The sequence below is a fragment of the Panthera onca genome, chromosome A2 (assembly GCF_046562875.1).
Source record: "Panthera onca isolate mPanOnc1 chromosome A2, mPanOnc1 haplotype 2, whole genome shotgun sequence".
In the NCBI taxonomy this organism is placed as follows: domain Eukaryota; kingdom Metazoa; phylum Chordata; class Mammalia; order Carnivora; family Felidae; genus Panthera; species Panthera onca.
In genome coordinates this window covers 66,896,072-66,968,160 of record NC_138340.1, presented here as the reverse complement: position 1 = coordinate 66,968,160, position 72,089 = coordinate 66,896,072, and positions in this window count along the sequence as shown.

The following is a 72,089-nucleotide window of genomic DNA, read 5'->3' as shown; positions in this document are numbered from 1 at the left end:
AGCCACAAAAAGAATAAATCTGATTATATCAATAAGCATGGAAATGTATAAACGATGTCGACAACTCTCAAATGTCACAGCCAAAACATTCCCCATGTCGCATCTGTCAAGCAGAAACGCTGGGGGAAAAATGCTGACCAGTTCTCTCCATGAACCGAGAAGCTAACAGACTAAATGAAGTCTTGGCTTATAATTCCCAGTATGCATTAAAGATTAATGCAGCATGGCTGACCGAGTGGGCAGAGCAGCTCCAGGGTGGACAGCTGTGTGGCTCAAGGGTGACAGAAGGGGATGAAGAGGTACAAACTTCCAGTTATAAACTGAATAAGTCACCAAGATGTGAGGCACAGCGTAGGGAATCTAGTCCGTAATATTGACAGATGGTAACTGGACTCACCGTGGTGAGCCTTTTGTGATGTCTATAAATGTCAAATCACAATGTTGTACACCTGAAACGAATAAATTAGATGAATATTGCATGTCGAGCACACTTCGATTAAAAAGAAATAATATATTTTTTCTTTACCAAAAAAACACCACAACACAAAGATGTCAGGAGAGAAGCAGGTGTCTGGAATTTTCTCCTCTGTGGCTGGCAGCCAGCTTTAGCTTTGCCTGGTCTTTGCTGCGGCATAATAAACACCAGGCGTGACTAGGGAGACACATTTCTTTGATTTCCAGAAGGAGAGAAAGTTGACTCCCTGTCACTCACCGCCGCGAGTGGAGAAGTCCTTTAGAAGTCTCCAGCAAACCCGTCCTCACTTATACTGGTCCAGAATTGGGTCCAATGTCCGCTTCCGACATGACAGTTACTAGAATGGGTAGAAATCTCTTCGGCCCAACTGGAGTCACACCTGGACGAGATGGCAGCGTCGGGGCATGAACCAAGAGCAAAATGAGGTTTCTTCAGCAGAGGAAAAGAAAAAAGTCGATGCTTGGTGGGCGCGGAACCAACGACGCCCTTCGGGCTTGCCTTTCTACTGTTGCCTTGACCCTGACCTCAGCTGTCCTCTCTCTGATCGGCCCTTATCCGGAAGAGTTCCCCAAAGCCCCACTGACCCAAGTTACCACGTGACAAGGACTTTTTTTTTTTAGATCATGTCACGTTGTGGAGTGGGGTTGGAGTCAGGCAAAACGCAAACCCCGTGAGCAACTATACTAGCTGTAAACTTGCTGCAAGGTCCTGGAAAATTCCCTGACAATGGGAGTGTCTTCCCCGTTCACATCCTCAATGAAACCCACGTCTCTGTTGTTCGGATATCCCTTGCTGTTATCCCCGAATCTGTGCCCCAAACCCCACTAAGTCTGTTCCTCTTCGTTCCTCCTTCTCCTTTTGAAACATGCACGGTAGCCAGATACGTGTGTAAGGTGCATTGTTAAACGGTTACCCTGAGGATAGGCATCACCCTACCCCTAAGACCCTTTGCAGAGGTGGCTAAGATTCTGTTTCCTTGTTTCTCTGATTGGTAACATGTAAAATACGTGCCTGAGGAAATTAAATTGGGAAGGAGGGTATCAACGTGTTAACTTTGGGTGGCGGGTTTAACAATCACATTTATTACATTTATTTTCTTCTTTGAGTGTTTATTTATTTATTTATTTTTATTTTTTTAACGTTTATTCATTTTTTTGAGACAGAGAGAGACAGAGCATGAATGGGGGAAGGTCAGAGAGAGAGGGAGACACAGAATCTGAAACAGGCTCCAGGCTCTGAGCTGTCAGCACAGAGCCTGACTCGGGGCTCGAACTCACGGATGGCGAGATCATGACCTGAGCCGAAGTCAGACGCCCAACCGACTGAGCCACCCAGGCGCCCCTTCTTTGAGTGTTTTTTAATGTTTAGTTTTGAGAGAGAGAGAGAGAGAGAGAGAGTAAAGGCAGGGGAGGAGCAGAGGGGTGGGGGCACAGGACCTGAAGCGGATTCTGCGCTGACAGCAGCGAACCCAGTGGGGGACTTGAACCCGGAAACCTCGAGGCCATGACCTGAGTCAAAGTCGGATGCTCAACCGACTGAGCCCCCCAGGAGCCCCTCTTCTTTGAGTGTTTTTACTCATATTCACTATGACGCTGTTGACAACGTGGATTTGGACAATATAATTTTCATTTTTCTCTGACTAAACTTATTTTGTATTTTGCATTTGTTCCAAGTGGTGGTAAGCCTGTTCTTAGGAAAAAAGCAGAGGTCCTTGAACCTTTCCTCATGGCAAGGGATTTTGTCAAATCTCCAGAAAGTTCAATAAGGACTATGGAAGTCTACAGGCATATCAGCTCTCGGCGGAAATTGTAGATTGGGGCCCCCCCAGTTTCCCAAAAGTGAGTAAACACAAGCAGCTGTAACATGCCCGTGGTCCTATCTGATCTTTGACTCCTCCTTCTGGTTGGCCTGACTCTTTTATTATTATTTTTTTTAATGTTTCTTTATTTTTGAGAGAGAGAGAGAGAGAGACAGGGACAGCGTGAGCGAGGGAGGGACAGAGAAAAAGGGAGACACAGAATCCGAAGCAGGCTCCAGGCTGTAAGCTGTCACCCCAGAGCCTGATGCAGGGCTCGAACTCGCGAACCGTGAGATCATGACCTGAGCCGAAGTTGGACGCTTAACCGACTGAGCCACCCAGGCGCCCCTGGTCTGCCTGACTCTGGAAGATACACCTCTGTTCCCTGAAGTGCCAGAATGAAATGATCTGGAGAGTTCTGTGGGGTGTGCTTCTGCAGAAACTCGCTAATAGCTATTCATCTCTAAACAGTCTCCTCCCCCCACCCCCGCCCCTTGCTGTGATTTCGTCTGGGGAACAAGGCAGGTGCCCTCCAGCTATGGCATTCAACAGACCCTTCCTGTTTGCTTCATTATCTCTTCTCTCACTCTCTTCTTGGCCTCAAGTTTTAAGTCACTCACTTATTTCCCCATTAGTGCTGGAAGCGTGTTCTCAAATACTCAATCTGTGCTTTTCAAGCCACAAGGATGGAAAATAAGAGCCAGGAAGCGGTCTGAAGGTGAGGTACCTCCTACCTGCCATACACCTCACTTCCCTAGAGCCAGGAAGGAAATGGGAACCTGTCTCCGCGGAACAAGAATCGTTCCAGAGAAATGATTATATTCGCAAGGCAGTCTGGTGCCAATCCGTATACGGAGAAGCACTTTCTTCAGAGCTGAGCTGGTGAGGTCCCAGGACGGTGAACACTGATGCTTTGCTAATGTTGGTTTGAAATAAGGGTCTGAAAGTGATCTGTTTTTTTGTGTCCCTAAGCGTTTTATCCACCTCGGCAGGCCAACTATTCTTGCTTTCTTTCCGTAGGGGTTAGCACATGCTTCTTTGTTTTTAAATAATCGTATTCTCTAAAGAAAATACGTTAAGCATCCCCTCACAATGCAACTCCGAGTTAACTTGCTCTGTCCCTGAAATCCAGGGTGCATCACCTCCCAGATTAATGGTCCTGACACAGTTAAACACTTTTTAATGTCACCGACGGTTCCGATGACCCTAGGAAAGTGTTCTATTAAATAGATAATTAAGCTTAAATGTTGCCACCTGGATTTTAATGCCTTCTACGCAACCCTGTCTTGTGTCAAAACACCTATCAGTTCAAGGCAAATTGGTTTGAGCGACGTGAGGAAGATTTGCTGTGAGGGGAAAAGGGAAAGTGCTCTCTTGTGATTGGATTGGAGAAAACGAGGGAAGGAGGAGACATCTCAGCTGCCACCAAAGGTGGGTTTCACCGGGGGAAGTGAACGAACTACCCGTGCCCCGCCGGAGTAAAGGTGTGGAGAGGGGGAAGGATTCTGGAACAGCGGGGACCTGTTCACCTTGGCTACCGGGCAGGTTTTCAGGAAAGGAGGATTCGGTGGAGAACATCAGTCCTGAGGCATCCCCATGGCACGCCGACCACTGTGCTCTGACATAGGCACCCTGGTGTGTCCCTTCCCCAGAAGCCTGTTGTCAGGACCAGAAGAAACTTTTGTGCAACCTGTAAAGGCTTATGGAGAGACATTTTACTGCCGTGGCTGAGAGTCAGGGTTCGAGAATCAGGGCCTGCAGATCTTTACCCAGTTCTGCCTCCTACCAGCCTAGTGATCTTGCATAAAATACCTAGCTTCTCAGGGCACCTGGGTGGCTCAGTCGGTTAAGCAGCCGACTTCGGCTCAGGTCACGATCTCGCGGTCTGTGAGTTCGAGCCCCGCGTCGGGCTCTGTGCTGACGGTCAGAGCCTGGATCCTGTTTCAGGTTCTGTGTCTCCCTCTCTCTGACCCTCCCCCATTCATGCTCTGTCTCTCTCTGTCTCAAAAATAAATAAACTTTAAAAAAAATACCTAGCTTCTTAAGCCTCCGTTTCCACATCGGTATAAGAGGACAGTAATGTCTGCTTCCCAAGACTGTCAAGCATTTATGACGGTGTCCAGCTAATAAGAGTGATGATGATGATGGTGATGGTGATATTTTCACCTCTCCAACAGATTGCAGTGACCCTCTGGGTAGAGCCTATTATTCAACCTAATGCACGGCATGAGCCAGGCATAGAACACATCCTTAAAATTTGGTTCCCTTCTCATCTATAAGACGGCGATGAATGTCAAAGCAAGATCCATCGCAGAGGAGAATACGGCATCCATCCCAGTCTGCTCTGATTTCCTTTGGGATCCAGATGAAAAAAGAATTAAGACTCCGGAGAAAAGAAAAGAAGGATTTAGGAAGAGGAATGGAGCCTAGATGATCTTACCATTCAAGGAGAAGAGGCACTTCAATTTTATTTGGCTCCTGCCGAACTATTTTCCCTTGAGAAGATACTTAAGGAGCTAAATTTAAGTACAAGTGAAATCAGAGACTGGAGAGCCAGCTACTGCAGTATTTTTATACCACTTGACTTCCCTAAAGATATTCAGAGACTTTATGGCTTTGGATCATCCAATGGGGAATGCAGTGCTGAACTCTCACTTGAGGTCAACAAAGGTGAGAAAGTTATTCCTCCTACCCCCCCCCCCCCACGTTGAGGGAACGATGAGAATTCCAATCTGAGGGTCAATATGACTAACTTTTGTTTCCTCCCGATGAAATCACTAAAATGTGTGCAGATGCCTTAGGGAAAGCTTTGATGTTAGATGATAAAACAAATGGCACATTCAAGAAAGAAACGCTATCGCTTGGTACCGTGAGGTTAAGAAATATTTATGTTCTGTAAATGAAACGGGAAAAGGGCATCAGATGGTCTGTAAATCAAAATCAGCAAAGCAGGATGGAGAGACCAGGCTGGATTTTATTCTCTTTGGGTGTGAATATTTGAGCGTGTGTGTGTGTGTGTGTGTGTAGTTCAAGTGTTGGTGGGCTTGGGCAGGATGGGAATTGGATGCCTATGTTTAGGGCCAAGAGTGCAGGCAAACAGAGGTCCCAAGGCCTATTACGTTTGAACCTCAGGGCACTGAGAGCAGATAAGGGGGCCTCACGAGGGTTCCAAACCCCAGCTTCTCTTGATCACTAGCTCTACTGGGACATCAACACCAATACCTCCAGCAGGGCACCAGTATGCATAAAAAATGAAAAGCGTTGCTTCCAGAGTGAGCAGTTGGAAAAGCCTTTGAATTTTAATGTTGGAATTCTTTCTTATCCTGTTCCAGGTGACCTGCTGAGTAAGTAAGCTCTTTTCCAATGAAACAATCTGAGGGTTTTCTAGTCCCTAAGAACCATCAGGCTGCTGCAGACAGCCTACATTTCTTCTCTTTCCACAGTGCTTCGGTGTAAAGCTGAGCAACACTTTGGACACGCGGAAGGATTTCAGCCGGTTTACGAACATAAACGGTGCACCTTTAGCGAAAGTACTAGACATTTCCTTTCAAATTTTTTGATTTTTTTTTTCACAAGTAAGATTCTAAGCTACGTAGCATTTATTCTAAAAACGTTGTATTAAAATGAAAAAGTCAGGGGTGCCTGCGTGGCTCAGTTAAGCAGCTGACTTCAGCTCAGGTCCTGATCTCACAGTTCGTGGGTCCGAGCCCTGCGTCGGGCTCTGTGCCGACAGCTCGGAGCCAGGAGCCTGCTTCAGATTCTGAGTCTCCCTCTCTCTCTGCCCCGACCCACTCATGCTCTGTCTCTCTGAAAAATAAATAAACATTGAACAAATTTTTTTTTAAAAATGAAAAAGTCAATTCTCAGAGCTTAGGTGTCTACAGTGCTGACACCTTAAATCCTCTCTTTCCACAATTTTTCACAAGGGGCATGAATTTATATGAATTTATAGATGTGGCAGGTGGATGTATTCATGGCAGCATTTCTGACACTCCTAGAAAGGTCCGTGGAGAGGCTTCATGAAGCAAAATTACAAATGTTTGCACGTGTTACTATCAACCACTGTGTAACAAATTACTTCCAAATTACTCATTCAATTTCTGTGGGTCAGGAATTCAGGAGCAGTTATGCTTCATGGGGCTGAGGCAGTGTGTATCAGGAAATTGCAGTGAAGATGTTGGCCAGGCCAGGAGTCATCGGAAGACTGGCTGGGTTGAGGATCCACTTCTAAGGTAGCTCATTCCCATGCTCGACAAGTTCACGTTCATGCTTAGTAGGAAGCCTCAGCTCCTTGCCACATAGACACCACTTTATAGCTGCCTGCAGGATCCTGAAGAGCAAGCTGGAAGCTGCAATATCTTTTATGATCTAATCTTCCAAAATGGCCTCCAAGGATTCCCTATCAGCTGGTATATACCCCGAGGGCAATCCCTTCTTCTGGGTGAAGGTTGGGCGGAGTAACTTGCTTTAATGAACAGAATTTGGCACGAGTGATGAGGTCTCACTTCTGAGATTCAGTTATAACACACCCCAATTTTTGTTCCTGCTTACACATATTCTCTTTATACCTATCTATCTATCCATCCATGCATACGTACATCTGGCTATCCATCCATCTATCATCTATTTATTATCTACTTCTCTATCATCTGTCACCACGTTCTTCTTCTATCTATCTTCCTTCTCCTATTCTCTCTCTCCTTTTCTTTCTTTTTCCATAAACTACAATCCTTACATGGCAGCCAGAACTGCCACTGGGTGACATTAGGAAATCCGAGTGAAAGTACAATGAAGGAAGAAGCAAGGAATCACGCACTCTGAAGGAAAGAGGTCACCTCAGAGAATGGCAAGCTTTCCGGGATGTAGTTTCTGTTAACTGGTTCCTTTGTCAGGAAAGGAAAAGCTTCAATAACTGTTCAGTTTTTATATAAACTCCACTAGATTTATTATTTGTAGCGTATTTTTGGTTTTGGTTTTGCTTCGTTTTTAGTATGATCAATTAGATATGAAAATCTTCAAACTAAAGAGTGTTCTTGGCAAGATCCCCAGGGACCTGCACATTGCAAAACCCAATTACAGGCCCTCATCATCCTTCACTGTCGGCAGCATTATCATAGCTGGTCATGCCATCGTTCTGGAAACATTTTTCCTTCTTTTCTTCTGAGACACCACACGCTACTGGTTTTCTTCTTGGCTCACAAAGTATTCCTTCCCGATCTTCATGTCTGCATCTACACATTTCCCAACCTCTAATAGTTGGAATACCCTAGAACCCAATGCCTTGGCTTTACCTGCATCTATCTATATGCTGAAAATTCCAGCTGCATAGCCCTCCATGCTGATAATTCCAGCTGCGTAGCCAAAGCAGAGATCTTGCCTTGAAACTCTGGTCTTATTTACACACCTACTTTCTTGATAATTCCATTTTGATGATGACAATGACCTTGAATTCAACATTCTCAAACTAAACCCCCGATCTTCCCCCAACTACCAGCTTACATTACATCTTTTCCTCTCCTTCCATCTCGCTTGATAGCAATGAGGTAATTCCAGTCACTGAGTTTTGTTTGCCCATGGAAATCATCTTCAGTTCTTTGCGTCTCTCATGTATTCCACTGACCCCATTAAAAAACACCTTCAGTTCTACCTTCAAAATATACTCAGAAGCTGACCACTTCTCACCACCATTACTACCACTGCCCTTGTATAAGTCAAGATCATCCTTCACCTAGAGTCTCAGGATCCACCACTAAAATCGTCTCTCTGATTTTACTCCTGTGCCCTCACAGTCTATTTTAGAAATAGTGGTTGGGGCACTTGGGTGGCTCAGCCAGTTAAGCGTACAACTTCAGCTCAGGTCATGATCTCCTGGTTTGTGAGTTCGAGCCCCGCCTCGGGCTCTGTGCTGACCGCTCAGAGCCTGGAGCCTGCCTCGGGTTCTGTGTCTCCTTCTCTCTCTGTCTCCCCACCCCCCCAATTGTGCTCTGTCTCTCAAAAATAAATCAAGGTAAAAAAAATTAGAAATAGTGGTCAATGTAATCCCTCTAAAACATTTTATATCGTATCCGTTTGCAGGTCACAAGTACTCAGGGGCTTCCTGTCATACTCAGGTAATTGGCACAGCCCTTCAGTGACGGGATAGTCACATGGTCCAGCCTCGAAACACCTCTCTGAACTCAATTGTTGCCAAATTTACCTTGTTGCTTTTCCCTCACAACACTACACTCTCCCCTCAGGGCTTTGAACTTGCTCTCCTCTTCCCTCTGGCAGAAATGTCTCCCTTGGACCTTGCAAACCTTTACATAAATGAGTCTCTATTTGAGAAAGTTTTCCTCCTCAGCCCTCCTTTATTTCCTTTAACCAAACTTATTCTCTAATGTAACCCTTTAGATAGTATGATTTCCTGCTTATGTTACTTATTTATCTGCTTGTTGTATTATTGTTGTTTTTTCTGTCTCCCTCTGCAATGTATTCCACATAAAAGCATTTGTTCGTCTGTTTCATTTGACTGGTATATCCTGTTCGAATAGAATGGACTTGTGGACTTGATATCTAAAATATATCTGTTGCATGTGAGTATCAACTTCGCAATGATACAGATCTATCATCTATCTATCTATCTATTATCTATATATCTTTCATCTATCTATCTATCTATCTATCATCTATCTATCAATCATTATCTATCTATGTATCTGTAAAATCACCACAAAATGTAGAATGTTAACAAACCCCTACTGCTGATGAATATTATGTGGGCCAAATAGCCATGAGGCCCCTCACAGGCAGGCAGTGAAGATGCACAGAGAACACCTTGTTCCTTTACCTTGCTCTTTCTGAACCCAGGATTCTCACTCCTGGGAAGGCTGCTCCATAGATTTTCAGGAGAAAGGTGAAAGACTTTTGTTTGATCATCTCTGCTAGTAACTACCTGGGCTTCTGTTTGAAAAGCTTTGACATCAGGTGTGGTTAATTTAGATCACGTCTCCTGGTTAATTTTGATAATCTCATAAACGTCTGAGATAAGAAATCTCGGATACGCTAGAGAGAATTTGAAAAGGACCATCTAGAAGCGGAGGACCCTTGGAGGACCCAGAACATTTGATTCGCCACAGGGATGCTACTACAGGAAATGGGGTCTTACCCCCATTCCCATGCCCAAGCTTTGTCTGGGCCTGGAAATCTGGGGGGGCGGGGGTGGGGTGCAGAGCTTACAGGAAAGTGTCAAGCCGGCTCGCTGGTGACCGTTTCATTTAGTGTTGTAATTAACTATCAAGAAACGACTATGGAAGTATCTTAACAACTGCCACTAGTGACTACTAGCCTAAGTAATGAGGGTCAGAAAAAAGCCCCAGTGGAGGTGTATACTGAGCTTTTGTTCACCGATGTATCCCAGAAGGAAAGGTCAGCGAAAGGGCATAGTGTAAGACAGGAAATGAGGCATGCATCCAACATCACCAGAGCCCAAATCCTGAGCCATCCCATGCTTATTAAAATCCAATTGGCTGAAATAATGAAAATATAGCATGACTTCCACCGACGGGGAGTTTGGACGGCTCTTCCAAAGGCAGACAGGCAGAAATCTGAGAAGAGACGCTCCAGCATCCTTCTCTTCGACACTGGCTGGTGTAGGAGCACAGCTTCTGGCCAGTCCTGCAGAGGCCAAATGAGGGATTTGTGGAGCCTCTTCCAGGTAAGGTATGAGTTAATGGGCAGAAAGGAGTTGTCAAGACCCCTCATCTATTTTCCTCCTGAGTGACACCCTTGGGGGGAACATGCCCTTTCCTACTTTTGAGAGATACGCAGATGAGATCTTTCTAACGCAGTCTGAACGTGGACATTAATAAAAAAAATTACTGAAGAACAGGACGCAGCGGAAATCATTGATATGAAATTGCTCCTTGTCATTGCTCTGATCCAGGCACAAGAAATGTCATTTGGGTTCTTTGGGACATATCTGTCATTCAGAGAATTTAGGTATATATATATATTTTTTTAAAATTTTAAGTTTATTTATTTTGAGACCGAGAGAGAGAGAGAGAGAGAGAGAGCAGGGGAGGGGCAGAAAGAGAGTGAGAGAGAGAATCCCAAGCAAGTGCCACGCTGATGGAGCAGAGCCTCACGTGGGGCTTGAACCCATGAACCAGGAGATCATGACCTGAGCTGAAATCAAGAGTTGGACTGAGCCACCGGGCACTCTGCATTTAAGTCTGTTTTAAAAAGAGGCCGCATATTTTGCCCATCTTTCAAAACTTAAGTGAATAAAAAACGGAGATTAACTCCCTGAAACACTACGATAAACTGATAACTGTCTAATTTTGTTACAGGTGATTTGTTTTCTGCAAATCTCAACCTTTTCCTGTAGTTCACGGTCTTACCGAGAGTCTCAAAAAATAATTCTTAAAAATTATATATCATTTATCAGCTCTGTGTGTGTGTGTGTGTGTGTGTATGTGTGTGTGTGTGTGTGTGTATGTGTGTACATCTGAGTTTGTCATGGGGGTTTTTCATGCAGGAGTCAGTATTAACTTATCTATTATCTTTCAAGGTCATGTCAGGCATCAAATGAGATATTAAGAGTGAAATTAATTGTACCCTCTAAAATATTGAGCCAGAAAATGTGCTGGGCTTTTTTCTTTATGGTGATAAGGGGCTGCACATGGTTAGAATGGAAGGAGGGACAATGAGAAACTTTTGCCTCAAAGAAAAGCTAAAACAGAGGTGCTAGTCTGAGTGAAAATCCACAAGCGTGAGCTGGGCACCATTGACCAGGACGTCAGAAATGACAGCCGCCTTTGACTCTGGCAGGTCCTAGCAACCTTTGTCCCCATCCCTTCTCTTCAGGGTGACTTTTCTCTTCGGGAGATGTTAACTGGCTTGGGGGAGGGGGTGAGGACAGGCACAGACGCGTGACACTTAACTTTCATCAGCTGTCCCTCCTAAATGGATCTCAAGGGCTGCAATGCCCTCTAATGACATTAAAATGACTGCAGACCCTGATTTGCTTCTCTCCACATTTAGGAAGCTTCTCCTAGACATTTTCCGGCCGTCCCACAGGGTTTTCTAATATTACATTTGCTTGTCTCCAGTGCCATGTGCTGGTGGAGAAGAGCCAGAGGGCTTTCACACTAAATATAGTCTTCTAAAAATCCATGACACTTGACAAATGGGTTAAAATTTAAGTCCTTTCTACATTTTAGGAGAGAATATTTAGCTGATTACATACTGTAGCCTAAACAAATACTGTAAGACCTTGAGTTGGCGGTTCGGAAGAAAATCATTCTCGTTCCTTCTATGCTTTAATAACATGATACCGAGCTGGCAAGCTAAATGGCAGTAAATCGGAAAGAGACTCTGTAATGAGAACCAACAAACCCACGCCACATAATGAATTGTGCAGAGACCCTCCTCCAGGAAGCCTCCAGGCTTCCAATATAATGGAAGCCACTGTTACTAAACAGCCTGGCTTGTGGTTTTTGCTTCCCCACAGAAAAAGAAGGCTATTAGCGAAGCTGCAATGGAAACCATTTATAAATGGAAGCATTCACCCCTGCGGCGTGTTCCCAGCTTCCTCCGTGATTCCAGCATCTTACCTTCCTTATTCTTTACAATTGTGACTTCATGCCATGAATCTTGGCACATTCCTGAGAAATCGCTCTTCCTATGCAGCTCTGTCTTATGAATGAAGGTTGCAACTCTCTTACTTGCTGGTGTCAGTTGCTGTGGATTAAATGCAACATGATTTTAACAATATGTGACAGCTAACAGAGAGGGGATTTATAGAATGTATCCTGGGAATCCATCCTGTGTCATTAAATATGGGGTCTGCCGTGAGGCTGTTAGTCAATGGCCACTGTAGATTGCCAGCAGAAGCAACATTTGCAACGTGGCCCTTAATTTATGATGTTGTTAATGCCTCGGGAACTTTTTAAAGATAGATTATGTTACTGAGTTATTCGTGTCGCTGTTGTTAATGTCCCAACTCGCTTTGTTCACTTTTGAATGCCGGTATTCTGCAAAATAGCCACACGCAAGTGGGTCCACAAAAATAGGCAACCATCTTGGGTTATAAAACTCCAAACCCCTAAGTCCTGGCGGCAACCAGCCAAATGTCAATGGTACATTCCCCCAGAATCTTCTAGAATTGTTACACATGTTTAAAGTGTGGCCATTGCTCTTTTCTCAGTGATGTAACTAAAATGTGGCGTTTCTCACAAGACAAAGGGATCATGACAAGAACATCAAACGATGGACATCACGATACACAATGAGTCCTTCACCTGGGAAAAAGGTGGGGTCATGCCTGGGACTTCTCTTCTGTCACGCTCGTGCTTCTGGAGCCAAATGTGTAAGCACTGGCATTAGTGAGCCCAACCTTTCTCTCCATTCCACTGAGGAGGGTTTCTCTGGCCACATCCAGCAGTTACATTGACCGGAAAATTCCGAAACTCATCCTTTTCAAGGGCCTTTATATTTTGCTCTCATCGTCTTCTCAAGTTCCTTCATTTGTCAAGAAGGCAGTCACTCCTTTCTGAAAATTGAATGGGTGAACCTAATGCATTAATCATGTTTCTCCCCCCATTGGAACTTGAGAGACTTTTTGTGGGAATTTGTTTGCTATTTTCAACAACAGATTGATTAATCAATTTTCCTCTCTTGCTATTCTGTGATTTATGATTTGTTTTTGTAATGCCTTTTGAATTCTAGGTCGCATCAGCTAAATTATATTTTTGGATCCTAACAAAGCATTAAATTACATATTAAGAATAAAGCAGCTCTCACTGTTCATCATATCATGACTCATGCTCACCTTTTTTTTTGTTTTGTTTTGTTTTGTTTTGCAAAGGGGCAGGAGGGTGAGCACAAGATGGAAAGACCCAGAACATTTGCCTCCTTAGGAGCTCAGATACTATCTTCTCCCCCATTGTGGCCTCACACCAATCTCCTGAGAATGCTGACACGTTTGCCTGGCTCTGTGTTCTTTCGAGGAAGTTATAAAGGCAAATGAGCAGATTTGGGTGTCTTTCCGAAAGTCCTCAACATTCCTACAGATCTTCCCTGAGGGCGGGCTCTGAGCATAATTAAGCATCCCAGTGCCCCACAGATTGGAACTTGCCCTATTTGTGACATCTCTCCCTTGGGCTTCTTCCAAAGACGTTCTCCCTGTGTCCCCCCCTGTGTCCCCGGCCTTCTCATGGCATAACCATGTGAATGTTGCTACTCACCTCCCGGGGGGGCTTGATAGAAACATTGAGACCTACAGGCAAATCAGTTCAAAGAAATGACCAGAAATCCATTAAAGGTGGGTCCTGATCCTATAAAATTACCTAACTTCAGAAAATTTGCATGCTTTATTTACCCCAAATGAAAGAGGTATGAGATAGGGAGCAATCTACATGAAAATATCAGGCCCCCAGGTAAAATCATTTTCCGATTCTGCCAGTTTGCACTGAGTTCGACTGATTACTTCAGTTTTCCTGCTTCCCTGGGATATCAGTCAATATTTTTCCTTTGAAAGTTGTATGTGAGGGTAATAAATAAGTCAAGATTTTTCCATTGCTATTTAGATTTACTGTGGACCCAGCATCAACATAGACCCAATTCTGTTGTAAGCTCACAACGCCTCAGAGTATTATCACTGTAGCCTCCATGTAAAACATAGGTCACATTTCCTATATAATTTTTATATAAAAGAACATAGAACGCACTTGATTCCATTTGAGATTCTCTGCCAATGGTGTAATTTCTAAATGCAACTTATTTTATTTCCTTGCCGTAACATTTGCTTTTGAGTTATACATGGAGAGTTGCTGTATCATGGAAAAAGTTTGGCTTGAGAAGCAGGAAGCATTGGGGTCTAATCAATATACAATGGCAATCACCACTGTATTGCAAGTTTCAAGTTTTATCATCAATAAATTGGGAATACTGCCAACACATACAATGGTGAAATAATTAATTAGATAGCTTTTCTATAATCATTAGTGTCACAGAATAATCAATGTTTTGTTGTTATTATCAATAGGAATCATTTTCCCCACCCAAGTTGTGAATACATGGAGATAATAAGCCAGGTGAGTGACAGGGGAGACCAAGATTACGCCACTGGTATTATAGTAACTGTGTTGATGTTTCGGGTTTGTGGCATAAGTAGACTCAGGCATAAAGGAGCAGAAGACTTCTGCTTTCTTCCAGGGAAGACAGAGCTGAGCCAGTGAAAGGTGGAGAAGGAATTTGTGCCGCCTGTCGTAGATGTGCCCCTGTAGATCCTTTCTTCCCCTTCTCCACCCTGCTCACTCTTAGAGGCTGATCTGAATGGATTGGGGGTCAGCCATCTTCTTTGTTGGGTTTAGCCAATGAGGAAAACAATGAAGAAGTCGAAAAGGAATAGAGATAGGCCAGCGTATTTGTTACCCTGATTTCCTCCTGGTCAACCCAGTTAGTGTAGTCCCCTCACTGAAGGTTGTCTTAATTACTATACATGGTTAATTAATTATACATTAATTAATTATACCTGACTGTACTGGTCAGGGTTCTCTAGAGAAGCAGAGCCAATAGGTTTGTGTGTGAGTGTGTGTGTGTGTGTGTACATGTAGGCATGTGTGTGTGTGTGTGGGGGGGGTAGATAGATGATAGATTGATAGATGATAGATAAATAGATCTATCTATATTTGTGTGTGTGTGTGTGTGTGTGTGTGTGTGTGTGTGTGTGTATACAGAGACAGAGAGAGAAAGAGAGAGAGAGAGACAAGGACAGAGAAAGATTTTAAGGAATTAGCTCACAAGATTGTGGCAACTGACAAATCCAAAATCTGCAGGGAAGGCCCACAGGCTAGACACCCAGGTAAGCATGGATGCTTCATTCTCAAGTCCAAGGGCCATCCAAAGGCAGATTTCTTTCCTCCTTGGTGGATGGCTGTCTTTTCTCTTAAGGCCTTCAACTGATTGGAAGATGCTTACTCATCGGTTGGAAAGTTATCTGCTTTACTCAAAGTCTTCTGATTTGAATGTTAATTCAACTAAACAATACTTACACAAAGACCTCAAGGCCAGTGCTTGAACAAAAGCTGGGCCTCCGCCTAGCCAAGTTGATACATAAAATTAACCATGACAATTGCTCTCCTGCTGGTTCCAGTGACCATTCCCTCCCACCCGGTCTTCAGGACTAAGGATAACTATTGGCCCACTACAAGGTCCAGATGTTGTTGTGCTCTCACTTGTGGCTTCCCTATGCTCCAGCCTCTACAAGGAGTCGCATTACATGCCAACTTCAAATTACTGTATTTTTCATGTACCATCTGTTTTTCTTTGAACTTATCAGCAGTATAATAACTGGTATTAGAGGAGACCCCAGGATACAGACACTTGACATGAAATTCTGAGGTTGGATTGGTCATATATATAATCATGTATAATAAAAGGAATGCATGACACAGTTTTATGTAATATGAGGTATAATCTCTGTGTGGGAGGATGGAAAATGGGTGATTTATGCCATGTGGTGGTCACATTTAATTCTAATTATCACTGGGGTAGCATGGGATGAAGTGCCGTTGAGGTCAAGGTGAGAGTAGCTCAAATAGTCATGCAGCTTAATTGCAGAGGAACAAAAAAATAGAGAGCATACACCGAGAGAAAGAGAAGCGAAAACTCTGGGCATGCACTTACAGAAGCTTGAGGAAAACCCGGGGCCTTCCACAGCAACTCTGAGACCCCTCATCTCCAAGGTGGCTTATGAAGAAGTCACGCGTGACTATAGCTGAGGGACAAGTCCAAGAACTGACTATAAGGTGTTTTGTTCATGGTTTTCATTGACTCAGAAAGTACAGCCTGAGACCAGGGCTCTTATGCAGGTAGTTTATTTGGGGAACAACCACAGAAGTCAAAAGAAGGGTAGGGAAAGAACGAAGGATGGAAGGAGAGAGAGCCAACAGAGAGGTACATAGTATGGTGGTCATGGCTGAGAACCGAGGCTTAGTCCCACGGCATTACAGAGCCTTGCAGGAGGCTCCTCAGAAATTATCCACTCAAGAGATGAAAAGATGGAGCCTTTAGACGCAAACCCCATTGGCTCCACCAGTAAGCAGTTTCCAGAAATTCCATGTTAGCACATTCATGAGTATCAGGCTTACCTAACCCCACAGCACCCTACTTTGTACCTCATGGAAGCTTCAGACAGAAAGAACACTTCTGGATGTTGCTTTGGGATTCACCTCCATGATCGCCCTGAAAAACTGGAGTCCAACATGGTGAAGGCCAAGTGAATCTTCGTTCCACACTGAGTCATCAGAAACAAGGCAGGCAAAATTACCAAGGCAATCCACAATATTAATCAGAGTGTTAAACAAAAAGGGTGTATGATTTAGGGGAGAAGAGCACAGGATGCCCAGTAAAATTTGAATTTCAAATACACTACAAACTTTTTCATGGAAGTATGTTCCATACAACATTTAACAAAAAAGATTTGTGTTTGTTTGAAATTGCAGTCTAATTGGGCATCCTGTCATTTATCTGGCACCCCTACACCTGTGGCAGTGGCAAAATAATAATAATATCTCATGAAATGAGGAAAAAAAGATTGCCAGCCTTTTCAAGTCCTGCTTTATATATACTTACATGGACATCCAGAGACCTCCAATGAAACAGTGGTTCACTAATCAGAAGGACGCATTGGCGTTCTTTATCAGATAGGTCCCAGCTGGACCCTGGATCCAGGCTAAGGTTATTTTCTTAGTACCAATTATAGAATTCACATTTAGCTCCTTGAAGCATTGAATGAAGGATAGTATGAGGGTCTAATGGAAGCCTCCAGAACCAACTGTATGTACATCAAGATATAAACCCAAAGCATCCTTACATCCCTGAGGAATTTCCAGAAATCACTGTTAACTTAAAGACAAATTCCTACCATGTCCTCATTTGCCTGGCTAGCCACCTTTACACATGAAAGATGTGTGGCAAAGGGTGACTGTTGGTTATCACAAATTATATCAGGGGAGTGTAGCCTCTGACCCTTGGCCTATAGCCACTAATACAGAAATCCTTAACAGGAAGTGAATTCAGAAGCACTTCACAATTACATAGACAACAAAAACAGTTTCCTTGGTTTATTTCAAGATTATGTTCACTCTCCTGTTCTTTGCCAAAATATAGCCCAAAGGAAACTTGATGAGCTTGACATTGTCTATAACGGTTCTTTACACTGATAACATTATGCTAACTTGACCCGGTGAATAGGAAGCTATAAGCACTCAGTCATTTGAATAAGCCTGCCAGAGGAGGGAGATAAACCCCGTGAAATTTTAGATCCTGACATGTTGGTAAAATTTGCAGAGCTACAGTGGCCAGGGAAGTGTTCAGATACCGATTCTAATCAAACAAAAGGCGGGTGACTTCACCATGTTCCCTCCACAAAATATAGTAAAACCTTGGTTTGCAAGCATAATTCCTTCCGGAAACATGCTTGTAATCCAAAGCACTTCTTTATCAAAACAAATGTCCCCATAAGAATTCATGCAAACTCAGATGAGTCATTCCATGACCTGAAAATATTCATATAAAACTCACTACAGTACTGTAATATCATACAAAACACTAAAGAAAACACAAGGTATAAAGAAAAATAAACAAATTAACCTGCACTTACCTTTGAAAACTTTTGTAGCTGGTGTGAGGGAGACAAGAGAGAGGAGGGTTATTGTGTTGGACGACTTTCACTCTCACTAACGGAATCACTGCTATGTTTTGCTCAATGGAATCTTTTTCTGCATGGGGGCCATTATATATGCTCGCATGGATGTTGACTACAGTGCAGTATTAATAAACTCTTGTCATACGGTGTATTTAATGTAACTGGCCATAAGGCAGCAGAGGAAAGGGTCTATATCCGCAGGCAGCCTGACCTAGAACGGGGCAAAGCATTCCTAAGCTCACTCTTATATGGAAACGCAAAGGACTGTCCACAAAGTCCTTGGAAGAGGAAACAAAAATACACTACTGCCAGTTGTGGGCACCTCCCAATAGTCTATAAAATCACTGATTTCTGCCAAATACCACAGCCTGAGACCGAGCATCCAAGCATGGGAGATGATCACCCACAATCTGGCAGTGAGACAGAGAGAAAGAGAGAGAGAGAGAAGAACCTTTGGCTCAGTTGTGATCATGTGACATTTAGCATCGCGTACTACTTGTATTGCAAGGCATGGCTCATTTATCAAGTTAAAATTTATTAGAAACGTTTGCTTGCCTCAGGGAACACTCGCAGAACAAGTTACTCGCAATCCAAGGTTTTACCGTATAAAGGTACACAACACTTTGGGATGTGCTGCTCTGAGCCATTTTACCTGGGAAGCCCCAAGCCTGGGACTTCTGAACATGAAAAGGCAGAGTCAAGTCAGGGCTCTGCAGCGAGGCAGACATCTTGGGAATGCCCTTGCACTCCCAAGTGCAAGGCTCACAGGAGGACCCAGTGGCACCGTTGGTGTCAGAGGTGGGGGGGGGGGCAGAAAAAAGGGGGATCTCTGAAAACTGGAAAAAGGAGAAAGAGAGTGCAGACCACAAGGACTTTGGAGTAAAGCTCTGACTTCCTACGCTAACAGCAGTTCTGTAATTGAAAAACAGTTCTGAACCTTGTTAATGGGCCTTAGTAGACTGACCATGGAAAACCAAAACATTTCGGGACCCAAGCTACTCCTAATGAAGCGGATATGGCTTGAAACAATCAACTGTGTAATAGGAATTTCATAGCAGCGTACCATATAAAACAGTTTCTAAAGGCGTATAAGAAAGAACAGCCTGTATTGTGTCCTAATGCACAAATAAGTCCATAAGCAGATACCGGGACCCCAGCGATGTGCAACTAGGGCTTTGCATTTCCCGGGGTCCCTTCCAGAGACCTCACGGGGTATACCCTGCAGCAGTCAGCAGAAGAAAAGGCCCACAGCCGCTTCCCTCTGGCTGTAGACGTTGCCAGGCCATCACCAGCCACTGATTCCAATCCCACGTAGGGATAAATCTGCTGGGTGGCAAATTCAGTGGTCTACTTTTTTGTGCAAGTGTATGTTAAGGTATATTAATTACCCGAGAAAGAGTGCCCTGTGGTTAAATTATGTTCTAAAGGTTTTTTTTTTTTTTTTTTTTTTTAATGTTTATTTGTTTTTGAGAGAGAGAGAGACAGAGAGAGAGACAGAGCTGGAGAGGGGAGGGACAGAGAGAGAGAGGGAGACGCGGAATCCCAAGCGGGCTCCACGCTCTGAGCTGTGAGCACAGAGCCCAATGTGGGGCTCGAACCCACAAACTGTGAGATGGTAACCTGAGCCGAAAGCGGACGCTTAACCAGCTGACCCACCCAGGCGCCCCTGTTTTAAATCCAGTGGAGTCCACGGAACACCTTCTCGTATTCTCGCTAATACCGTTTGAGAGGAAGCTGCCGCTGGCCGAGGTTAAGTTCAGCAAGGACTGAACAAAGGGTCAGCTTTGTCCTCAGAGCTTTGCCTGCCTGGGAGGAAGATTCACCTCCATGTAGTCTCCCCTTCTACCGCCAAGGCATTAGATTAGCTTTCTCTTAATGTTGATAAATACGTGAAGTGGCAAAAGCAGGTTTTGCTCTCACTGTCTCTTTTCCTGATGTGTTCTCAACCAGTTTATTTCCATCTCTTCTTCAAGGCATGCTTTGGTGACATCCAGGTTCTGAATTACTCACAAAACATGAAGGCTTCTTTTGGTATAAGAACGCTTGGTCATGGGACTCTGGCTGTAGACCCGTCTAGGGGGTTATTATGGTATAGCCGAGGGCTAGGGTCCCTGCCTAAGAAGGAATGTTTCTCCTTCTCATGTAGGTAAACAATCCAGAAATAACTGGGGAACCACATGGCGTATATGGAGAGTGTGGGGATCCCCGTTATATGTCCCTCTTCGGTGTAACCACAGAATGGAGTTTGAGCTGGGTGTCTGCTTGAAAACAGGAATATTCTTGGGGGCACCTGGGTGGCTCAGTCTGTTAAGCATCTGACCAGCTAGGGTCGTGATCTCATGGTTCATGAGTTCAAGCCCCACATCAGGGTCTGTGCTAGAGATAAGGAGCCCGCTTAGGATTCTCTCTCTCTCTCTCTCTCTCTCTCTCTCTCTCTCAAATAAATTTAGGCAAAAAAACTTTAAAAAACAGGAATATTTTTCTGCCTCCATGATATGGTTGATTCTGGTAGAAGAAAATACCCCAAGTCTAGAGCAAAGCCTTCCCTTCTTTCATGCCTGCTTAGGTAAGGCTGAATCCAAATAGGAAGCTTCAGCTGCCTGAATTCTGAGTTCTCTGTTTCGGGGAGACCCAGCACGGTCAAGGCTCTGAGCCTGTTCAGCTGCCAAGGACCACAGCACACAGAAATCCAAACTTGCCACGCAGTTACTGGCCAGAATGCCTGCAAAATCATCTCTCGCAGAAGCTATCCACAGCTTACACCAAGACCTCTCGACCTATGTCTCTGCAGGCGTCCCCTAAAACTGTGGCTCCTTTTCTGAGACCTTACTTTTACTCCCTACACACGTGTGCTTGAAAACAGTATCTGCAACCAGGCCGCTAAAGAACAATCACTTGCCATTGGGCAAAGCTGTAGTTATCGGTAAATCACGCTTCTTAGGGTCTATGGTCTCCTATCTAAGCTACGACAGCGGAACCTAGGCTTACATTAGCTTCCCAAACCACCCGTGTCAAAATATGCCATCATGCGCTAAGTCAGAGCCATGCAAGTCTGGGAGCAGCAAAAGTTCCATCAACTGTTTTTACTCCTTTACATTCTATTTTGTTTCTTTTTTAAAAAGTGTTTATTTATCTTGAGAGAGAAAGAGTGAGCATGCGCAGAGGACAGGCACAGAGGGAAAGAGAGAAAAAAATCCCAAGCAGGCTCCCAGCGGTCAGTGCAGAGCCTAACGTGGGGCTTGACTTCATGAACCCTGAGATCATGACCGGACCTGAAATCAAGAGTCCAACACTTAACTGACTGACCCACCCAGGTGCCCCATGTTTCTGGATATTTCTGTTGCATGTGTCAAATATTGAGGTATTTGAAGGGCCAAAGACACCTCTTTGATGTTCTGAACGAGTTGGATGATAAATGTATGGAGTGACAGGTGGAAGAAATGTAACTATACTCCTATTCTTTGCCTCCACTCTCTTTCCCCTAGTTTTTTATTTAAAATTACACATCCCAGGGGCCCCGGGTGGCTCGGTCGGTTAAGTGTCTCAGGTCATGATCTCACAGTCCGTGAGTTCTAGCCCCGCATCAGGCTCTGTGCTGACAGCTCGGAGCCCGGAGCCTGCTTCAGATTCTGTGTCTCCCTCTCTCTCTGCCTGTCCCCAGCTTGCTCTCTGTCTCTCTCTCAAAAAATAAATTAAAAACAATTTTAAAAAATTTTAATTACACATTCCAGTGTGAGACATGCCAATTCCTCTCGGTACCCGATGATGTCATTCCAACAATTTGATCCTCTCTGGCACTTATTTATTCACTGAATAGTGTTTATTGAGGATCCGTTTAGGGCAGCTTTGGACTTTAGGTTCTGGAGATTCAGAGTAGCAATCATCGGCAGAAAGTACTGCCTTCATGCGGTGTGTATTTTTGCCGGCGGGGTGGGGACCAAAGAGAATAATTAATTACATAGAATATTAAAAGAAGACACTTCGTATGGAGAGATGTACCTGAAGAATTGGAGTGAGGAGCCAAGGAGTTCTCGTTATAATAAATAGAGTCTCAGAAGGGTCTTAACTCAGAGTGGGATGTTTCATCAGAGCCCCAGGGAACCACATGCAGAACTCCATGAGGGTCCTTTAGAGAAGGACGGTCCAGGAGGTAACAACAGGCTGGTGACAGTCTTGTGGTGGGAAATGTATCCAGCGTGCCCGAGGAAGAGTGAGAAGGGACTTGTGTCTGGAGAAGAATGCCTTGGGGAGAGGGGTTGGGAGGGGCGGGACCACATCAGCCCGCTATGGCTTTGCTCTGTGTGACAAGTAGGGCTCAGGACAGCCATGGCACCAAGGGCAGGCATGCTCTGGCACATTTTGCAAAGACAGTTCTGCTTCTTGGATGGAGAATAAACTTCAGGGTAAGGGTGAATACAGGGGTATCAATCACACGGCTCTTAAGGGCAGTAGGCTAGACCAGGCTGGTGGCAGAGAAAACGAAATGTCTTAGGGTGGAATTTGTAGGCAGAAGTACAAGGAAGATCGTGTTCCCTCCGTTCGCTGAAATCGTTCACACAGAGACATGGGCGGGCAGGGCCACAGAATATCCGTATTCAGGATCTCTCTTGCACAGTGCTGGCCTAGGACTGTCGTACCCAAAGTGCCACTGTGGAACCAGTGCCCAGCCACCATCTCCAAATTTCTCTGTGCTCAATATACTTAATGGAAACTGATATAAGTTCTTTGCCAACCTAAGTTACTGCAGCTTTAAATGAGAAGTTGGCATGTAAATGCAGAAATAAGCATTCCTGACAGGCAAATTATGCCAGGATCCCCTATTCAGTCCAAATTAGCTCCGTGTTGTTATTTGATAACAAATTTAATCGCACGCCTTTCCTTTTAGCTTGATATAGAAACACATCTCATCAATATTTCTTTGAGGGAGAGAGAGAGACAGAGACAGAGTGCGAGCAGGGGAGGGGCAGACAGAGAGGGAGACACAGAATCCGAAGCAGGGTCCAGGCTCCGAGCTGTTAGCACAGAGCCCAACGCGGGGCTCGAACTCGCGGACCGTGAGATTATGACCTGAACAAAAATCAGACACTTAACTGACTCAACCACCCAGGTGCCCAACACCACCAATTTTTCAAATCCCAACATATTAAGGTATATTCTGTTCTAAATTTTGTTCATCATTACAGCAACCATTTCTCTCTAGAATGTGCCTAGTTAAGCTCCTGATTTCTTTGGGTCACTTTGCATTTTCCATCTTTGCTAATGTTGTCACCATCCTTCATTACCTATCAACAGAAAATTGCATTTACTTGAAGCCTATTCTTTTCATCATATAATTAATTAAGAAGTTAATTAATATTGGGCATATTGTTGGCCTCTGTGACACTTCATTAAATACTTCCTTCCTGAAGACGCTGTCATTTATTTTACTCGATATTAATGGTCTCCGAACTTCAGCTCTTTTTTTATGTATGTCAAAACTCATATTTAACCCACACTGAATTAATTTTGCAGGTGAAACTTCATCCGAAGGTTATTACATTAATTATTGGTTAAAAGCCTTTTATTGTCTTCTGATATCTGGTTTGAGTGTGTTTTTGACTACCCTTAAATTCCAGACCATTCAAAACTTGTGAGGCACCTTCCTTCTCACCTGCCATACACACACACACACACACACACACACACACACACACACATACATACTACCTCCTTTCCTTTACAGAAACTTGACTCTATTCTCCTATATATTTCTCTTTATCTATTTTATATAAACATATATTTAATTTTATATCCTTCCTCTTTACAGGCTTCATATCTCTGGGAATTTGGGGGAGTGTTCTCCTTACTCCCCACCACTTATAGATAATATCTTCTCTCCCGTATTGCCTAAACCAATGTTTCACTGAGAATCACTCCCCAATGTACCATCTCACTCCCTGACCCCCATAGGTTGGGTGAGGCCTTCCCCCTGTATCTAATGCCTCGTCACATAACGTTTGTTACTGTCTTTGGGGTCTGTCTCCCCCATACCCCAAGACTGGATCGGGGATGAATATTCCCCAAGTAGACCAGCATGGACAGCAGGCATTCCTTCTTGCCACTTCCTGTGACCGCTTCTGGGTGGGGTCCGCACAGGCCAGCCCCTGGGTAGGGGGAAATGTGTTGGAGGTCAGCTCTCTGGAGCTGATCCAGCTTTTAAATCTTTTGACAACAGGGTCTGCTGCTTTCCCGGAGGCACGGAGGCACGGAGGCACCGTTCTCATTCTTGGAGGCCTCTCACCTAAGGAGAGTCAGTCTACAGCGGTATGTTGGAAATTTTCTTTGGGAATATGGTCCCGGGGAGCAGGATCCACATGAGCATGGTGTTCTGAAGGTGGGATGCTCTGAGAAGCCTGTAGACTCTTCTCCCCCAGGTTCATCCTAATTCTTTTCGCTTTTTATCCACATATTGTCTACAAACAGAACGTCCGTAATTCATGCATGTCCAGCTTGGAGGACTTGGATCAAGTGAACGTACCTATGACTCGTCTCTCACCTCTTTACCTAAACTGCTTTTCCACATCGCCAACAGCCTCCATGTTGCCAGGTCTAAAACACACTCACTCCTCTCGTCTCATCTACTGAAACTCTGCTGTTTCAACAGACCTGGCACATATAACTTTTCCACAACAGTCAACTCTATTGGTTTCTCTAAAGGCACATTCTCCTGGTTTCCCCCCAGACCTTCTGGATCCTGTGGAATCTCCTCTTCTGTCTACTCTCTCCCACAACTAAATGTGGCCACACTGTCATACTCCATCCAGTGCCCTCATCCTCCTTCCCTTTATGTTCTTTCCCCCAGGTTATGTCGGCCATTTTCTTGGCTTATTTAGTGTCTGATTCTGATGCCCTGATTCCTCTCTCTTAGGTACATCCAGCTGGTCCTCTTGGATGTCCTCAGGCATCCACATGCAACACGCTCCAAAGATAATTCTCATCACCCCACCCTCAATTCCAGACTCATCCTTGTCCCAGCCTTCTCTACATGAGTTCTTAAAAAATCTAAGCCCCACCACTCAGCTGTTTAAACCCCAGAGAAGTTATCCTTCATGTCTCTTTCCTCAGTCAATTCCTCAAAAAGCCCAGTCATTTCCATATCTTAAAACTATCTTACTTGTTGGGACACCTGGGTGGCTCAGTTGGTTACGCCTCTGACTCTCGATCTTGGCTCAGGTCAGGACCTCACAGTTTGTGAATTTGAGACCTGCATCAGGCTCCGTGCTGATAGTGTGGAGCCTGCTTGAGAGTCTCTCTCTCTCTCTCTCTCTCTCTCTCTCTCTCTCTCCTTCCCATGTGCACTCACACTCTCTCTCTCAAAATAAAGAAAAGCTTTAAAAAACAATACGATAAGAATATCTTACTTGTTGTTATTTAAATCCATCTGCCACCTCCCTTGGTGAATTGCTACAGTAGCCTTCTTACTGGATTCTCAACTTCCTCCCCTGTCTTCCACAAACTTCCTTTCCACTTAGACAATGCAGCAACAGCAACTGTTGTAGTCACTAAGTTGAACGTGACATTTCTATAGAAATCCTTCAAGGGATACCATTCTATTAACAAAATCCAAAGTCTATATGGAGGCTTAGAAGATCCTGTACTATTTGACTCTTGATGAAATCCATTAGCTCATCTCGGACCGTTTCTCCTCACCTGCTGGTCTCTTGTGACATGTCACGTCTTTGGATGCATCTCCTTTCTCACTTCAAAGCCTTCATCTACACAGCTGTCCATGCATGGAACGTTCAGCACATGGCCTTTCTCAAGGTGAGTTTCTTCTCATCCTTCAGCTGTCAGCTTGCGTACCTCACTACAGGAAGCTCTTTTGCCAATTTCAATTCTCCCCATTATATTATAGACCCTCTTTTTGAGGGGAGGGTTATATTCCACAAGCTATAATTAAAGTTATCCGGGCTTTTTTGGTTTGTGTTCTTGTTATTAACTGTCACCCTCATAGAATGCAAGCCTTGTAAGGCCAGAGTCTGTTTCTAAAATCTACCACTGCATTCCCTATGAAGGCACAGTGTTTGGTTTATGGCAGATATGCTTTGAATAACTGTTTGAAAAATGCAGAAAAGTACTGTATAACTTTGGAAATATGAAGGCTGAAATTCAGGGAAACTGAAGAAATATGCACCGGCAAGATTCCCTGTACTTATCTAGTTTAATTTTTGTATTTTGAGGGAGTGCATGGTTAATCCTATCTGGAGCTGTGGGCCCTTTATTCACTACTTAATTGAGGAGAGCAGGCTCAGTACTCATCGCTTTTCACAGATTCTCTCAATTTTTATGACCTGGGTTTGGCTCTTCCTATTTTATAGAAATAGTCTTAAAGAAGTCATGAATTCTTCCAATGCATATATAGTGAGGAAATTGCAGAATCAAACTTGGAACATTGGTGTTGATGTTACTAAGCTCAAGCTTTTAACCATGACCTGTATTGTCTCCCACTCATGGGAAACCACTGGTACCCTGCATTAGTTTCCTAGGGCCACTATGACAAATTATCAGACAAACAGTGTGGTTTACTTATCTATTTTTTAAATATGAAATTTATTGCCAAATTGGTTTCCATACAACACCCAGTGCTCATCCCAACAGGTGCCCTTCTCAATGCCTATCACCCACCCTCCTCTCCCTCCCACCCCCCATCAACCCTCAGTTTATTGTCAGTTTTTAAGAGTCTCGTATGGTTTGCCTCCTTCCCTCCCTGTAACTTTTTTCCCCTTCCCCTCCCCCATGGTCTTCTGTTAAGTTTCTCAGGATCCCCATAAGAGTGAAAACATATGGTATCTGTCTTTCTCTGTATGACTGATTTCACTTACCATAACACTCTCCAGTTCCATCCACATTGCTACAAAAAGCCCATATTTCATCCTTTCTCATTGCCAAGTAGTATTCCATTATTATATAAACCACAATTTCTTTATCCATTCATCAGTTGATGGACATTTAGGCTCTTTCCATAATTTGGTTATTGTTGAAAGTGCTGCTATAAACATTGGGGTGCAAGTGCCCCTATGCATCAGTACTCCTGTATCCCTTGGGGAAATTCCCAGCAGTGCTATTGCTGGGTCATAGGGTAGATCTATTTTTAACTTTTTGAGGAATCTCCACACTGTTTTCCAGAGTGGCTGCACCAGTTTGCATTCCCACCAACAGTGCAAGAGGGTTCCCATTTCTCCACATCCTCTCCAGCATCTACAGTGTCCTGATTTTTTCAAAAGAGTGTGGTTTAACAAAACAGTTCTAGAATCTAGAAGTCCAAAATCAAGATGTTGGTAAGGCCATGCTCCCTCTTGAGGGTTTTAAGACAGAATCCTTCCAGGCCGCTTCCAGCTTCTGGTGGCTCCATGAGTTCCTTAATATGTGGCTGTGTCACTTCAACCTCTGTTTCCATCTTCCAGGCCCTCTTGCCCCCATGTTCTCCAAATCTGTCCCTCACTGGAAACATACTAGTTATTGGATTTAGACACATCCTAATCCAACATAACCTCATCTTGACTTGATTACTAGGTTATCTGCAAACCCCCTATTTTCAAACAAGGTCCTATTCACAAGTACCAGAGATTAGGACTTCAACATGTCCCTGTGGAGGGACATAATTCAACAGACAACAGACTCTTTAAAAAATGAAGAGATCAAGGAAAGATATCAATGTTCTAATGTGGAAAATTCTATTCAAAGGAAATTTCCTCAGTCTGTTTGAGATCCCTCCTGCTTCATCAGACACCAAGCAGAATTCATGATTCATAGGCAAATCCATCAATGCTATTTAATGATAGCGTTCTCAACCTCTAGTCCACAGGCAGACCTGGTACACATTATGACATTTTTTAGCTAATGAGTGAAAGAAAAGATTTAGGCAAATCTCATTCCCATTTCTCCAGTTGTTATTCTTGGGGTGGGACTCAGATAGCAACATGCAAGAATTCTCATGTAGATCCCCTAATGGGAAGAGAAGCAAGCTTAGGGGAAAGCAGGTGGATCAGAAAACAAACAAAACAAAACAAAACACTTAACATAAAACTCTTCAAAATCAAATCACAGAAAAATCTGAGAAATGCCCAGGATCAAGGCAAGAGAAAGATGGCCAAACTTCATTCCTATTACCGGAATGAAATGACCCAAAGCCCAGGGCAACCTTTTTGCTGGAGACGAGTCATTCCGAGTCAGGGCATTCATCTAAATATTCAGAATATATCAAGCACTATTTTTTTAAACAAATGGTTAAAAGTTCTCACCCTTCCACCCATTCTTGACAAATATCAGGCCCTGAAATCGGTACTTAGCTGTCAGATTGTAGCTGGGAGAAGAACAGGCCTCAGCCAAATGAGGAGAGAGCATTTTAAAGTATGTAAAATGTCCAGAAGGAGCTGCCAATGTTGAGCATGAACAAAATGAAAAGAAACAGCTTTTTAACTATGCACATATATTAGAGCCAAAAAGGGAAGCAGCTTAGCAGCCACACAAAAATTAAACAATCCACTCTTTGAAAGAAGAAGATTCTCGATAAGTCCTTTTTAATTTAAAAGTACTTTAAAAGTCACGAATTAAATACAAACAAAGATGAACAGGTGAAGCATCATCCAAAGAACATTAAAGGAGAGATCATAGTGGTAAGGAAATAATTTGAGGGCCAAGGCAAACCACGAGTTAGAAATACCTTAGATCATTGAGATACACTAGACAAAGCTGAAAATCAAATTATTCTCGTAGCTTGAGTTAATTCCATTGACTAAGAGACATCAAATAAAAAAGATGAAAAGTAAGGAGAGGGTGTTTTAAATGGAAAGTAAAGTCAATCCAACATGAATTTCAGGTTTGAAGTTGTGAGAATTTCAGTTGTGGCGAAATGAATGGATGAGAGGTACCATGTTTTTAAAGTATAATAAAGAATGCTGTTCCTGAAACCAAGGGTAATTAAATCTAAAAGCTACAATACATCCATTTATTTCCTGATCAACCGATTCAATATTATGAGTTGGTGACTGAACTTCAAGAATGAGCTCAGAATTCTTCAGACCTGCAAACAGAGATGATGTCTCCTACAGGAAGAAAACACGCAAGATCAGCTAGACTTTTCGAGGCAGCGTTGGATCCATCAAAAATGTCCCTTCTTTCCTCAAGCTTGTTGTCTGAATGATACCATGGAAAATGTCGTATGGGAGGTTCCGGAAGATGGCGGCGTAGGAGGACGCGGGGCTCACAACGCGTCCTGCCGATCACTTAGATTCCACCTACACCTGCCTAAAGAACCCAGAAAACCGCCAGAGGATTAGCAGAAGGGAGTCTCCGGAGTCAAGCGCAGACTAGAGGCCCACGGAAGAGGGTAGGAAGGGCGGCGAGGCGGTGCGCGCTCCACGGACTGGCGGGAGGGAGCCGGGGCGGAGGGGCGGCTCGCCGGCCAAGCAGAGCCCCCGAGTCTGGCTGGCAAAAGCGGAGGGGCCGGACGGACTGTGTTCCGACAGCAAGCGCGACTTAGCGTCTGGGAGGTCATAAGTTAACAGCTCTGCTCGGAAAGCAGGAAGGCTGGAGGACAAAGGGAGGGAGAGCTGCTGAGCCCCCGGACGGCAGAGCTCAGCTTGGCGGGGAACAAAGGCGCCAGCGCCATCTCCGCCGCCCATCCCCCAGCCAAAATCCCAAAGGGAACCAGTTCCTGCCAGGGAACTTGCTCGCTCCGCGCAAACACCCAACTCTGTGCTTCTGCGGAGCCAAACCTCTGGCAGCGGATCTGACTCCCTCCCGCTGCCACAGGGCTCCTCCTGAAGTGGATCACCTAAGGAGAAGCGAGCTAAGCCTGCCCCTCCAGCCCCCGTGCACCTTGCCTACCCACCCCAGCTAATACGCCAGATCCCCAGCAACACAAGCCTGGCAGTGTGCAAGTAGCCCAGACGGGACACGCCACCCCACAGTGAATCCCGCCCCTAGGAGAGGGGAAGAGAAGGCACACACCAGTCTGACTGTGGCCCCAGCAGTGGGCTGGGGGCAGACATCGGGTCGGACTGCGGCCCCGCCCACTAACTCCAGTTATACACCACAGCACAGGGGAAGTGCCCTGCAGGTCCTCACCACGCCAGGGACTCTCCAAAATGACCAAACGGAAGAATTCCCCTCAGAAGAATCTCCAGGAAATAACAACAGCTAATGAACTGATCAAAAAGGATTTAAATAATATAACAGAAAGTGAATTTAGAATAATAGTCATAAAATTAATCGCTGGGCTTGAAAACAGTATACAGGACAGCAGAGAATCTCTTGCCACAAAGATCGAGGGACTAAGGAACAGTCACGAGGAGCTGAAAAACGCTTTAAACGAAATGCAAAACAAAATGGAATCCACGATGGCTCGGCTTGAAGAGGCAGAGGAGAGAATAGGTGAACTAGAAGATAAAGTTATGGAGAAAGAGGAAGCTGAAAGAAAGAGAGATAAAAAAATCCAGGAGTATGAGGGGAAAATTAGAGAACTAAGTGATACACTAAAAAAAAATAATATACGCATAATTGGTATCCCAGAGGAGGAAGAGAGAGGGAAAGGTGCTGAAGGGGTACTTGAACAAATTATAGCTGAGAACTTCCCTGAACTGGGGAAGGAAAAAGGCATTGAAATCCAAGAGGCACAGAGAACTCCCTTCAGACGTAACTTGAATCGATCTTCTGCACGACATATCATAGTGAAACTGGCAAAATACAAGGATAAAGAGAAAATTCTGAAAGCAGCAAGGGATAAACGTGCCCTCACATATAAAGGGAGACCTATAAGACTCGTGACTGATCTCTCCTTTGAAACTTGGCAGGCCAGAAAGGCTTGGCACGATATCTACAGTGTGCTAAACAGAAAAAATATGCAGCCGAGAATCCTTTATCCAGCAAGTCTGTCATTTAGAATAGAAGGAGAGATAAAGGTCTTCCCAAACAAACAAAAACTGAAGGAATTTGTCACCATGAAACCAGCCCTACAAGAGATCCTAAGGGGGATCCTGTGAGACAAAGTACCAGAGACATCACTACAAGCATAAAACATACAGACATCACAATGACTCTAAACCCATATCTTTCTATAATAACACTGAATGTAAATGGATTAAATGCGCCAACTAAAAGACATAGGGTATCAGAATGGATAAAAAAACAAGACCCATCTATTTGCTGTCTACAAGAGACTCATTTTAGATCTGAGGACACCTTTAGATTGAGAGTGAGGGGATGGAGAACTATGTATCATGCTCCTGGAAGCCAAAAGAAAGCTGGAGTAGCCATACTTATATCAGACAAACTAGACTTTAAATTAAAGGCTGTAACAAGAGATGAAGAAGGGCATTATATAATAATCACAGGGTCTATCCACCAGGAAGAGCTAACTATTATAAATGTCTATGCGCCAAATACCCGAGCCCCCAGATATATAAAACAATTACTCATAAACATAAGCAACCTTATTGATAAGAATGTGGTCATTGCAGGGGACTTTAACACCCCACTTACAGAAATGGATAGATCATCTAGACACACAGTCAATAAAGAAACAAGGGCCCTGAATGATACATTGGATCAGATGGACTTGACAGATATATTTAGAACTCTGCATCCCAAAGCAACAGAATATACTTTCTTCTCGAGTGCACGTGGAACATTCTCCAAGATAGATCATATACTGGGTCACAAAACAGCCCTTCATAAGTTTACAAGAATTGAAATTATACCATGCATACTTTCAGACCACAATGCTATGAAGCTTGAAATCAACCACAGGAAAAAGTCTGGAAAACCTCCAAAAGCATGGAGGTTAAAGAACACCCTACTAACGAATGAGTGGGTCAACCAGGCAATTAGAGAAGAAATTAAAATATACATGGAAACAAACGAAAATGAAAATACAACAATCCAAACGCTCTGGGATGCAGCGAAGGCAGTCCTGAGAGGAAAATACATTGCAATCCAGGCCTATCTCAAGAAACAAGAAAAATCCCAAATACAAAATCTAACAGCACACCTAAAGGAAATAGAAGCAGAACAGCAAAGGCAGCCTAAACCCAGCAGAAGAAGAGAAATAATAAAGATCAGAGCAGAAATAAACAATATAGAATCTAAAAAAACTGTAGAGCAGATCAACGAAACCAAGAGTTGGTTTTTTGAAAAAATAAACAAAATTGACAAACCTCTAGCCAGGCTTCTCAAAAAGAAAAGGGAGATGACCCAAATAGATAAAATCATGAATGAAAATGGAATTATGACAACCAATCCCTCAGAGATACAAACAACTATCAGGGAATACTATGAAAAATTATATGCCAGCAAATTAGACAACCTGGAAGAAATGGACAAATTTCTAAACACCCACACTCTTCCAAAACTCAATCAGGAGGAAATAGAAAGCTTGAACAGACCCATAACCAGCGAAGAAATTGAATCGGTTATCAAAAATCTCCCAACAAATAAGAGTCCAGGACCAGATGGCTTCCCAGGGGAGTTCTACCAGACATTTAAAGCAGAGATAATACCTATCCTTCTCAAGCTATTCCAAGAAATAGAAAGGGAAGGAAAACTTCCAGACTCATTCTATGAAGCCAGTATTACTTTGATTCCTAAACCAGACAGAGACCCAGTAAAAAAAGAGAACTACAGGCCAATATCCCTGATGAATATGGATGCAAAAATTCTTAATAAGATACTAGCAAATCGAATTCAACAGCATATAAAAAGAATTATTCACCATGATCAAGTGGGATTCATTCCTGGGATGCAGGGCTGGTTCAACATTCGCAAATCGATCAACGTGATACATCACATTAACAAAAAAAAAGAGAAGAACCATATGATCCTGTCAATCGATGCAGAAAAGGCCTTTGACAAAATCCAGCACCTTTCTTAATAAAAACCCTTGAGAAAGTCGGGATAGAAGGAACATACTTAAAGATCATAAAGGCCATTTATGAAAAGCCCACAGCTAACATCATCCTCAACGGGGAAAAACTGAGAGCTTTTTCCCTGAGATCAGGAACACGACAGGGATGCCCACTGTCACCGCTGTTGTTTAATATAGTGCTGGAAGTTCTAGCATCAGCAATCAGACAACAAAAGGAAATCAAAGGCATCAAAATTGGCAAAGATGAAGTCAAGCTTTCGCTTTTTGCAGATGACATGATATTATACATGGAAAATCCGATAGACTCCACCAAAAGTCTGCTAGAACTGATACATGAATTCAGCAAAGTTGCAGGATACAAAATCAATGTGCAGAAATCAGTTGCATTCTTATACACTAACAATGAAGCAACAGAAAGACAAATGAAGAAACTGATCCCATTCACAATTGCACCAAGAAGCATAAAATACCTAGCAATAAATCTAACCAAAGATGTAAAAGATCTGTATGCTGAAAACTATAGAAAGCTTATGCAGGTAATTGAAGAAGATATAAAGAAATGGAAAGACATTCCCTGCTCATGGATTGGAAGAATAAATATTGTCAAAATGTCAATACTACCCAAAGCTATCTACACATTCAATGCAATCCCTATCAAAATTGCACCAGCATTCTTCTCGAAACTAGAACAAGCAATCCTAAAATTCATATGGAACCACAAAAGGCCCCGAATAGCCAAAGTAATTTTGAAGAAGAAGACCAAAGCAGGAGGCATCACAATCCCAGACTTTAGCCTCTACTACAAAGCTGTCATCATCAAGTCAGCATGGTATTGGCATAAAAACAGACACATAGACCAATGGAATAGAATAGAAACCCCAGAACTAGACCCACAAACGTATGGCCAACTCATCTTTGACAAAGCAGGAAAGAACATCCAATGGAAAAAAGACAGTCTCTTTAACAAATGGTGCTGGGAGAACTGGACAGCAACATGCAGAAGGTTGAAACTAGACCACTTTCTCACACCGTTCACAAAAATAAACTCAAAATGGATAAAGGACCTGAATGTGAGATAGGAAACCATCAAAACCTTAGAGGAGAAAGCAGGAAAAGACCTCTCTGACCTCAGCCGTAGCAATCTCTTACTCGGCACATCCCCAAAGGCAAGGGAATTAAAAGCAAAAGTGAATTACTGGGACCTTATGAAGATAAAAAGCTTCTGCACAGCAAAGGAAACAACCAACAAAACTAAAAGGCAACCAACGGAATGGGAAAAGATATTTGCAAATGACACATCGGACAAAGGGCTAGTATCCAAAATCTATAAAGAGCTCATCAAACTCCACACCCGAAAAACAAATAACCCAGTGAAGAAATGGGCAGAAAACATGAATAGACACTTCTCTAAAGAAGACATCCGGATGGCCAACAGGCACATGAAAAGATGTTCAACGTCGCTCCTTATCAGGGAAATACAAATCAAAACCACACTCAGATATCACCTCACGCCAGTCAGAGTGGCCAAAATGAACAAATCAGGAGACTATAGATGCTGGAGAGGATGTGGAGAAACAGGAACCCTCTTGCACTGTTGGTGGGAATGCAAATTGGTGCAGCCGCTCTGGAAAGCAGTGTGGAGGTTCCTCAGAAAATTAAAAATAGACCTACCCTATGACCCAGCAATAGCACTGCTAGGAATTTATCCAAGGGATACAGGAGTACTGATGCATAGGGGCACCTGTACCCCAATGTTTATAGCGGCACTCTCAACAATAGCCAAATTATGGAAAGAGCCTAAATGTCCATCAACTGATGAATGGATAAAGAAATTGTGGTTTATATACACAATGGAATACTACGTGGCAATGAGAAAAAATGAAATATGGCCTTTTGTAGCAACGTGGATGGAACTGGAGAGTGTGATGCTAAGTGAAATAAGCCATACAGAGAAAGACAGATACCATATGGTTTCACTCTTATGTGGATCCTGAGAAACATAACAGAAACCCATGGGGGAGGGGAAGGAAAAAAAAAAAAAAAAGAGGTTAGAGTGGGAGAGAGCCAAAGCATAAGAGACTGTTAAAAACTGAGAACAAATTGAGGGTTGATGGGGGGTGGGAGGGAGGGCAGGGTGGGTGATGGGTATTGAGGAGGGCACCTTTTGGGATGAGCACTGGGTGTTGTATGGAAACCAATTTGACAGTAAATTTCATATATTAAAAAATAAAAAAAAATGCAAATAAAAAAATACAGAGGAAATAAAAAAAAACAAAAAAAAAGAAAAGAAAAAGGATGAGGAGATATGGGAATAACCAGTATCCAGCTATTATACACATTTAACCTCAAGACAGCCAGGCCATAAGAAATCACACTCATCCAGAATCTAAATCACAGGAGTGTTTGAAATCCATCCATCAGTTAAATAAAATAGATTGTCTAAAAAAAAAAAAAAAAAAAAAAAAAAAAAAGAAAATGTCGTATGGCTCTAATAGCTACAGTTATCCTGTGTGCTTAAGGAAAGGTGCCCACTTTCTTGTTGAAGGCCACTGTGCCTTCATTCTTACCCCTTCTGTCGTCTCAGTTCCTGAGTGTTTATAGAGCAAAATCTCCCACACCCTTTGCAATCTGGCATGGAAAGTCCTCCATGATGTCATTCCTATCTTTCTTCTCACCCTGTGCTCCTCCCCACCCTCTCCCATACACACATGACCACATCCTCCAGTCAAACCAGTTTTCTTAACAATGTCTCAGAAAGCAATTTCTTGGTTCACATTCTTTTCTTTCCTTGAGTGTCCAACCAATATCTTCTTCCATAATTCAGTTCAGGGGCCTTAACTCTATGAAAAGCCATTTCATTCTTTTGGGTTGAAGTCTCCCTTCTACTCATGATATTCTGATGAGCCTATATACAATTATACAATATTAGCTTTTACAACACATGGTGCGTTTTTGTTTAAAAAATCTAATGTCTCTTCCTGATATTTGAAGACCTTAGGGGCAGTCCATTCCATGTTCTTCTTTGATTCCCTGATATCTGTTCACAGCAGAAACCACCTTAGGCATTCATTAGGTGTTTGTTGAGTTGAGTGAATTGACTGAAGTACAGATAGGTTAAGTCATAGGGTCACATACCTGATGTGTGAAATGCCTACATTCCAAATTAGGCCTCTCAGACTGTAAAATAGAGGCGATTTCCACTGTGCTGTATGATCTCAGTGAATGGAAATTACTTCTTAATTATGTGATTTTGCATAAATGCAGTTCAGTTACAATTTTCAGGAAAAAAAAATTGAAACCAAAAGTCATGAAGAAGAATGAATCTCACCAGTGCAAAATGGCTCGAGATCTCTACTGGGCATCAATCACCGGCAGTGGATGCAATCAACTCTAATTCAAGGTTGTTTTTTGGTTTTATTCCTGAAGGGTATGGATTGGGGAGTTGGGCAGGGGGGGGGTATATGTTCACACACATTCCAGTGTCTTCCTGGGTAGGTAGTACACAGATGTTTTATTGTTCATAACTGGCAAAAATGCATTTTCAGTGCAAGTTCATATCAATATCCATTGGGTTATTAAGCAACGAGATTTAAATCTCCATCTGATGGAAATGCAAAATAAGTTCTGAATGGTACATGTCAGAGCATTCAGAATATTCATTCAACAGAGATTTGCTTGCTGAAGAGATAAGAAAATGAATTCAAAATAATAAGGGATAAAATTCAAGGAGTGTTGAGTACCTAATCACATTGCAAGAAGAAAGAATTATGGATCATTTCACAATTGTAGCTGATTTATCAGAATTAGATGATAATGCTTTTTTTTCTTTTATGTATTTTTGGTGAATATCTTACATTTTTCATTTATTTCCTTGTATTTTTCCTCCCCTCACAATCTTTTTTTTATTACTGAATATTCTTGTCAGCTAAAAAATGGTCAATTGATTTTTTTTTCCTGTTGCAAAAGCCTGCTGCTCTTGTGGAGGGTTTGTTTTTAAACAATTTTTGCTGATTATCCAATTTTGCCTCCATAGCTGACATGTAAAAGGGAAGTAAGGTCTGAATACAGCCTTGTCCACTCCAGACTTGAGAAACGGTTCTCTAAGGATTTCATCAAACCCAAGTTCAAAGCTACGTTTCACCAGATGCTTTCCCTGTGACACCACACACGTTTGTGAACATTTTCAAGCTCTGATTTCTGGAAAATCATTAAAATGCTATCTCCCACACACAGAGGTGTCATGCAGATTGAGATACAGGCAGGTGAGAGAGTAGGAAAAACCGGATACATCCTAGACCTCCGGAGCAAGTTTGAGCACCAGTGGTTTAATGTGAAGCATGGTTTAGAGGCAGCAAGCCTCTGGTTTGGTTCTCACTCTGCCATTTATTTCCTGTGCATCACTACAATTCTATAGGAAACAGAAAAATTTGTTCATCTTTGAAAGGCAAGTATCAATAGCACCGTTAGAGCATTAGATCTAAAACATGGGGCACAAAGGTTTGCACATACTAGGTGTTCATCAAAGATTAGTTTTTATCTCCATTAAATCACGATCATTGACTCTCTTAAAGCTAACATACTACCTGTACATTTTCTAGACCTTTAGGGAAATTTCAATTTTTAATTTTGTCTTCTTAATGGTATATACTATTTACAAAGCCCTGTATATACTTATAAATGTGTCTTCATAGCAGCAATCACTATGTGAGTTCTTTGAGGACAAAAATAATAACTTTGAATAAATGAACGAGATTTTTGAGGCTGAATTTGTTAATAACAGTGGACTACCTCTCCCACAAGTGGTCCATAAAGAGTTGGTGAATTAACGGATAGCAGATACTTACACCCATTTAAATTTTACATTTATATTGTTCAGGGAAAAGGGTCAGAAACCTGGCAAGTAGTCATTTTGTTCCTCAGTTCTCCAGAAGTCTCCTGAGCGGACCCAACCCTCCCAGCTCATAATGCCAAAAGGAAAATCCAATAAAAGGAAGAGAACAAGTTCATTCTGACTAACCTTATTTCTATGTTCATCCTTAACTCAATTAACACAGCATGGTTTTACACTTACCTGATTATCAGGCTCATTACTAGCTTTTGACTTCCACAAGAATAGGAAATACGATATTCATGATATTCACGACCTGTGTGATGTTTGGAACATACTCAAGAGATGCTGTTATACAAGTGGATGAAATAATGCATAGATAAGTAAATGCATGAACTAATAATTTAGGTACTTCTTTTGAGCCTCTGCATTTCAGTCTCAACTATTTAAGCAAATACAAAAAAAGGTTTCCATGTGCTTTGAACATACTCTTATGCTGGGAGAATGTCTCTTTCATAACCACCTTCATTATAAAGTCATTTACAGCCTATATTCTACATTTACTTCCAAATAAAAGGAAGGCAGATTTTATGCTTGACCATTCAGAAAAAGTAAATGAGCAGATGATCATAATGGCAACATCTTTTTTTCCTAGAGGATAGATGTTGGATAGTATTTCACTTAAGTACAAACTTCTAAGGTTTATCACGGGAAGATCTTTTCAAAGTAGATTTAAGCACCTAACTTGTCAAGTCAAAGACATACTTCATTTATTAAGCGTTACCATCAAATAGACTTTTTCTCCATACTTTCATGCAGCTGATTGCAATTAAAGATCTAGATATATTATGCATATTGATTATAAATATATCAGGTGAGTTGAGAAGTACTATGCTTTCATGTGACTAGAACTCCTACTTAATTCGTATCACACAATCACCAAAAACTAAATATAATTAGAATACTATTGCTTTCTCTCATGGGTTTTGTTGTTATTTACTGTGCTTTGATGGTATTATTCATGAGATAACCTATAGGGCTGATTGGCCAAACTTAAGTGTTTCTAATGAGAGTTGTGATATAGATTTCTCCTTTTTTTCTTAATTAAAACCCCAGTGTCTTTGAGGACCAGCAATATGCCCAGATAAGAAATCACCTTCCCCAGATTCTCCAGTAGTTCAGGATACTTCTGGATACCATTGCTGACTAATGAGATAATATAGAAGCCTAGGGCATGCCACAAGCTAATTAAGTCTTTGCCCTGAAATAGCTTTGCTCATTCAGAAGATTTCACAGCGGATGTCAGTCAAACCCACAGTTCGATTCCTAGTACAATGTTTTTAAAAAAAAAAAAACATATTTTGGGTATAATTGTAGATTCACATGCCACTGAGGGATAATAAAGAGATTCCGTATACTTTCACCCAGTTTTCCCCAATGGTAACATCTTAAAGGAGCACACGGTTAAGATATCACAACCGTGATGTCCCTGATGTGAACCATCTTCCTTCTTTAGACTTCACCAGTTTTACACAGACCCACTTGTGTGTGTGTGTGCATGTACATTTATCCTCATGCAAAGTCGTCACACATGCAAATTTGTGAACGACTGACACAATCAAGACACAGAACAGCTCCATTTCAAATATATTTCATGCCACCATTTTATAGTCATGGCGATCTCCCTTCCTTCCTCCACCTCCCTAATCTGGCCTCACTAAACTGTTCTCCCAATTTATAATTTTGTCATTTCAAAAATGTAGTGTGCGTGAAATCATACAGTGCATCAACCGTTGATATTGGCTCTCCCCCCCCCCCCCCCCAGAATATCTCCCTTGAGGTCCATCTAAGTTGTTATATACACCAACCACCCATTCCACACTACTGCTGAGCAGTGGTCTAGGTTTTGTTTAATTGCTTGCCACTTGAGGGGCTTTGGACGGTTTCCACTTTATGGCTATTAAAAATAAAGCTGCCAGAAGTATTCTATATATGTTTCACTGTGTGAAAATAAGTTTTCATTTCCCTGGAATAAACGTACAAGCGTACAATCGCTAGATCATATGGTAAGCTTATGTTCAGTTTTGTAAGAAACTGCCATACTCTTTTTTTCAGAGTGGCCGTCCTATGTTACATCCCCACCAACAGCGTACAAGGGATCCACTTTCTCCATATCCTTGCCAGTGTGTGTGTGTGTGTTGTTATTATTAGTTATTCTGGGAGGTATGTAATCATACCTCAATGTGGTTTGAATCTGCATTTCTGTAATGACTAATGATGATAAACATATTTGCATATGCTTATTTGCCATCTGTATGTTCTGTTTGGTGAAATGTCTCCATATCTTTTGCCCATTTTCTAATTGCTTTTGCCACTGAATTTTGAGAGGTTTTTTTTTTTTTTTTTTTTTTTATGTATTCGAGATACTAAGTTCTTTGTCAGAAATGTGGTTTGGAAATACTTTCTCCTAATCTGTAGCTTTCCTTTCTATCCTGTTCACATGCACTTTCACAGAACAAATATTCCTTGTTTAGATGAGATGTAAGTGATTCATTCTTCCTCCTAAGATTGTACCTCGATGTCAAGTGTAAAATCTGTTCATGTAGGGCAAGATCTCAAAATTTTTCTCTGATTTTTTTTCTAAAAGCTTTACAGTTTTACTTTTTACATGTAAAAATGACCCTTTTTGAGTTCATTGTATTTCTTAGTTAATGTGTATGGATGGTGTTAGGTTTTCACTGAGGTTCATTGTTTTGCCTGTGAATATCCAATAACTTCAGTATTTGTTGAAAGGCCCATCCTTTGTCCAGAGGACAGCTTTCCCACCGTTATCAGAAATCATTCTGGTACATTTGCATGGGTCTGTTCAGGCTGTTTATTTTGTTTCATTGACATATCTGTTTATTTCTATACCAATAACACATTGTCTTGAATACAGTAGCTTACATTAACCTTTAACATACAATAGAGTGATTCCTTTCATTTTATTCTTGTTCATCAACTTGGTTTATCTATTTTACAGTGTCTGTCTTTACATATGAATTCTAGAATAAATGTATCTATAAAAACTTGCTGGGATTTGTACAGTAGTTCCATTAAACCTATAAAGTAATTTGGAGGGAATTGGTATCTTTACTATGTTGAGTCTTGTACTCCAAGAAAATAGTATGTCTCTCCATGTATGTATCCTCTAATATGTTCCATTATATATTATATAATTCTTAGTATATACTTCATATATGTGACATAATAACTTCTTTAAGTTTTTTTTTAAATGTTTATTTATTTTTGAGAGAGAGACGGAGGGAGAGGCAGAGAGAGAGGGAGACATAGTGTCTAAAGCAGGTTCCAGGCTCTGAGCTGTCAGCATAGAGTCCAACATGGGGCTCGAACTCACGAATGGTAAGATGATGACCTCAGCCAAAGTCAGATGCTTAACTGACGGAGCCACCCAGGTGCCCCTATGTGACATAATAGTTTTATGCCTATATATTCTCTTTTAAGCAATCATAAATGATATTGTCATACGCTTGCTATTTGTATATAAAACTGTGATTGCTTTGTATGTATTGCACTTAAAAGTTGTAAATTTACTAAAGTATATTATTCTAAAAATTTTGGGGTAGGCCTCTGAATTTTGTATGTAGATCTAATCATGTCATATACAAATAGGAGCGATTTTATTTCTTCCTTTCCAGTCTGTGTAGCTATTCTTTTTAAAACCTGATTGTACTGGCAAGAATTTCCAGAACAATGTTGAAAGAGAGTGGTGAGAACAGACATCCTTTGTTTTTCTCAACTTTCCCTTACTTTTTTCCCTATTTGACAGGGTTGGAGTTTTTTTGTCTTTCTTTTCTTTCTTTCTTTCTTTCTTTCTTTCTTTCTTTCTTTCTTTCTTCCTTTTTAAACCATGATTGGGTTTTGGATTTTGTAAAAAGCTTCTTCAGCATTGATTGACACGATCACATGATCTTTCTTCTTTCAGTCTTTTGACAAAACTATTCAGATTGCCTATTTCATCTTATCTGGATCTGGCAGTTTCTAGTTTCAAGGAATTGGTTCATTTCATTTAAGTAATTAAATTTGTGAGCATAATTGTGTTACCTCTAATATTCCCCTACTATTTTTTTTAAGGCAGCAGGATCTTTGGTGATATATCATGTTTCATTTCTAATAATGATTTGCATCATCACTATTTTTATATTTGTTGGTAATGTTGGTAATTCAATATTATTTAAAAAACAACTATTGTTATATTACTTTCTCAATCGTTTGCTGTTTTTTAATCTCATTAACTTGCTTAACACTTCATATTTTTTTTCTTTTACATTACATCATTTTGCTTTTCTTCTATTTAATTAAGGAATAACCGTGATTATTGATTTGAGAACTTTTCTGTTTCTAACATAAGCATTAAGTGCTCTTCGCACTGTTTTGGCTGCTTCTCACATATTACACATTTTTATGTTCATTAAGTTCTATGTATGTTTTAAATTCCTTTGAGATTTCCTCTTTGACTTATGTAGTATTCTTTTTTTTTTTAATTTTGTTTAACTTTTATTTATTTTTGAGACAGAGAGAGACAGAGCATGAACAGGGGAGGGGCAGAGAGAGAGGGAGACACAGAATCTGAAACAGGCTCCAGGCTCTGAGCTGTCAGCACCGAGCCCGACGCGGGACTAGAACTCACAAACTGGGAGATCGTGACCTGAGCCGAAGTCAGCCGCTTAACCGACTGAGCCACCCAGGCACCCCGACTTATGTAGTATTCTGATATTTATTGTTTAATTCCAAGTGTTTGGATGTTGCTGTTTATTTTTCTTATTATCAATTTCTCAATCAAGTCCATTATGGCCACAGAGCTGATTTCGAGTCTTTCGAATTCTGTTTATGGGCCAAGTCTATTTTAGTAAATGTTCCAGGTGCTTTGAGGGGGGAAAAGGTGTACTCCTGTGTTTGGATAGAATGTTCTATATGTGTGTTTAGATCTTACTGGTTGATGGTGTTGTCAACTGTTATGCCTCCTTGCTGGTTTTCTATTTAGTAGTTTCTTCAAACGCGTAGAGTAGGGTGCTGGAGCCTCTAACTATGGTTGTGGGTTTGCCTACTTCTCTTTTCATCTTTCAGCTGACAATCATCCTTCTCTTGGTCCTTCAGACACCACAATGTGGGAGAACAATCTTTTTGATGGGATTGGAATCTGGGGTGAACAGTCAGCGCTCCATTTGGCCGCACTAAAACTAGAGAGAGGCAAGTTTTTTCTCATCGTCATTTGGTTTCAGTTAGTTAGATATTGACAAAAAGATTTCTATTATTTTAGCCCACCATTTTGCCAGTATCTTGGCATGCAGGACAGGCTTTCTTGGAAGTGTGTGTGTGTATGTGTGTGTGTGTGTGTGTGTGTGTGTGTGTGTGTGCCTGGCAGTTCCAATTTAAAGGTTTTTCCAAGTGCCCTTTCTGGAATCTGTGGGAGGCAATAAGGAAGCCCAGGAATCTCACTACCGTTTCATTTCTTAAACCCCAACACCTCTAAAGAGCCCATTTTCTCCTCTCTACTATGCAGAGTCTCCCCACAGAGATTTATTGCATTATGTCCAGGGTTGTTTATTTGTAAGTGGCAGGACCTAGGAGGAACAGAACTGTTGCATCCTGACGCGAAAAAGTGATGATTTTCATCAGCTTTTGCTACTCAAAGCTCTCCTTACTTTTGTCTTTTAAAGGTTATGGGTTAAAATGTAACTGGCCTAAGTAGCCATGAAATCCTGCACTTTTTGAACTTGCTCTGTTCTCTTTCAGTCCTTCCTACAAACTAGCTGTCTCTCCTCTGAGCACATTTCTCATGGTTTCTTTTCAGTCGCAACATACAGTAATCAAATCACACTGCGTAGGTTCTCATTATTCAGTCTCTTCCTTTCAAGATACGACTGAGACCTTATCTGCTTTCAAGATACCTCATGCAAGTGTTTCAGCAAATGTTTCCCACTGCATGAAAGGATCACCGTCATGCCAGCCTCCAACGTTACTTTCTTCATCACCTGTCATCTGGGGACTAAGCCAGAGCCTGACATTTTAGGGTTTTATTACAGAAACGTATGTCTTAAGGAGCCAATGTCTAAATTAATCAGGTAGCCAACAGTCTTGAAACTCCATGGCTGAAAGCAAGATGAACTATTTTTGTTGTTAGACATACAGCCATTTGATGCCTCTGCACTGGGTTGTAGGAGCACAGACAACACTGTGTTCGTCTCTGGCCTTCTATCTTATCCATACACATACAATGACCTCCCTCAGGACTATGTGTCCCAGGGCCCTGGAGATTATGTGTCCTCTGGCTGGAATGCTGGAAGGTTCGTTCTGATTGTCCCTCCACTGGTGTACAGAAACTCCGACCTCAGATAACCAGTAGAGATGACCAGTGCAGAGAAGGCTCCACCATAGATAACTAGTAGAGATGACTGGAGCGCAGAAGGCCAACTCTAAATACTTACCCCTTGGTCTCACCACAATGCCACTCAGTCTACAAAGGCTGAGGGTTAAGGCCTGGACTGGGCAGAGAAGGGCTACATAGCTGCGGGATTGTTCCTCTGCCTGATGCCTCCCTGTTAGTAAGTTACCCTTAGTAAATCTCTATGTAAATGGGATGAAACAACTTGCTTTGTTTTTCCATCTCAAAGTGCCTTCTCAGCCTGGAGGACACGTTACCGTCCTTTCTCTACCTTCTAACACATGCCCTGCAGTAATCACCCTCTTGAAATTTCCCTCTCTTGCTGCGGGAAAAGAAAAATGAATGTATGAGGAAGCAGATGCTGGCTTTTCAAGGTTTACAGCAGAAGTGAGAGATACTACATCCACTCCCATGAATTGGATCACAGCTAAGTTTGTGTAGGGAAGTAAATGTCACCACGCATCTAGTGGGAGAAAACGTAAGTTACTATGAACAGCCTTAGGGGCTTCCACATTAAGGAAAAGAAAGGACTCCCAACATCTTAAGATGTTGTATTTTAAGCTACTTACTATATCTAGATGAGACTGAAGGGCTGTCCTTGGGTTAGCATTATTTTGTTCTATGTATGGGAAGAAGGGTCATTGTGGGTAATGATTAGCCATAAGGATTGGGGTGTGTTAACCACTGTTGGTAGTTTTTTTTTTAAGCCTTATCTTCCTTTTTTTAAAGTTTTTATTTAAATGGCAGTTACTTAACATACAGTGTAATGTTAGTTTCAGGTGTACAATGTAGTGATTCAACAATTCCTTAGGTCACCTTGTGCTCATCACAATTGCATTCCTTAATCCCCATCCCCTACCTATCTCAATGGTCCTGCCGCCAACCTTCCCTCTGGGAACTTATCTTCTTATTCTTTTTTAAACAAAATCACGGTTCAGATTAGGGAAATAATGTCTTAATTAAAAGTAAGAGTAGCAACGATTACATAGCCTGGTAGTTATTTTCAGAATCACTGTGGTTATTTTGATGAAGAGGATCTGATACAGCTATTAAGCAACCATTGGCTTTCTCCCATGTTGTTTTATTTTCCCTAAACACAGAACAATTCTCACATGGCCATGAAAATAAAAACACTCTACTATGTATGGCCAAAGAGAAATATGGAAAAACCTGGGTACATGATAGTGTTGTAGAGCCAATCATTTATTCCTGAACTGCCAACATTGAGACTTCTAATGAGCTCTATGAGCTCTAATAGTTCTAATGAGCTATGAGGGGTGGGGGGAGAGGCAGGGGAAACTCTAAATGATTACGATCCCTTATCTGAATTTCAGTTGCATACAACTTAAGTGATACAAAATCCAAAGTCTTCTCTACTATTTAGTCAACTCAACTATATAAGTGTAAATAAATTAAAATTAAAAATGTGTGTGTATAGATAGATATACATTAATATATATAACCATAAATCTACTAATCAATGTAACGTGTCCCAAATCCACAATTAAAAAGTGGCAGAATTGAGATTTCAACTCAAATCTATATAACTACAAAATGTGTCCCTTCTGTTGTAATTAAATGCTTTATGTGATCTATCTATCTATCTATCTATGTGGGTTATTGTCTACAAAGAACTTATTAAATTTTTTCTATTAAAAACCTTCTGAAAGTATTTGAAAAAAATATAGAAACACACAGAGTGCCAATGAACTCTTCATTATCACAATGCCCTCAATGTCCCCCATAGTTTTGCACAGCCAAATATTAAATTGTAAAGTTTCTTAGTAGCAGAGGCTCTAATTCCCATGATTCTAATTCATATGATTGGTAGGTAACAAAGAGACAACACAGTATAAAAGGAGAACCAAGACAAAAGGAGGATTTTTGTGTCCCTAGTAATTTACAACCACAAACCTGGGGCCTACGGGATGAAGCATAACTAACTCTTGTACAATAATCAATAGCGTTACATTTGGCCTTGTTTTTTTGTCTTAAATTATTTGAAGGATACTAAAATTTATGGATGAATGCCAGCTCTTCAAAAAATAGAGCAATACTTCAAATAAGAGCCAATCAGGCAGCGAACTCAAAAACTTAAAAGGGAGAAATGTGCTTTAAATTATTGTCCATTGTATATTTTAAATTTACCAGGTTCTTTTTTTAATAAAATCCCTGGATGCCATTGTCATCCAAAGCCATTATGAGTTTATTTGGGGATATTTCTTAGATAGTCCTGATGTTTTCAGCTTAAAAAAAAATCATCAATCATCTTATCAAGTATATAGGACTCAATATACACGAGCAGTTGAGCAACGCTCCCAGGTTTATGAAGGGTTGAGAACATCTGAAAATCTTCCCAATTCTTTCTTTGAGTTAATCGCTTTGAAAAAAATCACTTCTTTACCCTGCAGGCCTAAACAAAGACCTTGTTCTATGAAACTGCGAGTTTCATGAAGTGCAGCGAATGCTGAGGACGGTGTTCTACTTTTTTATAGAACGTCTAAAACAATGCGTATAGACAAGCACACATGTCCAGCTCAGTGAAACCTCACAAAGCGAATCCATGGCGCATCCGCAAAATCAAGAGCTAGAACAAATATTGTTTTCCGTACTTGTGTCTCTTTGTGAGAACAACATACTCCTCAAAGGCAATTATTAGCTTGAATTTTAAAATTACAGTTTAGATATACCTGTTGTCTTTTTTTTAAATTTCATATAAGGGAAAAATAGACTGTGCATTGTTTTGTTTCTTTTGCTTAATATTATGTTCGTGAGATTTATTCTGATCTTTGTATATAATTCATTTATTTTTATAGCTATACGGCATATTTTTGCACTATTATTCCAACAATCATATACCCATTGGACCTTGGAAGTGCCTGTGGGTGTCTGCAGTTTGGGACTATGATGCTTCTGTGAGCATTCGTGTCCTTGACTTTTGGTACGTATATGCATGCATTTCTGTGGAACACATACCTACACGTGGAATTACTGACTCATTGGGTATACACATGTCAGCTCTATGGATACTCACTGCCAAACCATCTTCCAAAATGATTGTACCACTTTAGGTCGCCATCAGCAATGTAATGGAGATCCAACAGTTCTCCGTCCTCCCAACACTTCGTCTTATCTACCTTTTCATTTGTTGTAATATACAGTGGAAATTTTTAATTTCCAATTCTACTTCTCTTTTCGTGTGTTTACTGGTCAGGTGGTTTTTCACTCTGTTAATTTGACTTTTGACAAATAGTATTTATTTTATTTTATTTTTTTAACGTTTATTTATGTTTTTGAGACAGAGAGAGACAGAGCATGAATGGGGGAGGGTCAGAGAGAGAGGGAGACACAGAATCTGAAACAGGCTCCAGGCTCTGAGCTGGCAGCACAGAGCCTGACGTGGGACTCGAGCTCAGGGACTGCGAGATCATGATTAGCTGCTTCCCATTCTGTGTCTCCCTCTCTCTCTGCCCCTCCCCCGCTCATGCTCTGTCTCTCTCTCTCTCTCTCTCTCTCTCTCTGTCAAAAATAAATATTAAAAAAAATTAAAAAAAAATAAGAGCAGAACGTCTACCCTTATAGCTCTAGAGGTATCCTGGATGTGTTCTCATTGGTTTCCAAAGCCAGATATTTTGGGGGCTCATTTGCCTGGTGAAATTCTCAAGGGTTGGGGTTGCCTGGTATGGTGCATAGAGTCCTTACTCTTCAGGGAGACACTCAATATTTTTGAGATTCTTCCTGACTGTGGGAGGTGGGTTTTTTGGTCATACTGTGTTATGTGCCTCTCCTACCCACCTCCATGGGGCCCTTTTATCCTTTGTTGTGGAGAAGCTCTTCAACTAGTTTTCAATTCTTTTTCCAAAGGCAGTGTCAACCTAAGTAGCCGTTACTTGTTTCTTCTGTGGGGAGAGGTAAGTTCAGGATCTTCTTTCACCACCATCTTGAACCACCTTCAGAACGAAAAACGTCATATTATTGTGGATTGAGATCTACAACCTACCTGGAATTAATTTGATACAGTATGGTAGATGTCATGCTTAGTTTTTTTCTATATGGGTTTTGAATGAAAACCACGCCATTTATTTAAAGACTGTCTTTAATCCAATGCTCTGCAATGGAAATATGTCAAAACAAAAAAATGACTATTTATGTGTGGATCTCTTCCATCAAATTAGATTTCTAGTTTTGCAGTGATGTTAAATGTATTTCATGTGATTTAATATGAAGTCTTGAAATCAGGTACAGTAACTCCATTTTTCTTCCATTTTCATGTAGGAACGTACCTTGGTAATCCTAGCTTCTATATTTCCATTAAAAAATAGAATCAGGTGGTCAAGTTGAACAAAAATTTAGAAATAAAAAGACTTTCAAGATGCTTATTTGCAATTCATTGAATCTATAGATCTATACATGTATGGACTGGGGATACACTGACTTTTAAAGTGTTCAGTTTCTCAATATATGAGTGTTATATATTCCACCATGTAGTAAGCATCTATAATTTCCTCGGGAATATTTATGACTATTAACTGAAGAAATATTAGACACTTTGATACGTATCTTCCTAGATATTTGCTGTTTCATGCTTTTTTAAAGATACTGTATTTAGAATTCTATTTTCAAGAGTGTTTTTTTGTTATACAGAATTAAAATATTTTTGATTATTATAGAATTCAGTAAACTTACTAATTTAGCTGTTAATTTTTTATTTTTATGAATTTTCTACATAAACAGTCATATCATTGGTAAATAATAACAGCTATTATTGTTTATAATCACTTTATTTTTTATTTCTTCTTCTTGCCTCCTTGTATGGAAGATTATTTATAATCATTTTACTTTTCACTTCTTTTTCTTGCCTCATTCTTTATGATGTATGAGGGTTAATCATCTCTACGGAAACATTGTCAACACCTCTCTATTATATACTCTATTTTAAGTGTATTTTGAAAGTTTATTCAATAAGGGAAGTTCCCATCTAATTTTAGTTTGCTAAGTGCATGCACTTTAAAAAAACTCTATATTTTAGAGCAGTGTTGAGTTTACAGTAAAATTGAACTGAAGTAAAAAGTTCCTCTATATGTCATTTCTCCACAAATATGCAGCCTTCCTCACCATCAACATCCCACAAAATAGTGGTGCATTTATTTATTACAATTAATGAACCTAGATCGATACATCCTTATCATCCAAGGTCCATAGTTTACATTAGGGTTCACTCTTGGGGTTTATAAGAGTGGGTTTTGACAAATGCACAAGAAGATGCATCCGCCATTGTAGAATCATATGGTGATATGTCCTAAGAAATCCTGTTTCTCTCTCCCAATCCACTTCCTCCTTCCTAATCCCTGGCAACCACTATTTTACCATCTCCATAGTTTTGCCTTTTCAAGAATGTCATGTAAGTGGATTCATATAGTATGTATCCCTTTAGATTGACTTCTACATTTAGTAGTATGTATTTAATTTTCTTCTATTTTTTTATGGCTTGATAACTTATTTCTTTTTAATGCTAAATAATATTGCATTGGCTGAATATAGTCACAGTTTATTTATTCACTGAACGATATGTTGATTGTTTTTGAGTTTGGGCTATTATATGCAAGGCTGCTATAAACATCCATGGGCAGGGTTTTGTGTGGACATAAGTTTTCAACTCATTTGGGTAAATTCCCAGGAGTACAATGCTGGATCATATGGTTAGGGTATGTTTATTTTTGTAAGAAACTCCAAAATTGTCTCCAAAGTGGTTATACCATTTTGATTTTCCCACCAGCAATGAATGAGATGACACGATATATTTTCCAATATGGGATGTTGTCAGTCCTTTGAATTTAGGCTATTCTAATAGATGTGTAGTGGCATTATTGTTTCAACTTTTAATTTTGTAACTACATTTAATGTTGGACATCATCTCATGTGCTTACTTGCCATCTGCACATTTTCTTTTTTTTTGAGGTGTCTGTTCAGGTATTTTGCCCATTTTTAAATCAGAATGTTTATTATTTTTCAGTTTTAAGAGTTCTTTGTTTATTTTGGACAACAGATCTTTATCTGTTGTGTTCTTTGCAAATATATTTTTCCCCAATCTGTGGCTTGCCTTCTCATTCTGTTAATATTGTTTTTTAAAGAGGAAAATTTTTAATTTTAATGAAGTGTAGTTTATCAATTATTTATTTCATGGGCCATGCTCTGGTGTTGCCTTTAAAAAGGCATCATCAGGGGCACTTGGATGACTCAGTATGTTTAGCTTCTGAGTCTTTTTTTTTTTTTTTTTAATTTACATCCAAGTTAGTTAGCATATAGTGCAACAATGACTTCAGGGGTAGATTCCTCAATGCCCCTTACCCATTTAGCCCATCCCCCTCTCCCACAACCCCTCCAGTAACCCTCTGCTTGTTCCCCATATTTAAGAGTCTCCTATGTTTCATTCCCTTTCCTGTTTTTATAGAAGTTTTGCTTCCCTTCCTTTATGTTCATCTGTTTTGTATCTTAAAGTCCTCATATGAGTAAAGTCCTATGACATTTGTCTTTTTCTGACTAATTTTGCTTAGCATAATACCCTCTAGTTCTATTCATGTAGTTGCAAATGGCAAGATTTCATTCTTTTTGATTACTGAGTAATACTCCATTGTGTATGTATACATATATATATATATATATATATACACATATATATGTATATATATATACACATATATACACATATACATATATATACATATATATATATATACACATATATACACATATATACACATATATACACATATACATATATATACATATATATATATATATATATATATATATATATATATATATATCTTCTCTATCCATTAAGCCATCAATGGGAACATCTGACCCTTAATTTCAGCTCAGGTCATGATCTTGAGGTCATGAGATGGAACCCCTTGTCTCTCTCTAAATAAATAAATAAACATTTTAAAAAATTAAAATAAATAAACAGTCATCATAAACCCAAGTACAATCAGATTTTTGCCTATGATCACTTCCCAGAGTTTTATAATTTTTCATTTTATATTTAGATCTCTGGTCCATTTGGAGATAATTTTTGTTAATGGTAAAATGCCTGTGTCTAGATTATTTGTTTGTTGTACACATGGATATCCAGTTGTTTCAGAACTATTTGTTAAAAGACAATATGTGTTCCACAGTATTGTTTTTGGTCCTTTTTAAAAAGTCGGTTGACTATTTTGATGGGGGTCTGTTTCTGGGTTACTCTGTTTCATTGATCTATTTGTCTATTTTTTTATCAAGACCATTATTGGAGCATTATATTAAGTCTTTGTATTTTATAAAGTTTATTTATTCATTTTCAGGGATGCAGGGAGGGACAGAGAGAGAGGGAGAGAGAGAGAGAATCCTAAACAGGTTTCTCAGCACACAGCCCAAAGTAGGGACTAGAACCCACAAACCACGAGATCATGACCTGAGCCAAAGTCAAGAGTCAGATGCTTAACATACTGAGCCACCCAGGCGCCCTAATATTAAGTTTTGAGGTTGGGTAGTGACAATATTGAATTGGATAGTGTCTTTTGCTACTCTGTATACATTTCAGAATCTGTTGATGTCCACAAAATAACTTCCCTGGAGTTTGATTGGGATTGTGGTGAATCTGTAAATCAAGTTTGGAAGAACTGACATCTTGACAATATTGTCTTCCTATCCATGAACATAGAATATTTCTCCATTTATTTCATTCCTCTTTAATTTATTTCATCAGAGATTTGTACTTTCGTTAATGTAAAACTTTTTCATATTTTATTACATTTATGCCGAAGGTTTACATTTGGGGGAATGCTAATGTAAATGTTAATGTCTTTTTTTTATTTCAAATTCCACATTTTGATTGCTAGCATATAGGAAAATGATTGACTTGTGTATTAACTTTGTATCCTGCATCTTTGCTATAATCCCTGATTAGTTACAGGAGAGGTTTTTTTGTTTGGTTTTGCTTCGTTTTGTTTTGTGTTTCCTATATAAACGGTCATGCCATCTGGAAGAAAGCCAGTTTTATTTCTTTCTTCCTAATCTGCATAAATTTTCTGGCCTTATTACATTAGCAAGGACTTGCAGCACAGTATTGAAGAAAACCAGTACGAGGGCACATCCTTGCCTTGATCTTGATCTAGGTGTGAAAGCTTCAAATCTCTCACCACTAAGTATGATGGTAACGGTAGATTTTTTTGTAGAAGTTACTCATCAATCTAAGTTTCTTAATTTGCTGAATTTTTTTTTATCATGAGTGTGTGTTGGATTTTGTGAAATATCTTTTCTGAATCCATTGATAGAGTCATGTGATTTTTCTTTTCATGACTGTTGATGTGATGAATCGCATTAATTGATTTTCAAATGTGGAACTGGCCTTTAACATCAAGGTAAATCTCACTTGGTAATGATGTGTAATACTTCTTATACTTTAGATTTGATTTTTTTAAATATTTTGTTAAGTTTCGCGTATATGTTTATGAGAGATATTGCATTTTGGTTTTCTTTTCTGGTAATGTTTTTGTCTGGTTTGGTATTTGGGTAATAGTGGCATCATCAAATGAGTTAGGAAGTATTCTTTCTGCTTCTTTCTTCTGGAAGAAACTGTAAGAGTTTGAATAAATTCTTTGTTAGGTGCTTGATACAATACCATTAAACTTGTATGAGCCTGGTGCTTTCTGTTTTGAAAGTTCTTAATAACTGACTCAACTTCTTTAATAGATACAGACCTATTCATATTGTCTATTTCTTTTTGTGTGAGTTTTTGGTAAATTGTGTCTTTCAAGGACTTGGTCCATTTCACCTAGGTTAAAAATTTGAGGGCATGGTGTTGTTCATAGCATTTATTATCCTTTTAATGTCCTTGAGGTCCACAGTGATGTGCCCTCTTGCATTTCTGATACTAGTAAACTATGTCTTCTCTCTTTTTTATTTGGTTAGTCTCTCAATTTTATTGATCCTTAAAAGAACCAGCTTTTTGCTTTTGTTGATTTTCCATACTGATTTCCTGTTTTCAATTTGATCAGTTGGCATTTTAATCTCTGTTATTTTTAGCCTTCTAATGTATATATTTAATGTGATTCTTTTCTTTCTCAACACTGCTTTCATTGTATCCAACAAATTTTTGATAAATTGCATTTTCATTTTTATTTCAAAATATTTTTAAATTTCTGTTGACATTTTTGTCTTTACCCATGTATGATTTAGAAGTGCACTATCAAACCTCCAAGTAATTGTGGATTTTCTATCTTTTTTGTTATTTATTTCTAGTTTAATCCCATTGTGATCTGAGAGCATACATTATATTTATTTTTTTTAATGTTTTTTTTTTTTTTTTTTTGGAGAGACAGACAGAGAGCAAGCAGGGGAGGGGCAGAGAGAGAGGGAGACACAGATTCCAAAGTGGGCTTCAGGCTCTGAGCTGTCAGCACAGAGCCCGACGTGGGGCTCGAACTCACAGACCGTGAGATCATGACCTGAGCCAAAGTCATCTGCTTAACCAGCTGAGCCACCCAGATGCCCCAACATATGATTTCTTTAGTTTTAAATCTGTTTAGTTATGCTTTATGGGACAGAATGTTGTCCGTAGAGGTGAATATTCCATGCAAGCCTCATAAGAATGTGTAAGCTTCTGCAACTGAATGAAGTCCATTGATATTATTTTGTATTATAAAACAGTTGTCTCTTATATTCAGGTGGTTGGCGGTACTATTGAGTTCAGCTTGGTTCTTACTGATTTTCTGCCTGCTGGATCTGTCCATTTCTGATCAAAGGACATTTAAGTCTCCAGCTATGATAGTGGATTTATTTATTTCTCTTTGCAGGTCAATCAGTTTTTGCCTCATTTATTTTGACGCTCTGTTAGGTGCATATGCATGAAGGGTTATTGGAGTGTTGACCCCTTTTTTCTTTTGTAGTGTCCTTCTTTATCCTTGATAGCTTTTCTTGCTCTGAAGTCTGCTCTGTCTGAAATTAATATAGTCATTCCTACTTTCTCTCTGTTAGTGTTAGCATGACATATCTTTTTCCACCCTTTACTTTTCATATAGAAGTGCCTTTATATCTACAGATTTCTTGTAATCAACGTATAGCCGAGTGTTGTTGTTCGATCCATTCTGACAATATCAGTCATTTAATTGGTGTATTTAGACCATTCATATTTAGAATGATTTTTTATGTAATTGGGTTAGTATCTACCATATGCATTACTGTTTTCAATTTGTTGCCCTTGTTCTTTATCCTTGTTCTTGTCTTCCACACTTTTTCTTGCCTTTTGTGGTTTTAATTGAGCATTTTGTACGATTTCATTTTTTATTAGTATATCAATTATATATATGTATATTTATATATGTGTATATATTTCACTTTCTAAAGTGGTTGCCTAGAGTTTGCCATATGTATTTATAGTTGATCCCACTCACTTTAAAACAACATTAAACTGCTTCACAGGTAGTGCAGGTGTCTCATAATAACAAAATATTTATAACTCCTTTTTCATGTTCTTTGTACATTTTCTGTCATTTACTTCACTTATACATAGACATATATATAATCATACATAATCAAATACATGGGTTATATTATTTTGAACAAATTATTATATATTAGCTTAATTATGAATAAAAAATGTTTTTTTTACATTCTCCATTGCTCTGTTATTCTTCACACAGGCCTGATCTCTCTGAAGATTTTTTTTTTTAATTTCGTGCGAGGCAGGTCTACTAACAAAAAATCCCTCAATTTCTGTTTGTCTAGAAATTCTCTGTTTCTCCTTTTCTTTTAAATTTCACAGGATATAGAATTCTGGGTTGGTGTGGTTTTCTCTCTCTCTCTCTCTCTCTCTCTCTCTCATTACTTTAAATATTTCGCTCTGTGTTCTTCTTGCTTTCATAAACTCAATAGAGATGTTGGATGTAATTCTTATCTTTGTTCCCCTAAAAAAAAAGGTGTTCCTGCCTTTCAGGTTCTTTGAAGGTATTTTTTCATTATCTTTTATTTTCTGCAGTTTGAATATGATATGCATAAGTGGAGTTTTTTGTGCTTGACGTTCTCAGCTCCGTGGATCTGTGGTTCATGTCTGATGCTAATTTGTAGCTGTTCTTTGTAATTCTTGCTTCAAATATTTCTTCTGTTCCTTTGTATCATTCTTTTCCTTTTGGTATTTCTGTCACTCATCTGTTATACTTTCTGTAGTTGTCCCACAGTCCTTGGACTTATGTGTTTTTTTTTTTCAGTCTTTCTTCCCTTTGCTTTTCGTACTTGAAAGTTTCTATTGACATATTCTCAGGCTGAAAGATTCTTTCCTTTCCTCAGACATGCCCAGTCTGTTAATGAGCCAGTCAAATGCATTATTTATTTCTGTCAACGTTTTTGATCTATAGCATTTCTTTTTTCCTCTTTCTTAGGATTTTCATCTCTCTGTTTCCATGGCCGATCTCTTCCTGCACGCTGTATATTTTTTTTTCCTTTAGAGCCCTTAGCGAATTAATTATGGTTGTTTTATGTTTCCAGTCTTATAACTCCAACATCCCTCTCATACCAGAGTCTCCTTCTGATGCTCGCTTTGTGTCTTCACACTGTGCATCTTGCCTTTTAGTGTGTTTTGTAATTTTTTCATTAAAAGACCAAACAGCAATAGCTGGTACTGTTTCCTGCAGAGGTTCTGCCCCAGTAAGTTATGTTCTCCGTATCTGCTTGCCTGTCTCTGATTTGGGAGACTGTGGTTTGCCTCCTCACTTTACTTGTCTGACGAGTCTAAGAATAGTTGCTGGTGTTCAGTTTGTTTGGCTCTTTTGCTTACTCCGAGGATGGAGTAATGACTTCCAAGATCATTCCATTCCATTGAAGTCTTAAAGCCCTCAGTATATATTAGTCATGTTTTTAATTGATAGTCTGGTCGTGTCAACATTTTGCCATGTATCTGATTGTGGTTAGGATGCTCGTTCAAACTCTTGAAACCATGTTGTTGTTGTTGTTTTTAATCTTTTAGTTTTCGTATGCCTTGTACTTTGTTCTGGACAACTGGACATGATGTACCAGGTAAAAAGAACTGCAGTAAATAGACCTTCAGGAATGGAGTAGTAAGCTGTGGGGAGAGCAAGCATTCTATAGTCCTATGAGTAGGTCAACCTTTTGGTGAGCCGGTAATGCTGGACTGTGAATTTCACCAATTTTTCTCATCGCCACACTCCCTACACCCACCTCAGGTGGGACAGGATGGCTATAAAGGGCTGGAGTTGAACCCTTCCCTTACCCCAGGGAAGTTAGGCTCTGATAAAATCCGGGCAGGTTCGGTTCTTAGAAAATAATTTCTCCTGAGGGTAGAGCTCGTTATGAACAAAAGACTCGGCAGTTTTTCAAAATGGCGAGTTTTCCCTTTCGTTTGTTTCCCCCTACAATTGATTTTTTTTTTCAACTTTTTTTTTTTTTTTTTTTTTGGACAGAGAGAGACAGAGCATGAATGGGGGAGGGGCAGAGAGAGAGGGAGACACAGAATCGGAAACAGGCTCCAGGCTCCGAACCATCAGCCCAGAGCCCGACGCGAGGCTCGAACCCACGGACCGCGAGATCGTGACCTGGCTGAAGTCGGACGCTTAACGGACTGCGCCACCCAGGCTCCCCTGATTTTTTTTTTAATATACTCTTTATATTTTAGCTATTGTATCACAAAAATCTAGATCCTATTCAGTCTTCAAGTTACTTCACACACAGTGTAGTATTGATTTCAGGAGTTGAACCCAGTGCTCATCCCAACAAGTGACCTCCTGGTTGCCCCATCGCCCATTTAACCCATCCCCTCACCCACCCACCCCCTCCATCAGACCTCACTTTGTTCTCTGTATTTAAGAGTCTCTTACAATTTGCCTCCCTCTGTTTTTATCTTCTTTTGTTCCTTCCTTTCTCTTATGTTCCTCTGTTGTGTTTCTTAAATTCCACCTACGAGTGAATAATCTTTGTCTTTAGCAGCCAGTCCCCCTGTTAAAATGTAGTCTGAAAAATTGGTGGCTGTGGATGTTTAGCTTTCTCCAGGCCTGCCAAAACTGCCCCAGCAAAAGTAGGACACTGATTTACCTTGCTTCATCGCAGATGAGTGGGATGGGTGTGAATGTTCCCTGCTTGGCCCCACGAACCCTAGGGAGAGGGAACATGGTAGACTGATTCATACATCTTGTTTCTATAGCGTTGGGACAAAAGCTTAGCCCCCTCACCCCACCGATACCAGAAGAGAGGAAAGGTAGACGTGGGTTGTCAACTAGCCCTGCCTCCATGACCTTTTCAATTTCATTGGTTCCTAGATGGGTCCAGAGGCTCAACTTTCCACTGAGTTCTCCTGATACCATGGGTGGAGGGGAAAAGGGGAAAGAGTGTTAATTAGCCCTGCCTCACACTGCCTTGTTTCAGTCTTATTGTTGTTGGGTGGTAGGGGGATTCATCACCTACCAAGCCCCACTGACTCCAAGGGGGTGGGACGATCCTAGTGGTAACTAGCCTTGCCTTGCACGGTGAAGTCTTGTTGCCAGGAGGGAATGGGAGTTCAAGTTGCCACTGAGCTCTGCTGACCGTCTCCAGTGGGGGAATCAGATCACTGCTTCCTTCTGCCATGCATGGATGGGTCATCAGCTCCCTCTCAACCCTACTGACACTACGCCAGGAAGGGAATCAAAGCACCATTGCTTCCACTGGACAAGGCACAGATCAGCTCTCTGCCCAGCAACGGTGATGCTACTCTGCTGGGAGAGTTGGAACAGTGCTGGTTTCTACCAACTGGGAGGTGAACGAATAGCAACCTGCTCACTCCAGCGGACAGCCTGGAGGAAAAAGTAAGACGACTGCCCTTCGATCCTATGGATCAGGGTTCCAGGGTGGAAAATCATCTCTTCAATGAAACCACAGTAATAGGAAAGGGCACTTTTCAATTAGTGCTCGGATGGAAAAGGATGGATATTAACAAAAAGGTTATCTGTTCTGTTGGATCATTGTTTCTGAATTCTTCTGCCATAGGGGATAGACTTTTCTTGGCACTTTTTGTTTTCCTATTCCTATTGTGGAATACAGACTTCTGAGGCACCATGTCTGGTATATACGGGAGACAAAAAGAAAACCCTTTGTGTTAGTCGTCAAGTCCCGAGGCCCCTAAGCAGCTGCTTCCTCCTTTCTACCTTCCGGAGTCTTCTTAGGTCTGCTTGCTGTTTTACATTCAAAATTTTTTTTAATTATAAGAAGGTAAAATTAGTAAATAATTCTTGATGCACTTATGATAAGTTCTACTGATATCTGAATTTTAGAGAATTTACATGCACTTCTTAAATGTCAAATTTAATGAGTTATTAAAAAAACACATTTGGACAATAGCTGTCAAACTATATCTTTATTTATAATAATATTCCCTAAAGAATCACAAGATCATTCACTTGAAACATGAAGACTTCCTAGTTGGTAACATTAATCACTAGGATTAAAATGTCTGTTCTTGGGGGGCCTGGGTGGCTCAGTCGGTTGAGCGTCCAAAGCCAGCTCAGGTCATGATTTCACGGTCTGTGAGTTCAAGACCCCTGTCAGGCTCTGTGCTGACTGCTCAGAGCCTGGAGCCTGTTTTGAACTCTGTGTCTCCCTCTCTCTCTGACCCTCCCCCATTCATGCTCTGTCTCTCTCTGTCTCGAACACATAAATAAACATTTAAAAAAATTTTTTTTAAATGTCCCTTCTTGGAAGGAAAAAAGGTAGAGAGCAGGAGGGGGGGTGCATTGGGGATATTTGAGGCAAGAAAGGAACGTGGTTCGCGTAGAACAATGCCAAAAACATGAACTTCAGGTCAGATAAATCTGACCTTGAATCTATCTTCCCTTCTGGTTCACGAATTCCATATAGGCATTTTATTATACTCTTCATTTGTACAATAAAACTAATAATTTGAAACAGTTTGCTTACGACGACGATTTCTTTCCCGGGCATTCAGAAGGAACCTTCTGTTGTGTTCTGGGGAAAAATTGGTTTAGCTTTGGTTTAATGTCTTGTTCTCACTGCATCTATACCTTCTACCTCCACTCAGTCCTATTATCCAGCGAAGATTCTTGGCAGGAGCTCTGCTTGGAAACCAGCCCTCCAGGAGAAGGGAGGGTGCAAACACGTAAAACACCTTCCTAAAATACGAAATTGCAGCACACATTCATTCCTGCCCAAGACCCTTCCCCTCCCAACCAGTTTCAGAATGAAAACCATGTTGTGTTTTACAACTATGTTTGGGATTACGAAAACATGCAACTCTGTAAAAAAAATAAAAAATAAAAAATAAAAAAAGAGAGAGAGAGAGAGAGCACGGCAAAACCCTTACCAGTTCTCTCGTGCTGTCCAGGAAGCTGTATCACAGAACTGATAATAAAAGCACAGCTAGGCTCATTTCCAGTAACTTAATGAGTTTTCAGAGCTGCTGTGATTAGCAAAGTATCCTTAAATAGGAAGAGAGAGTTACTCTGAAAGCCTATGCTGATTTTTATCTTCACGTTATCTTAGTTGTCTATAGTGCACCCTAACACATTTTCCCAGGTGCTGCCTTCATAACATTTAAATTATGACCGTTGAAAAAGTGCCTTCACTCATAGTGTTATTGGCTTTCCCATTTTTAAACAAACCATCCTGTATCTAATATTGGAGTGGTTTTGAATAACCACCTACCAGTAACCTGACAAATATACACTTGTCACATTAGTACTGATTGCAAAGGTACTTTTTCAACTGCTTTTGTGGTATAACACTCTTTTTTCCTTCCCTTAAAAATGCCCAACCATAAAAAGGAACAATAAATACTTCAGGCTATAATAAAAACTTAATTTGCTCGTTCTAAATGTAAATTTACATAGATTGCTGAGATAAAATTGGCATTTTAATTATAGATTGCAAAGGAAGAAGGCCATATTTCATTGAATATTTCCAAGTTATTGCATTTAAATGGCACTGCACATAGAGAAGCCCAATCAGTCATTCCTGGAGGCTTGATGATCTTGGATAAATGTGGAAATTCACACTTCTAAATAATTAGTTTAAGTATCATTAAGCCTTTCAAAACCCATTTCTGCTTATTATAGTTTACATATTAAAATGTATTTACTGAAGTTTTGGATTATTTCAAGTGTGAGAGAAAAAGGCCAGGCAATAGATTAAAAATATATTAAGCTACAAGTATCTCAACTGATGCAAACTTCCAACTGCCCACCTCTCCAATTTCGCAGCTTTTTCCTTGTCCCTGTGGCCACTATCCTATTGTCCTAGAACATATACAGAGTAGACTATAGAATCTATATTGCTTCGGAACACATGGACATTTATCGTTCAACAACTGAAACATGAAGAAAAAGTCCATGAAAGGATTTGTGAATCAAAAGGTAGGGTTTTTGATTAATTTTATTTATTTATTTATTTTTTTAGTGTTTATTTTTGAGACAGAGAGAGACAGAGCACAAGTGGGGGAGGGGCAGAGAGAGAAGGAGACACAGAATCTGAAGCAGGCTCCAGGCTCTGAGCCATCAGCACAGAGCCCGTCGCGGGGCTCAAACTCACTAACCGCAAGATGGTGACCTGAGCGAACTCAGACGCTTAACCGACTGAACCACCCTGGAGCCCCAAAATGTGACTTTTAAAGGAAAAGTCTGAATATAGTTGAGGCTCTGCTCCAACTGGTTGAGGTTTGCTTACATATCATGACTTATGTTCCTACTTGTGGGAATGCAGAATCAGTAATGTCCCTTGAAACAATCACCTCTGGATCAAACTGACATGTGAGTAGGGATTCCAACGCCATGTCTTCCAACTGTCACAGAAAGATACAAGAAAATAAAAAGTGAAAAAGCCCACAAATTTAAAATTTTAGGCTGAAGATGCCTGGAATAAATCAACATTGTTCATAAGGTAGAGAGAAATAGATTAATAAAGCTTTGTTCAGATTTTATTTGATGAAAAATATATCTTAGAGAAAAAATGATAGTCATAAATGAATTGTATGTCTCCACCATGAGTGTCTTGATTATGAAATTTGAGATTCATTTCAGTAGTACTCAAAATGTTACCCTCAGATAACTCAGAACACTTTCAGAGAGTTCACAAGGAGAAAATTACTTTTATATCAATACTAAGGTATTATTTGCCATTTTTCCTGTGCTGATATTTTCTCTGATGTTACCAAAGCAATGATTGGAGCATGTTAGCACAAATCATGATAATGGCAAAAAACTCTACAAGTTGTCCTTATTCCCTTAATTGCCTTCTACTAGGAATTTTATTTTTTTTATTTACTTTTTTTTTTAATTTTTTTTAACGTTTATTTATTTTTGAGACAGAGAGAGACAGAGCATGAACGGGGAAAGGTCAGAGAGAGGGAGACACAGAATCTGAAACAGGCTCCAGGCTCTGAGCTGTCAGCACAGAGCCCGACGCGAGGCTCGAACTCACGGACCGCGAGATCATGACCTGAGCCGAAGTCGGCCGCTTAACCAACTGAGCCACCCAGGCGCCCCTGGAATTTTAAATAAATCATGGGAGCAGCCTGTGTCTAGCAACAGATGAACGGATAATGAAAATGCACACACACACACACACACACACACACACACACACACTGGAATATTATTCAGCCATGAGAAGAATGAAATCTTGCCATTTGCAACAACATGAATCATGCTAGAGAGTATAATTCTGAGTGAAATAACTCAATCAGAGAAAGACACATACCATATGATTTCACTCATATGTGGAATTTAAGAGAAAAAAATACAGGAGCATAAAGACAGAAAGAGAGAGAAACAGACTCTTAACTATAGAGAACAAACTGATGGTTACCAGAGGGGAGCTGGGGAGGGGGGGTGGGATTGGGTGAAATAGGTGATGGGGATTAACGAGAGCACTTGTCATGATGATCACTGGGTGATGCATGGAATTGTTAAATCACTACATTGTTCACCTGAAACTAACATTGCACTGTATGTTCACTACCTGGAATTTAAATAAAAATTAAAAATAAAATTAAAAAAGAATTAAAGTGATCTTGATAAACCAGTGAAAGTTCTTTCTTTTTAATTATTCCTGGGTGTATGCTTTATATACAGGATATATATATTACATATTTCAAACCATAAAATGACAATTGTTGGTGAAATCGTAGGGAAATTGTAACACATCTGCACTATTGTTGGGAATGTCAAATGGTGCAGCCCCCACTGTGGAAAACATAATGAAATTTCCTCAAAAAATTAAAAATAGAATACCGTATGACCCAGCAATTTGAGTTCTGGATATATACCCTAAAGAATTGAACACATTGTTTCCAAGAGATATTTGTATACCCATGTTATAGCATCATTATTTATGATAACTAAAACCTGGAGGCAACCCAAGAATCCACTGACAGATGAATGGATAAACAAAATGTGATGTATACATACAATGGAAGATTATTTCAGCCACAAAAGGGAAGGAATTCTGACACATGACAACATGAATGAACTGTGAAAGTTATATTCTGAGTGAAATAAGCCAGTCATGAAAAGACAAATATTGTATGATTCCACTTATATGAAGTACCTAGGGAATTCAAAATCAAAGATAGAAAGTAGAATGATGATTGCCAGCATTTGGGGAAAGGGAGGGGTGGAAAGTTATTATTTAATGGACATAGCATTTTACATTTGCAAGATGAAAAAATATTCTAGAGATGGTTGGTGGTTATGGCTGCATAACAGTATAAATTTACTTAACATCATTGACTGCACACTTAAAAATGGCAAAGATGGTGAATTTTATGATGTGCAATTTGCCACAATAAATAATTGATAAAAAGCAAAGCTATATTAATATAAAACTGACCCATAAATATTTAATTCTGGAGATGAAATAAAATGTTCTGATTAAATAAAACAACAAAAGTATAGAGATATTGACTACAAAAAGTTTATCCTCGACATATCAAAATATACATATTGTTTGCAAAGAAAAAGTTCTATAAATAAACAAGAATTAGTACAAGGGCACCTGGGTGGCTCAGTCAGTTAAGCACCTGACTCAGTTTCAGGACCTCACAGTTCCTGAGTTTGACCCTCGCATTGGGCTCCATGCTGACAGTGCAAAGCCTGCTTTGGATATTCTCTCTCCCTCTCCTTCCACTCTTCCCTCACTTGCTCTCTCTGTCTCTCTCAAAATAAATAAGTAAATTTAATTTTTTTTTTTTTTTAAAGGGCGTCTGAGTGGCTCAGTTAAGCATCCAACTTCAGCTCAGGTCATGATTTCACAGTTCATGAGTTCAAGCCCCGCCTGGGGCTCTCTGCTGATAGCTCGGAGCCTGGAACCTTCCTCAGATTCTATGTCCTCCTCTCTCTCTGCCCCTCCTCTGCTTGTGCTCTGTCTGTGTGTGTCTCTCTCTCAAAAGTAAATAAGCATTAAAATTTTTTTTAATTCAAAAAAGAATTAGTACATACCTTCACAAATATGAGCAAAAATGCATATTCAAAGTGCTCAAAATTGCTCAATACAATCCTTGTATAATAACAAATGTTCAGAAAAAACTCTGAATGTTCATCAATAGTAATAATAATAATAATAACCATAATCATGCTAGAGCATTGTTATATATGATTTTCTCTTTAAAAATATTATTTCTGGGGCACCTGGGCACCTCAGTCGGTTAAGCATCTGACTTTGGCTCAGGTCATGATCTCATGGTTCATGAGTTCGAGCCCTGCATCAGGATCTGTGCTGACAGCTCAGAACCTGGACCCTGCTTCGTATTCTGTGTCTCCCACTCTCTCTGTTCCTCCCCCACTGTCTCTCTCCCTCTCCCTCTCCCTCTCTCTCTCTCTCTCTCTCTTTCAAAAATAAATAAAGATTGGGGCGCCTGGGTGGCTCAGTCGGTTGAGTGGCCGACTTCGGCTCAGGTCATGATCTTGCATTCTGTGAGTTCGAGCCCCACGTCGGGCTGTATGCTGACAGCTCAGAACCTGGAGCCTGTTTCAGATTCTGTGTCTCCCTCTTTCTCACCCTCCCCCGTTCATGCTCTGTCTCTCTCTGTCTCAAAAATAAATAAACGTTAAAAAAATTTTAAAAATAAATAAATAAATAAATAAAGATTAAGAAAAAAAATTTTTAAATGTTATTTCTAATCATAGTTGTTACTATTACCTGAAATTCAGAACTAAGTAAAATATGAACTTTTCAAACAGTATGTTCAGGAGTTACACAGTTTCTTCTAAAAGTCTTATGTTTCTAGCTTCTACATTTAGACTTTTTGTACATTTTAATTTAGCTTTTATTTATGATGCGAGGTAATAATCCATTCCCCTCCATTCACATGGGTCTATCCATTTGTTCCAGAATCACTGATTTAAAAACTCTTCTTTCCCAGTGCAATACGTGAGATTGGAAACAGGCTTGGTGCAATGAACAGCAGGCTAGAAAAAGCAGATGAATGAACTAATGACCTAGAAGAGAAATAATGCAAAATAATGAAGCTGAACAAAAGAGAGAAAGAGGAATTATGGAACATGAGAATAAATTTAGGGAACTCAATGACTCAATCAAATGCAGTAACATTATATTATAGGAGACCTAGAAGAAGAAGAGAGAGAAGAGGAGGCAGAAAATTTATTTGAAGAAATAAACTGAAAACTTCCCTAATCTGGGGTAGGAAACAGACACCAGATCCAAAAGATACAGAGAACTCCCATCAAATTTTTAAAAAACAGGCCAACACCAAGATATATTATAATAAAATTTGCAAAATATAGTGATAAAGAAAAAAAAACCCTGAAAAGCAGAAAGACAAAAGATGTCCTTAATTTGCAAGGGAAAACCTATAAGACTAGCTGGAGATTTTTCAACAGAAACTTGACAAGCTAGAGGGAGTGGCATGATATATTCAAAGTACTGAATGGGAAAAATCTGCAGCCAAGAATACTCTCTCCATCAAGGCTAACATTCAGAATAGGGGGAAAGATAAACTGTTTCCCAGACAAACTAAAAACTAAAGGAGTTTATGACCACTAAACCAGCCCTGAGAGAAATATTAAAAAGGACTCTTTGACAGCAAAGGAGAGACCCAAAATGACAAAGATAAGAAAGGAATAGAGAAAATCTCCACAAACAATGATGAAACAAGTAATAAAATGATAATAAATACATATCTATAAATAACTACTTTGAATGTAAATGGACTAAAGGCTCCAGTGAAAAGATAGTGTGTCAAAATGGAGTAAAAAACAAACAAAACCAAAAAACCACCACCACAACAAAAAACACAAGACCCATGTATATGCTGCCTGCAAGAAACTCATTTAGGTGACCTAAAGACACCTGCAGATTGAAAGTGACGGAATAGAGAAACACTTCTCATGCAACTGCATGTCAAAAGAAAGCTGGAGTAGCATTACTTACGTTGGAAAACTAGACTTTAAACAAAAACTGTCAAAGGAGACAAAGAAGACCATTCTACAATCACAAAGGAGCCAATCCAACAAGAAGATCTCGCAAAGGTAAATATTTATGCACCCAACACAGGAGAAGCCAAATACATAAAGCAATTAAGCAATTAATAGCAAACATATAAGAAGTCACTGATAATATACAATAATAGTAGGGGACTTTAATATCCCACTTACATCAACTGACAGATCATCTAAACAGAAAATAAACAAGGAAACAATAGCTTTGAATGACACACTGGAACAGATGGACTTGACAGATATATTCAGAACATTCCATCCTAGAACAGCAGAATACACATTTTTTTTTCAAGCACACATGCAACATTCTCCAGAATAGATCACATATTAGGTCACAAAACAGGTCTTAACAAATGGAAAAAGATTAAAATCATACCAGGCACCTTTTCTGACCACAATGCTATGAAACTATAAATCAACCACAGGATAAAACTTGAAAAATTCACAAATACAAGGGGGTTAAGCAACACGTTACTAAACAACTAGGAAATCAAAGAATAAATTTAAAAAAATACATGGAAACAAGTGGAAATGGAAAGACAATAGTCCAAAAACTTTGGGATGTAGCAAAAGCAGTCCCAAGAGGGAAGTATATTGCAATAAGGGTTTACCTCAAGAAGCAAGAAAAGTCTCAAATACACAACCTAACCTTACACCTCAAAGAGCTAGAAAAAGAACAACAAATGAAGCCTAAAGCCAACAGAAGGAAGGAAATAATAAAAATTTGAGCAAAAATAAATGACATAGAAACAAAAATAACAATAAACAAATCAATGAAACCAGGAACTAGTTCTTTGAAAAAAAAATCAATAAAATTGATAAACCTCTAGCCAAACTTACCAAGAAAAAAAGAAAGAAAACAAATAAATAAAATCACAAATAAGAGAGGAGAATTAATAACCAACACCACAGATATACAAGGAACTTTAAGAGAATATTATGGAAAACAATATGCCAACAAACTGAACTACCTAAAAGAAATAGATAAATTCCTAGAAACATATAAACTACCAAAACTGAAACAGGAAGAGATAGAAAATTTGAACGACTGATAGCCAGCAAAGAAATCAAATCAGTAATCAAAAACTCCCAACAAACAAAAGTCCAGGGCCAGATGGTTTCATAGGGAATTCTACCAAACGTTTAAAGAAGAGTTAATACCTATTCTTCTCAAATATTACAAAAAATAGAACAGAAAGAAAACCTCCAAATTCATTCTAAGAAGCCAGTATTGTTCTGATAACAAAACTAGATAAAGCCTCCACTAAAAAAGCAAACTACAGGCCAATATCCCTGAGATGCAAAAATTCTCATTAAAATACTAGCAAACTGAATCCAACAATACATTTTTTAAAAAATCATTCACCACGATCAATTGGGATTTTTTTCCTGGGTTTCAACTTGGTTCAATATTCACAAATCCATCAACATGATACACCGCATTAATACAAGAAAGGATAAGAGCCAGGTAATTATCTCAATAGGTGTGGAAAAAGCATTTCACAAAGTACAACATCCATTCATGATAAAAACCCTCAACAGAAACTTTTACAGGGAACATACATCGACACAATAAAGGCCATATACCTTTACATATGGGTATATAGCCCTCAGCTAACATCATCCCTCAGCTAACATCATCCACAATGGGGACAAACTGAGGGCTTTCCCTCTACTGTCAGGAACAAAACAGGGACGCACAGTCTCATCACTGTTATTTACCATAGTATTGGAAGTCCTCACCACGGCAATCAGACAAAAAATAAAATAAAATAAAAACATCCAAATTGACAAGGAAGAAGTAAAAGCTTCACTCTTTGCAGATGACATGATACTCTGTATAGAAAACCTGAAAGACTTCACCAAAAACTTGCTAGAACTGATACGCGAATTCAGGGAAGGTGCGGCATATACAAAATCAACATATAGAAATTCGTTGCCTTTCTACACACTAATAATGAAGCAGTAGAAATGGAAATTAAGGAATCCATCCCAATTCCAATTGCAGCAAAAGAATAAGATACCTGAGAGTAACCCTAACCAAAGAGGTGAAAGACTTGGACTCTGACAAACTGTAAAATGTCGATGAAAGAAATTCAAAACAACACAAAGAAATGAAAAGACATTCTATGCAGGGCACCTGGGTGGCTCAGTCGGTTAAGTGTTTGACTTCAGCTCAAGTCACGATCTCACTTTTCCTGGGTCTGAGTCCCACATTGGGATCCACGTTCACAGCTCAGAGCCTGGAACCTGCTTTGGCTTCTGTGTCTCCTTCTTTCTCTACGTCTCCCCCGCTCACACTCTGTCTCTCTGTCTGTCTCTCTTTCTCAACAATAAATAAACATTAATTTTTTTTTACAAAAAGAAGCCATTCTATGCTCATGGGTTGGTAACAAATATTGTTAAAATATCTATACTACCCAAAGCAATCCACACATTTAATGCAATCCTTACCAAAGTGCCAACAGTATGTTTTACAGAAGTAGAATAAAGAACCCTAAAATGTTTTGGAACTAGAAAAGACCCTGAAGAGCCAAATCAACCTGAAAAAGAGAAGTAAAGCTGAAAGCATCACAAATTCTGGACTTCAAGTTGTATTACAAAGCTCTAGTGATCAAGACAATAGGGTACTTGAACAAAGACAGACACATAAATTAATGGAACAGAATAGAAAATCCAGAAATGAACCCACAACTGTATTATCAATTCATCTTTGACAAGTAGAAAAGAATATCCAATGGGAAAAAGACAGTCTCTTTCACAAATGGTGTTGAGAACACAGGACAGCAGTACACAGAAGAATGAAACTAGACCATTTTCTTACACCATAACAAAAATAAACTCAAAATGAATTAAAGACCTAAACATGAGACCTGAAACTATAAAAATCCTAGAAGCGAGAGTAGAAAAGGGGTAGAAGAGGGATGAACTTCTTTGACATTGGCAGTAGTAATTTCTTTCTAGATACGTCTCCTGAGGCAAGGGGAACAAAACCAAAAATCAACTATTAGGACTTCATCAAGATAAAGAGTTTTTGCACAGCAAAGGAAACAATCAACAAAACCAAAAGGAAACCTACAGAATAAGAGAATACATTTGCAAATGATATATCAGATAAAGAGTTAGTATCCAAAATCTATAAGGAATTTATAAAGCTCAACACCCATAAAATGAATAACGCAATTAAAACAGGCAGAAGACATGAACAGACATTTCTCCAAAGAAGCCATCCAGAGGGCCAACAGACACATGAAAAGACGCTCAACATCACTCGTCAGCAGGGAAATGCAAATCAAAACTACAATGTAACTTCACACCTGTCAGAATGGCTAAAATTAAGAACACAAGAAACAACAGGTGTTGGTGAGGATGTGGAGAAGGGAGAACCCCCTTGCACTATTGGTGGGAATACAAACTGGTGCAGCTACTCTGGAGAACAGTGTGGAGAGTCCTCAAACAGTTAAATATAGAATACCCAAGATCCAGCAATTGCACTATTAGGTATTTACTCAAAGAATATAAAAATACTTATTCAAAAGAGTACATAACACCCCAATATTTATAGTAGCATTATCTACAAAAGCCAAATTATGGGAACAGCTCAAGTGTCCATCGACTGATGAATGAGTAAAGAAGATGATGTATATATGATATTTATATACATACAATGGAATATTACTCAGCCATAAAAAAGAATAAAATGTTGCCATTTGTGAGGACACGGATGAAGCTAGAGTGTATTATGCTCTATACAATAAGTCAGTTGGAGAAAGATAAATAGTATGATGGAGTTTAAGAATGAGCGAAGGGACAAAAGAGGGAGAGAGGCAAACCAAGAAACAATATCTTGACTATAGAGGACATTCTGATGGTCAGCAGAAGGGAGGTGGATGGGGGGATGGGGGAAGCAGGGAATGGGGATTAAGAAGTGCCCTTGTGATGAGTACCGGCTGTTGTATAGAAATGTTAAAGCCCTATATTGTACACCTGAAACTAATATTACACTGTATGGTAACTGGAATTTACATAAAAACTTAAAAAAAAAAAAAAAACTCTTCTCACCACTAGTAAGTGGTCTTGGTATCCTTGTAGAAAATCACCTGATCAGGGATCCATGGCCAACCAAGGGTATGCTATTCCCAGGCTTTCAATCCTGTTCTATTGGCCCATATGTCTATCCTTGTGCCAGAACAATGGTTAATTACTGTTGCTTTGCAGCAAGTTTTGAAACCAGAAAGTGTGAGCCTCCTACTTTGTTCATCCTCGGAATTGTGTGGACTATTCTCAGTTCCTTGGCATTCCATTTGAATTTTAAAATCAGCTGGTCAACTTCTACAAACAAGTCAGCTGCGATTCTGATCGGGATTGTGTAGAATGTACACAGCTATGTGAGAAGTATTGCCACCTTAACAATGTTAAATCTTCCCACCCATGAATCCACAATTTCTTTTTACTGATTTAGATCTTTTAAAATATTTTTCAAAAAATTTTAAGAGATCTTAGAGAATACATTCTGTACTTCTTTTATTACATGTATTCCAACGTAGATTATTCTTTTGATGACGTTATGATAGAAATATTTCCTGCTTATTTTAATATCTTACGATATTTTACTGGAAGTAATATTTTCGATGATATATAGTGGCACCTTTAGGTAGCAACCTCCCCACCAGGGCTTGTTGTTGTTATGTTCTTGTTTATTTGTGTAGTGACTGGCTGGTCTCTTTTGAGGAGGTCTATTTCCCCCTGCATAGTCTAAGCCTCTGATGTTTCTCTTTAGGAAGGTGCAGGTGTCAGTATTCTTGCAGTCATCTTGGGAATGGGTTGGGACCCTCTCCCGTTCTTGCCCTGACCACAAGCAACTGTTAAATTCTACTCATTGTAGGTCAATTTCTCTAGTGTTTTCAGCAATGCTCAAGGGGCATAAAGCTCTCTAGAAACCAGTCCAGTCAAGTTCTTCCTCCTTGGAAAGAACAGTCTCTGAGGTCAACGGCTGATAGTAGTTCTGACTGCAGGGAGGCTCCTCCCAGCTGTCTTCATCCCCACTCCCTGGTTCTCTCCTGCAAAGGGGCCATCCTACTATCTACCTCGTCTTTTCACTCTCCCCATCACCTCCTCCCAACTGTCTTTTACCACCACCACGTCCACTGTTCTGCAGAGCACTTTTAGGTGTGAAGTCTTTCTTGCTCTTTTGCAAATGAAGTCAGTTCCTTCGTGCATAGAGTTAGAGGTCTCTGTTGTATGGCTGGCTTGTCCTCCCAGGTAACATCTCAGAGCCAGGGCTCTGGAACTACAAGTGAGGGCAAGGTGAGCTTCTCTCTGAGCGACACCCTCCTTGCTCTAGAAGCTGAGCACTTGGTAGAGCGGACGTAGCTTGAGGTCTCCCTGACCTGCCTCTCCTAGCATAGAACTACTTTCTCATGATCTCGGAGAAGGACCACCAGGGACCCATATGATCACCATTCAGCATCCAAGGTAAAACCACTATTCCATGAGTGGGGAGAGGGTGGACAGTAGGACCGCTATCTCTCAACTGCAGTGCCCAGGACCTCACCTCAGTAACAGGTAGCTGAGAAAATCTGAAGTCCTGTTCTTCCTGGGAAGAAAACTCTCTGACTGGGCAATGGAAGAGGGAGCCCTGTGCTCTTGGCTCTATCAGTCTGGAGTGGAATCCCTAATTCACAAGCTGGGAGGTAAAAGGAAGGGAGGGACCTTGGTTCAAATACTACAGACCCACTTTCCTTGTCAAATTTTCATAAATTTTCTTGAATAGATGTTTCTTTATTTGTTGCTTGCTCTTAGGACCATTGCCAGCTGTTTTAAATAATTGGTATATGTATGTATGTATGTATGTATGTATGTATATGTATACATATACATATACATATATATCTATATCTATATCTATATCTATATATATATATATATAGATATGTATATATATTTACTTTACATATATAGCTAAGCCTTACATTTCAGCTGGGGTAAATTCATTCTACTAGTGCACCCCTGAAGATGAAGGGTCTTAACACCACAGAGACGCTGATGCGTGCAATTTTATGCATTCTCACCAGTGAGTGGAGCGGAACCCGTGAGACAGTCCGGGCCCCTTCTGCACACCCCAAATTGCACAATGGCTTGTGACCATTCCTCTGCAGGCAGAGCCAGCTCTACTTTTGTTTTTGTCCCCTTACACGTAATTAAATTGCTAAAGTTTGCATTGCAATTGCTCAAAAAAAAAAAAATGACGGGCAGCGTATTAAATAGAAAAGCATGTTCATTTGCAGGGAAGAGATATAAATGCATGCTATGCCAGCTACGAGACATAAAGTATCCAAATCTAAGTTTTATAAAGCTAGTTCGAAGTGGTTCATGATTTTTATGACAAAATGCACTTTAGTCAATCAGAAGTCATTTTATCTTTCCATTTATTCGTTTTTACTTGCTAAATACTCTGAG